The sequence below is a fragment of the Gopherus flavomarginatus genome, chromosome 1 (assembly GCF_025201925.1).
Source record: "Gopherus flavomarginatus isolate rGopFla2 chromosome 1, rGopFla2.mat.asm, whole genome shotgun sequence".
NCBI classification, from domain to species: Eukaryota; Metazoa; Chordata; order Testudines; family Testudinidae; genus Gopherus; species Gopherus flavomarginatus.
The window spans coordinates 144357378-144418325 of record NC_066617.1 but is presented as its reverse complement, the minus strand read 5'-3'; the positions used below and the strand labels follow the sequence as shown (position 1 = coordinate 144418325).

Here is a 60948-nt window from a genome sequence, read left to right as displayed (position 1 = left end):
TCCTCTGAGAGCCAAGATGGGCTCTTTCCTTCATCTCCTGCAACCGAGACCCAGCAGGAGAAATTCTGCCCCCAGGGTCTTCACATTTCCCTTCAGTTACACCTGCACTGACTTCAAATGTCATTGAGGGAAGAGTTTGGCCCTGCAACTGAAACTTAGGCCAAGATCATCCCCAGTGCAGGAAACAGCATAGGAAACCTCAGAACTTCCTCAAGATCATGCCATCAGGAAGGGTCTGTTTCCTGCCTGCACAACTAAACAGGCCCTTATGATGCACAGATCTTCACAGATCACAGGCACCAGGGCTGTTCCCAGAGAGACCCTCTGTCTCCAGTTATTTCTGATGTCCTGCCAACCCCTCCTTCGCACCGATGTCTGGGGATGGCTCTGGATCTCTTTTAAGGTTGAGACTATCCTGTAATCTGATCCCAACAGGGAAGAAGGGATAAGCCTTAGTAACAGGGAAAGAGGCCACAAGCAGCTGGTCAGAATCATGACAATTTATTTATAACATTAATTATATGGTGCTGAGGGGTTTTCCTCCCCACTATATCAAACCACTTCGCCTGGGGGGGATTGCTGCATGCAGAGATGAGCAGAGAGGATCCAGCAGGGCCCAGAATACAGCTCTGTCATCACGCATTTTCCTGCTCAACATTAGCTATGATGGGGAAAAGAGAATGTGAGACAGTTACAGAGGAATCAATGACTCACGGAGAGCAACCTTTCCCTCTTGTAGGTCACCTCATTCTGAGTATAGGAGCTGCAGAGACACTGCCCTGCCCAGACTACGGCTTCTCTGCCACAGTGGCCAGATGCATCCCTAGAACATTCAGGGCTTCAGCCCTGACCCCTTTCCCAGCAGTTTTGAGTCACCTCAACCCTGGAAGATGGTTTTTCATTAATCTGTTTTGCTTTGCAGCCTGTTTAAAAACAGCCCTGATGAGAAGAGGGATGCCAAGTGTGGATTTTGGAAGGACTTGCTCTTGCTCTGTCCCAGAAAGGTACAGAAAGAAGCAGTGACTAGTTTTGACTGAGGGGGAGGACGTAATCTTGGGACTAACCAAGCCTGCTGCCTCAGATTCAAGGCCTGAATCTGAACTTGACAATGTGGGGGAGCTGGCGTTCCCCTCTCCCCGAGCACTTGGGGTGCTGGCAGACCACTCCAGGACATGGGACAAAAGAGAACAGCCACTTTTACAACCCTCCAGACAGGCTGAGAAGACTCAGGCTGGGTTTCAGCTCTGTGCTAACTGAGCAGCCCTGGGCAGTCTGAAAACCTCACAGTCATCTCTTCATACACTACCTTTGCTGCAGGGGGCACTGTACTCGGCAATGGCAAATTCATCTGGAAGACACAAGGGAAGGGAAATGTGATCAAGGCTGTGTGAGACCCAACCAGGACTCCTCGCACTTCCACCAGGCCCTGCAGCAGAGAGCTGGCACCTTTCAGGCAGGAGAGGAGGGAGTCCTCTCTCCAGGGGCACTGAAGGAACCTCATCTGGGCTCCATGGGAGGAAGGCAAAGGTTACCACAAGGCTACAGGGCAGCAGGCATCTCCAGCAGGTCAGTGCCATTTGCATCTTGCCTGACACACAATAACTGGGGTTGCCATTGGGCTTTGGTTTTGTCACCCCAATTCCCTAGCTGGAAACAGAGGAGTGAATGTGCCTTCTCCAGGTCACACCCAGAGCTGGGATCTCAGGGCAGGATCTGAATCCAGGACCCTCCTAGATCCCTTTGACGCTAACCTACGAGGATTAGCATCTTCCCTTTACAGTGCACGAGGGGTCTGGGGCCTCAGAGACTCCCATGGTGCGAGCATGAGGTCAGTGCAGGATGATCCCTAGCATGTAAACCCTATGTGCCCCCATGTTCTCATCCTGGAGCAGGGAGATACTCAATCCCATATGCCAGCAGGTTTACTGTGGCTCTGAATATGACTTTTCACCCTCCATGACAGGCCCACCAGCCTCAACTGCTGCCAGCCCCACCCGCACACACACCTGTCTCATAGTAATCATAGACTTTCACCACCGCCGGCTTCAGGCTCTGCACGGGGAAGTCCTGCTCCACCGCGAAGGAGAAGCTCTGAGTCACATTGCTCACCTGAAAGGGAAACAGATGAGGCTCAAGAAGCTCTGAGCCACTTCACCCTCTCCTTCCACATCTCCTCCACGCATTGGTGCCCCCCATGATCCTGCAGGTCCAGCATCTGCTTTCCTTGGCTGCAGGGACTGGCAGGGATTCAGGCCCTAAAGGAGGTGGGTTAAGCCTTGCCTGACCCCCGGGTATGAGCCACTGTCCCTGGTACCCGTAGATGGGGGGAGATCAGGGCCCTGGCTCTGTGTTAGGAAAGTGCTGAAGGGAAACACTGGACAGCAATACATGGATTTGTCTTTCCCAGCTGAGGCTTGGGAGATCCCCTCCCCTGGGCACTTCTATTGCGGTACATGGGGGTGGTTCTTTCTGGCCCATCCTGGCCCCATGTGGTCACTCACCTGCTCCATGTACAGCAGCACGTGGTTGGTGCTCAGTTCTGTGCGGTGGATGTGGTGATGTCCTTCCAGCTGCCAGCGGCCAAGAGAGAGAAGCAGGATGTTACTGAGCTCCCCGTCAAACCACCCCAGAGCCCTAAGGAATAGGATGCTTTTACAAATTCATGGAGTCCAAGACCAGAAGGAACCTTTGTGATCATGTAATCTGACCTCCTGTATAACCATGGGTGTAGTTTGGGGACACTGGGGGTGTTGTCCCCCCAAACTGCAATCCTTAGGCAGGTGTGGAATTTGCCCCACCCCCCATATGCACAGCCCCATTGCCCTGACTGGAGCTGCTTCCCTCCCTTACCACAAATACAGAAGTCAAACTACGCCTATGTGTGTAACACAGACCAGAGAACTTCCCCCAAAAGAATTCCTAGAGCAGATCTTTTAGACAAACATCCAATCTCGATTTAAAAATGGCCAGTGATGGAGAACCACCAGGACCTCTTTCCCCTGGTGCTGTAAGTAAAGAGGCAGAGTATGAGTCCCCACCCAACTGATTCACTGAGGTGTAAAGTGCTCCTGAGGTGCTGGACCCCAATCAAAGCCAGCACCAATCCCAGTATATACCCAACCTCAGTCAAACAGATCTAATAGTTCTTCCTCATTCTCTAGGTCTTAGACTGGCTAACGCTGTCTGCAATGCCAGGGGTCACTGCACAAGGTCTCCATAAGCCCAGTCTGGAGTCAGGCATGGGAGGAGCTGCTGTCTACACTGCAGATCCTGCAGCTGGGAAATCTGTAGGTGAAAGGCTGGTCTGAGCTGGCTCCTGTGACAGAAGTGGGCTGGGGACTCTCAGACCCTTCAGGATTCCAGTGGAAAAGAAGAGACGGAAGACATGGAGGGCCCTACTGCTGTAGATGAGATCAGGCTGCACCCATAATATGAGGGGTCAGGAACTGGAGCCCACTGGGGGCCAGATACCCCTCAGGTAGGGCTGAAGGCAAGGGGCTCTGGGGGGGGCTATAGCCCATACACAGAACAGGCTTTTACCTTCCTCACTGATGACTTCACAGGGATAAATCCTGACAGCATCTTAACGTCAACGATGACCATGTTGGAGACGGGGCGTTTCCCTGTGTAACTGGGAGACCAAGTGGGAAACGAAACAAGGTTTAATACATCTCAGCACAGAGCTGATGCACCTCAACTCTGATTGGCACAGGTGCACGCTCCCCTGATCTGGCATCACCCACCCCACCTGCTGGTCCACCTGCAATCTCCTGGAGTGACTCAGCTGGAGCACCCATGGAAAAAAAGTTATGGGTGCTTAGCACCCACCGTTAGCCCCCCATCAGCACCTCTCCCTCCCCACAGTGCCTCCTGCCCTGAAGCGTGCAGGAGGTGCTGGGGCGGAGCAAGGCTGGGGCACGCTTGGGGGAGGGGGTGGAATGGGGTGGGAAGAGGCGGGGCAGGGGCGTGACGGGGATGGGAAGAGGCAGAGCAGTTGTGAGGCCTTCGGGGAAGGAGTGGAATGGGGGCAGAGCCTGGGGGTGGGGGGCACCCCTTGGCACATTAGAAAGTCAGCACCTAGGCTAGGGCTGCTCCGGAAGGCCTGGTCCTGTGAGGGGAGTTACCTGATGTTTATGGCAATGCTAAAAGTCCTGTGGACCTGGGGGCTGTCACATGTCTCGGGGACCGTGTGCACCTCCAGTGCGAATGGTGCCTCTTCTGGCTTGGGGAGCACATTGTACCTCAGGCTGGTCTGAAAGAGAATACACAGTTTTATGTGAGCCTGTGCACATCTCCTCTCTGCTTATCTCCTCTGCCTCCTTCCCCCTGGTCCATCTCATTCCCACTTTTGTCTTCTCTGCCTTCCTCCTATCACTAACTCCCCATTCCCTAACTCTGGACATGCTCTCTCCTCATACCTTTTCATATTTTCTCATCCTCATCCCCATCTCTTTCTCCCTTCTCTCCTCTGCCCATCCCACCTCACCCTGCCATCTCCAATGGGAATGAGACGGGCTTCCCTCAGTAACAGCCTCTCCCCCTACCCCTACCCCAGGACCCCTCACCTGCACGTAGACACATCCTTCTCCTGTCACCCCCATGCTGTAGTCCCCTGGCACCTCTGGCAGTGCCATACGCTGGAGCAGCAGACGGTTCATGTGATCCACCTGGAACTGGGTCTGAAATTTGCCTGTGGATTGCAGAGTCACTATGGATGCTCCTCCACTCTTGGTGTAAGTAGATGCTCCGTATCGGGACAGGGCCTGGAGCGCCACCACTGTGTCCTGCCAGTTGAGAGATGGGCCCAGGTGCCCAAGGGAATGAATGAGCCATTTCTATGGGCCTGGAGCCCCAACCCCACCAGATCCTCCCACACAGCACCACTCTGCTCAGAAAGGTCGGATTTTCCCATTTCCACCCATTTTCTACCCATCACTCCCACAAGCCATTCACCTATTCCCTGGGCCCAGATCCTCACAGGTATTTAAGCACCTTTCTCCCACTAAAAGCAGCCAACTGTCTAAGTACCTTTGGGAACATAGGCTTTGGGATTTCTGACACTCCACTACAGGGAGCTGAGGGAAGAAGCCACCCACCCTAACATGAAGGAGCAACCTGAAGGGACAGCTGACAAAGCAGACAGATAACCCACATGGCTCAGCAGCAGGAAAACAGAATTACAACCCTACTATGTTAACCAAATCCCTCAGTGAAGTAGTCTTCCAAAGGCCAACACTTCATGTACTGTCTTCAAGAGGGATGTGCTTTGGGCTGCCTTTAATCAGGTGGCACTTCCTGGTTCTACATAACTCAGGATGGTGACCTCGTCCCACCAAGGTGTGTCTGGCAGTGACTGACTGCTGCTTCTCTGGGGAGGCCTCAGCTCCTAAGTTGGATTGGCTAGGCTGGATGGGGTCAGTGCTGTGGGGAGCTGAGGAAAGCATCATGCTCATGGATGCTAAGGGAGACAAATCTGCCCTCTGTACACAAGAGCATCACTTGTCCAGTCTCCTGCCTCATTAGCCCACTAAGGCCTGTGGGGATCTGATGTAGCCATACTCCATGCTGTGACTATCCCATGATCTAAAACCCTCCGAAACAGAGGTTCTCTAAACCCTGCAGCAAGGGCACTGTTGTCCCATCCCCCTCCCCAGGAGGAGTCCGTCTCTTTTCCAATGCTGGGTTATTCGTCCTTCTCTGGCAACCTGATATATATATATAGATAGATAGATAGATATCTCCTGCCGCTGGGGATGGGAACAGCTCACCTGGGTGGAGGAGAAGCCCCCGTTGGGATTCTGCTGCTTGCTGATCCACTTTGCAATTTGAGCTGCCAATGACAGGTCGTCTTGGGATGATGCCGGCTGCATGGTGAGGTAAGCGAGGAGCACATAGGACGTCATCTCCACCTCGGCAGAGGGAGCACGAGGGTGATAGAATGGGAGATCGGCCTCTGGCTGCTTCCCGGGCCTCTGCCAGTGAATGGAGCCATCTGCCGTGGGAGAAGGGAGAGGGAGGAGAAAAGGAAATGTTTATTACCGAATATCTGGTTGTTGCATAGAGGGTTATGGACATAGTGTCTCTGAGGATGGAGGATGGAGAATGGAGTCCCAACCCTTGCTGGACATGTCAATACAAAGCATGAAGGTATTAAATAATCTCTCTAGTGGGTTGATACATTCTGGGTATGAAAACTCTCAGTGACTAATTAGGTTGCTGCACCTGTGCCTGTGTCTCCCACATTTTATGAAGTCAGATCCCAGGAATGGCCGGTTCCAGGGTTTTTAGGGTTCATTGATCTAAAATGTGTGAAGAGGCTAAATAACCCCAACCTGCTGCAGCACAGACTGAAGGTTATAGTAATAACAATCAAACCCTTCTCCTGCCAGGCTGGGTAGGGCCAGTGGGCTGGAATGCAGAAGAAGGGCCCATAAACAGGTCTCACCCTCTTTCACAGCTTCCTTATCAAGCGAGTCCAACAGTGCCCTGCGCTTCTCCTCCTTCCCCGCCAGGGCGAAGGCGTAGGCCATCAGTGCCTTCGTGTACACATGGTTTCCTTCCTGCTCCATGGCTGTTTCCAGGCAGAATAAAGCACTACGGAGCACAGAGTGCTGCGGGGAGCAAAGAGGGGAAATAATCAGTGTTCGCAGTGTGACGATATGAGCTAGGCTTTGGGCACTGCCTGTGCAGGCTGCCATCTCATGACCACAGAGACAGCTGGGTTTAAATAAGAGATGCAGTGGATCTAATATAACATAGATGCTGGTGATAGGATGAGTGACTGTTTGACCCCAGGCACTTGCATGGTCCCAGTGAACTCAGAATCTTGTAGTAATTTGGTCACCCCATCACTGTGAGCCACTGAGCACAGAAATGTGGCTTAAATGTGTCTAGCTGAGACAGCTTCAGCAGTTACAAAAATCACATTCTTGCCTCCCATGGGGTAGCCATGTTAGACACAAGGTCCTCACAACTTGGAGAAATTAAGGTCGTCTGAAGTGTCTAGGGCTATTTATTGAATTTTAACCAAGAAAAAATGTGGAAGGCAAATGAAAGACTCTGCCATGGATAGCAATGGGCCACCAGCTGTCAACGAGTATACAATCCCTCCCAGTCATTCATCCAATGAAAAGCATGACTAGACACCTAGTATGTTTACAGAGACTATATAAAACAAACAGGAGTAGAGGAGAAGGAAGTAGCGACGCTGTCAGGCTGAAAAGCTTCCATCGGTCCGACCCATCTGAGCTGCAGCCAGACCACAGGAGACAGCGACCGAGCATTACAGCTCTTTTGACATGAATTTTGGATTTTTTTTTTAATATGCAGAATGGAAAAAAAAATAAAGAGCCAATCAAAGAAGCAGAGCTCAGCCAGAACCAGTACTGCACACCGAGATGCGTCTGAGGCCTGGGGACCATCTCATTCTGGAGCCAGAGCCAAAGCCTTTCCAGACTGGTTTCTTCCCTCCTTTCCTTAGAGGTCACTTTATCAGGGCATCGGGTTGCCACTATCAGGACTTGGCTGGGTTTAGGGAGTGGGGGATAGGGGAGGCCGCTGACCCAGGGGAACTCATGAAGGAGACTTTGTGTGTGTGGATACGTACAGTGATGCGCAGAGGAATCTCCAGCAGCGCGATGGTGATGTAGGCAGAGAGCGTGATCTCATCGTCCACCCCACCCTGCAGGGAACCACAGACAGAGACATTAACCCTACGCAACACCCAAAGCCTTTCCCCTCTGGGCCCTGCTCCACAGGAGCTCTCTACATACTACATCCTCATCCCCTTTATCCCCCCACTCTTGCCATGCCCCATGATAGCTCTCACAAATGGGTATGTCAACCCTGCAACAGAGAACGTGCTTCCTAGCAAGGTAGACATGTACACACTAGCTCCACCTGAGCTGGTACACTAAAAAAGGCAGTGCAGCCACAGGCAGCAGCTCTCACTAGCTGCCCAAATACAGTCATGCTCAAGCTTGGAGTATGTACTTGGGCAACTAGCCTGAGCTGCCATGGCCACACTGCTATTTTTGTGGCTGTCTACCTGTGCTGAGAAGTACACTCCAAGCTGCAGTGTAGACACACTCTGTGTTTCTGTCCCCATTTACCTCCCATGGTAGTTATCATGTATCTGCCCCCTCGTTTCTCCTCCCCATAGTACAGATAGGTCCCACGTACAGTACAGTATCTGCCCATCCGTATCTCCATGGTAGTTCCCAGGACCATGTCATCCTCTGCTCCTTCCACCCTGGCCCCATGTGCTGAAGTGTCTGAACTGTTCCCATGCAGAGCTGTAGCTCTCTCCGTATCACTGGAGTCCTGTATGGGTCCCATGAGGCCCATGGGAAGCGGTCCAGGTGGATACGTCACCTTTATGGCATTGTTCAGGAGCGTCCCGGAGCTGCGGAAGCAGCCGTTGTCCTTCTGCTTGCCAGCGAGCCAGGCCAGGGCGTCCTGGATGTGCTTCTCCTCAATGAAGATGTGAGAGCGGGCCTGCGCAAAGGACTTGAGGACGAAGGCCGTCAGCCTGAGACAGAGAGTGGGCAGCAGTGAGAGCTCCCTCCCATGCCCTGTGCTCGCTGGAGGGGATGGGGTCCTGGGGCATCGCCAGCCTGAATGGAAGCAGCAGGGGCCCGAGAGCTGGAGGCCATAGGGCAGAGAGCATCAATACATTGCTTCCACTTTCACACACCTCCATAGTCTCCTTCACATTGATTTCAGGATCCAGTTCAAGCTGTCTCTTCCTGTTTATAAAATCCTCCCTGAACACAACTAGCCTCTCAAACTTATGAGCCCTCTTCATGCTAAATACACCTCTTATTGCAGAGGGTTGCAGGGCTGCAAATGTTGAATCTATATTTAAACAGGACTCCATGGGAGTTCCAAGGAGTTATACACCAGTTTGCCTCTACTTGGTAAACTAGTGAAAATGACAATTAAAAAAAGCATAATAAAAGATTCAGAAGATCATGATCTGATGGGGGTCTAACCAGCATGGCTTCTTCAAAGGAAAATTGTGCCTCACTAATCTCTTAGAATTCCCTGAACATGTCAATAAAGTGCTGAATGAATGAGAACTGATTGACATCATTTCTTTAGTAGTCTCTTATGACAGACCTTCTCAAAGCCTTTTGGAAAGTCTAAATGAATTGAATAATCATGGGATGAGAGTCAAAGTGTTGTTGTGGATCAGAAATTGGTTCAGGGACAGAAAAGAAAAGCTAGAATTAAATGATCAATTCCATCATAGCACAAGGCTAACAGTGGGGTGCTGCGAGGTTCAGTACTAGGACTGGTGTTGTTAATGCTACGCCTGGCTCATGAGACAGCTCATGGTGTCCGACACCATCAGGTGGTCCAGAGACATTTATACCAAACACATCACCGGACACCGCCAATACCACACCAAGTAATCGAGACAACCGACCAGGGAAATAACCCCTTCCTTCCCTGACGGACCAAGGGACGCACCTCACCCATGTACCTATCCGCTCCACCGATACTGACTTGGATTCCTTATTCATTCCATGGGTGGCGTACCCGAGCCAACGTATCCACTGACACTTTAAAAACCTTGCACCCCAATCTGGGTCTATGCCAATTATGCGATATGTACGTATGTCTTCATCCTTGCAAACGATATCTGAAACCACCCACAACCAAGCCTGACCCCAGATGTACAGTACCTTCCCTCTCAACCTCTGTATATTTCATTTCAAACATTTACTTTAATAAAATTTGTATACCTATTAATTATCTTGATAATGGGCGATCAATGGCATAGCGATTCCTATGGTCCTATCTAGCACCAGGTTGCTCTCTACCTTTAACCCAATTCCACCACTATGGGTATGAGAGTCTGCCCCTCTGCAACTCCCTGTCTGGAACAGCCACCCCGGATCCCTCCATCTTTTTTTCAAAAATGACCTGAAACCATCCCACTCCCTTTGCCTCTTCAGTTCTCTCTCTCCTCAGGGCCAGTGGGAACAGGTACTTTTTATACACAGCAGCCTGATGAAGCCTATTCCCTTTTGTGTGATACGCCAAGGGACTGTGAAAGCTTCAGCGAGCCCTCAAGCCTTTAACAGCATCAGCAGTTGACTAAAATGTAACACTTCCTTTATAACTATATAACAGAGGAGGTTTAGAGGAGGCATAACTGGCAAGAAATCTCACCAGGTATTCCCCTGCTGCCTGTAATGCTCCCCAAATGTGCTGTAAGAGCCATCCAGGTGCTTGTAATTCAGCTGCCTCTGATAACCTGAAATGGAAAGTTAAAGCAGGATTTATACATCAGAAAAAAAAACAGTAATGAGTGAGAGAGCAGCTCACCAGCTCAGCCAGTAAAGGGACTCCTAGGCCTTATGTGTACTAGCCAGCACTGGTATACAAACATACACGTCTCCATCCCACAAGCTAGTCAGCAGAGGGAACTGACATACGACACATGGGCAGCACCATCATACTCCAGGAGGGGGAGCACCACACAGACTGCTTAGCTGGAGCACCCAGGCTGAGAAGCCATTTCACCTGGCTACCGTGTGCAGCATTTCCACACTATAGGGATGACTCATAGGATGGACACAGCAGCCAGTAGCTCTCGTGCGGCAATGAGTGCACATAACCAGAGTGCTCAGACAACTGACAATAGTGAGCCAGTGTCAAATGGGGACTCCACTCCCCAGATACACAACCCCGTCCCTCTGTCCTCAGCTGAGGGAAACTCTCTCCACAGGTCAGGCAGAAAGCTCCCAGCACAACCTTGGAAGGGAGCAAGTGAAGAAACAAAAGCCCCGTCCCTCCTCACCGCTGACTAAGTATCCGATAGCCTTGGATTTGGTCTCCTCACTCAGCTGCCCTGTCTTATTCAGATAGTCCAGGACGTAGATGTTGGGGGCAAACAGGACCATGTTCTGCTCCCCGCAGCCGAAGGGCATCTGAAGAAGCTGCTGCAGGTTCTGCATGGCTGTGCCCAGGATATCGCCTGGGGATGGAGACACAGGGAGTCAGTGTCCCACAGAGGTGGATTGCGGAGGCAGAGTTCACCACAGACCACAGGTAGTAACAGGTGAGAGAGAAGGACAGAGGGAAAAACAGGACAGAGCCATACTCTGAAGAGGAAACACAGAGAGAGAGAATGGGGAGAAGGAAGGGTAGGAAGATGTCTGGGATAGGAATAGGGATACTTAGACAAAAAGGCCAACACACAGGGAGACTGATAAAGGAGAACAGGGACAGGAAAAGAGACAAGAAGAGATGAATGGAGAGATGATGGGGACACTGATGAAGGGAGTACGTAGCTGACCAGGTGGAAAGGCTGGCACGGCAGGCAGACAAGGATCAGTGGCCGCAGCTGCCAGGGCAGGTCCTTTCTGAGTTGCTGCACTCACCCAGCACTGTCACATAGGCTCTGGCTGAGCCCTGCACCACGTTCAGTGGAAGCTTCAGGGAAATCTTCCCTGCTTCTGAATTTCCTGAGGGAAAAAATTCAGACAGATATGATGCAATAAAATGCCCCCATGCTCAGCAGTGAATGGGTCCCAGAGCAGAACCTGGAGCGCTGCTTTCCACCCGCCCCCTGCATGGGGAATCCCTGCTTTCAACAGCTCCATTCCTCCTAGCTGGACAGTGAGACACCCAACTGTCCCCTTTGGCTTGGGGTCCTTTGACCCATGGGAAAAATTCAGCTTTTTCCATGGAGTGAGGTGCCACCACATGGCCAGATGGGAAACTGCAGTCTCCAGTTCTTTGGCCCTTCCTGTTTGCTGGCAATTGGCAGATGGTAGAATCCAGTTTGTAATTTCACTCCATAGAATAATCTCTAATCTGGAAAAGTTCCATTAAAATCCCTTTAAGCCCATCCTCCAGGGACATGGGCCAGGATTGCTCATGCAGTCTATTCTCCGGGGCTTTGTCATGCCCTAGATCTCAATGTTCCAAGCAATGTCCTCATGATTAGGAAATGTGTCTCGACTTTCAACACAGAAACATCCCCACCATTGCTTAGTCTATATCCTGACACCCCAAGTTCTTACCGCACCCACAGAGTCTCCCAAATAAACCCACTCCTTCCTTGGGGCTGTCACTCTTCATCCACTGGCAAAGGGCATAGATGAAGAAGGAGCAGAGAGGTCCTTACCATTTGCACAGAGCAGAGAGTTGAAGGTTGCTTCCGTCTCAATCCCTTCAGGCTTGGGAGGGGAAGGAAAATGAGAAAGGTGAGAAGCTGCAGACAGACTGAGCATCTGGCATCAGGAACAAAGTCTGTGTGAGGACAGGGCAGCGAAACTTCAGAAAGGGACAAAAAGGCAGTAGGAGAGGTGGGGAAAAGAGAGAGTTTGACAAAAACGGAGAGACAATGAATGAAGACAGAGAGAAATGTAAAGGGCCAAGTCGGTGAATCAGAAAAAGAAGGAGATTTGCAAATTTCCATGGACTGATGTTGTAGATTCATAAAATAATAATCCGTTAGAATAAAATAAAAACCAGCTACTACTAAGTTATTGTCTCTTCACACCCAAGGGAAGAATAGTGCAGTTGTATTGCATGGGTCACTAGTTACCTGTAGCACACTGTGCAAGACAGTACCTTAATGCCCTTATAACAGAGAAGACATGCATTATGTGTCATTAACTTATCACATCACCTGATGTTGGCAAAGACAACTTACTACACAGTGAAATATCAACAATTCTACATTCTGTAATGCTGCAGATTTTCTATTTCCATTAAAGGACAGCAATAGGGTTTAAGGAAAATAGGAATTGATGATATTGCACATTATTATAACTGGCATTACTGTTGGTATCATGAAATGTCATTAGTTATCGTTGCTTTTTTATGACACACGAAGAGGCAATGCAGCTTTATGTATCATTTGTTACTGAGTATAAATACTGTATAATGAGTTCTTGCTTTCCTGCAGAGGCGAGGGTGTACAGCATTACCCTGTGCTATTTCATTTCACCGTGTAACAATGTCAGCAACCATTGCTGCCCTAGGAAAGAGAGAGGTTATGCAATGTTACCATGTTATGCTTATTTGGTACACTATGCAATGTTTTTTCTGTAGGGGAATATACAGTATTATATGCTATAGTGGGTGGGATTTTCCAAAGTACACCTAATTCCCCTAGGTGCTTTGAATCTCCCACATGTGTGCTTCTGTTAGGCCATGTAGCAAGTTGTCACAGCTTCCCTATAACAGAGGAGGCATGGACAGATATACTGTCACACTCTATATAAGTTATTACTGTTTTCCTATCCTACTCAGAGCATTATAGCGCAGCATATTGCCTACGTCACACTGTGTGAAAACTTACCACTTCTCTATACCACAGGGACCAAGCAGCACCACATACCTCCACTAGCAGCTGTTTGATCACTGTGTCCTTCTGCCCTGTCTCAGGGAGCACTGCTACCTCGTTCCCACAGGGCAGCTCCGTCTTCAAGGCCTCTGCACTCACAGAGAAATTCACATTACCTGAAACAAAGAGAGATAAGTGTTCTGCTAGGCACTGCAACTACAGGGGTGTCAATGTCATTTCCATGGTGCTCCACTCTTCAGCACCATTGATTACATGGAAACCTCTCTGTAGAGAGAGAGAGCTCATGTCATATCTCATGTAGGCCTGGTCTAAGCTACAAAGTTAGGCTGGCGCAAGGCAGCTTATGTAAATCTAGTTGTGCATGTGTCTACATTTCAGTTAGGTTCTTATCGACGTAAGTGCCCTGTTACACTGACTTAATAACATCGTCGCTCTGAGCGGCATAGAGCCAAGTTTGATATCCTTAGGTCAATGCAGTGATAGTGTAAACACTCCATTACTTATGTTGACTGTTACTGTCCTCCAGCAGCTGTCCCACAATGCCCCACGCTGACTGCTCTTGTCACCACTGTGAACTCTGCTGGCCAGGGGTCACAGAAACCAGAAGTCTCCCCCCACCCTTTGAAGCCCTGCAAATTTTTGAAATTCCTTTTCTTGGGTGCCCAGCTTAGTGGGCACACCTAGCAACTCTCCCTTGTTGAATGCAACTGCCCAGCTGTCATGCCAGCTACACACTCCAGACATGCTCCTGCCTGGAACAGACAGGAGATATTGGATCTCCTGGGCCTGTGGGGAGAAGATGCTGTGCAGGCACAGCTCTGAACTACGCATAGAAACATGGATATCTAGGAGCAGATATTATGCAAGACACAGCATTGGGCTATTTTCCTCACTGAGGCCCCATCTGTTTGTGAACAATGCTGGCGCCCCTTCCAATGACCAAAAGGACATTCAACTTTCATTCTGCACCTGCTGAGCCTCTAGTTGAAATATGATTTGGTGCTGTCAAGGTGGCCAGTGTACGGCTTCATGAGACAGGGGAGCAAGGGTTAGGTTGGGTCGCCCAGGATAACAACTGGCATTTCAACATTGCCACTGGTAATCTGCCAGTCAGGAAAGACGGTCTCTGCTTGCAGCTTTCTGAACAGTTCTGTGTTTTTAAAGATGCGAATGTCATGCATCTTCCCTGACTAGTCAACACTGATATCAGTGATTCACTAACACTTGAACCACAGAAAAGTAGCCTCTTTTGTTGATGTACTTTGAAGCAAGTGGCCTGCTGCCAAAAGAGGAATATGTGTGCCATTTATCACCCCACCACAGTTTGGGAACCCCATTGCTGCAAATCCATCCACTATGTCCTGCACACTGAGAATCACAGTTCTGCATAGCAGGGGGCGATCAATGGCTTTTCATATTTGCATGACAACAGCCCCTGCGGTGAATTTCTTGACTCCAAAGTGATTCTCAACTGACTGGTAGCAATTTGGCGTAGCACGTTTCTACAGTGTGATCGTCACTTGCTTCTCCACTGTTAGTGCGCCTCTCGTTTTGATGAGTGGCAGTGGAATACCTATCCATGGTGCACCACACTCTGCATCGATACAAGCACTTCTGATAAGTATGCATATCTCTGACATAAGGAGCCAAGTATACGTGCATACAAGTAATGTGCTAACTGTGGCAGCTGTATGACAATGTAACTTGAGTCAACATAAGTTTGTAGTGTAGACATGGTAGAAGTACCTCAGACCATGCCTGCACTGGGTTATTCACACAGATGTAGCTGCACCTGAGCAAACCCTGAGAACAGCCCTGCTTACTGGTGTGAAAGTGACTCACTCCAGGGAAGCAGGACTGTTCTCAGGGTTTTCTCTGATGCAGCTACATCTATGTGAAAAACCCCAGCACAGGCATGGTCTAATACATGGATTCTCACAACAAATTTTTTGGTGGCCTCAGAGTACAGCCACCAACTCTTGCAGGTGGTTACTCTGACACTTTCATTTCAAACGAGGGCACGTGGCACTAGTGCAAGTCACTGGTTACACCAGTTAGTGCGTCTACACTAAGAGTTTGTTCTGGTGCTGCTACATCAGTGAGCTACAATGGTAAAAAGAAAAAACCCACAGTGCAGACAAGACATGAGGATCACTTTGCAGCAGCCTTCCCAGTCCAGGCAGGAATTGGGCAAGATGGATAGGAGTGCAGGGAGTAATGGCTCTGATTTCTGGCTGAGGACCATGGCCTCTGTTACACAGGACTAAAGGGTCCTTATAGCCCCTTCAGGCCTTAGAATCTATGATTCTATCCACAGAGCCCTGGCTGAGTCAAGCAAAGAGTTAATGCTCCCGTTTAGCCCATCAGGGCCATGAGGGAAAGAAATAATTACATTCTCCATCACATCCACAAATTACTTAACAAAGTCAGCACCACTTAATCCAGATGTGCTCACCTGAGATGTTTCCCAGGAAACGGTTGTAGCCTAATGACAGTGAGTGGCAATGACAGCTGCTAAATCAGGATAGTATTTGAAAAAAATTCTGCTCCTTGGGGATGCAATTGGCTAGAACCAAGGAGTTAAGTAGAGGGTAGTCAGGAGTTTATTAAGGGCATGTCTACACTACAAAATTATGTAGACCTAAATTAGGTCAACTTGCAGCCACAGCAATAATTAAATCGCTTTTGAATGTCCACACTATGCTCCTTGTATCAGCAGTGCGCGTTCACACTAACAGTGCCTGCACTGATCCAGCAAGCAGTGCACTCTGGGTAAGTATTGCACTGTGCAACTCACCACCATCTAGCACAAGGTATTTTGGAAAGGGTTTTCAATGCATCATGGGGGCAAAAAAGTCATGCAGGGGTGATTGGGAATATGGTTTCAATATCCCAAGATGCAGTTTTCTCCATCCCATAATAATATATGTATCCCATAATGTTTTGCTCCTCTTTTCAAAAACACTGCAAACTTGCGCATTTGCCATCTCTGTGGGAAGTGTGGATCCTGCAGAGCTCTGCACTATTGTGGTGAGCATTGTGAACATAACATGCCTGATCCTGCAGCATTTCCGGAGCTTCAAGAGGAGCACTGGGGAATATGACAATTCCTTGCAGGCTACCTTGTCGGGTACCATGGAAAGAAACAATTCAAAGTTGTTGTTGGCAGTCATGGAGCAGCTGCAGATAGTGGCATGCTGGTTCTGGGCCTGAGAAACAAGCACTGACTGATGGGATCACATCATTCTGCAGGTATGGGATGACAAGTAGTGGCTGCAGAACTTGTGGATGTTCAAGGCCATTTTTCTGGAACTGTGTGCAGAGCTCGCCCCAGCCCTCCGACACATTGACACCAAAATGAGAGCTGCACAGATGGTGGGGAAGCGAGTGGCGATCGCTGTGTTGGGAATCAGTTGGGAAACATTTTGGAGTGGGAAATCCACCATGGGAAGTTGCTGTCATCCAATTGTGCAGGGCCATTAATTGTTTCCTGCTACATAAAACTATGACTCTCAGTAGTGTGCCAGACATAGTGGATGGTTTTGCAGTGATGGGGTTCCTGAGCTGCAGTGAGACAACAGATGACACACACTTCCTTATTTTGGCACCAGACCACCTTGCCAGAGTACATCAAAAGAATGGGCTACTTTTCTATGGTAATGCAGAATGGTGGATCACTAGGAAAGTTTTACCAACATCAACACGGGATGGTCAGAGAAGCTGCATGACACATGCAAAAAGCTGCAAGCAGGGACTCCTTTTCCAGAACAGAGGATTACCAATGGGGATTTTGAAATGTCAATAGTGATCCTGGGAGATCTAGCCTACACTTTATTCCCTTGGCTCATGAAGCCATACAGTAGCTACCTCTATAGCAGCAAGGAGTGCTTCAACCACAGGCTCAGCAGGTGCAGAATGATAGTTGAATGTGCCTTTGGCAACTTGAAAAGCCGCTGGCACTGTCTACTCACGAGTTTAGACCTCAGTGAAAAAAATATCCCCATAGTTATAGGTGATTGCAGTGCACTTCATATCTGTGAAGCAAAGAGGGAGATGTTTCCACTGGGATGGAGGGCAGAGGCGGAATGGCTGTCTGCTGATTTTGAGCAGCCAGATACCAGGGCTATAATAAGAGCTCAGTGGGGAGCTAGACACTTCAGGTAGACTTTGAGAAATGCTAAGCTCTGATTCATTACTAACAAAGCTGACAAATGAAGAATGAAAGAAGAAACAAAGATCAAATAAAGGAGATAGGTAATGAATCTCATTGTCACACTTGTATTTGTATTCAGTGGCGAGATGAGCTCAACCCACAAAGCTGTATCCAGATCTGAGCTGGATTTCAGATACTCAGAGTTCTTTTGGATCAGTGGATTGGCTTCATGCCTGTCTCTAAATCAGCACAGGATTTTAAAACAATTTAAGTTCTTTCAGATGGGCTCTTCTCTTAGTCAGGATGGCCAGGACTTTAAGTTTTCCATGGAGTGTCTCAACTAAATGGTTCCTCCACTATGTGATATGAGCAGGTATGAAGCAGATGGGTGATAATTGTATCTCAGGCTTCCAGTTTCATCACAAATCACCCTCATTCTGGATGAGTGTTCTGGCCCATGTGAGAACCAAGGACTATAGCCTACTTTTCTTGCTGAAAGAAGAGACCCAACCAGCTCTCATCTTTCACTGGTGTGTTAGAGAAGAGTGTGTTGATGGAGGTCCTCACTGTACAGACAGTGTCTTTTGAATGGAGGGGTCCAACAGCTGAAAACCATCTAGGGTTCTCTGTCTTGTCTGAGGAGGAGCTTATCACTCCCCAACCAAGAACAGAAATAAAACACCCCAAAGAAGGGTCTTGGGGAAGTTGAATCCCCTACCAGCAGATTTTTGAGCTACCAGGTCCCTGCCCCTGAGATTTCTGTGCCACTCCATCCAGCCCCCAAAGATATCAGAGCTTGAATGCTTCTTACCCAGAGATATTGGGGTCACAGCCCAGGACACCGTTTTTCTTCCATTCACACAGAGACAATAAGAGGCCTCTTCCTTCTCCACAGGGGTAGCTTGGAAGTTGGCAGATGAAGCCAGTGAGATGCTGACCTGTCAATTGTCCAGAGAGGTGTCATCGGGGAGAGGGAAAGGGAAATTAGTAGTAACTAGAGATGCAGACAGTACGGCAGATGGGATGTGCAGAGAATTGGGCACGACAAGGTTTGTGGTACTATATGAGACAGAGGGGGCTGAAGGAACACATGGGTTTAGAAGTGTAGATGGTTACAGGTGTGTAGAGATTTGGAGTTACAGGGGTTTGGAGTGCTTGGGAGTTACAGGAACATAGAGGCTTGGGTGCACAGGTGTTTGGGGAGGACAGGGGCTGCAGCGAGACTGAGGGCTAAAAAGAGCTACAGACACAGGAGTTTGTGAAGCAGAGAAGCATGGCCTGTGGGTTTGGTTGCATGGGGATGGTGTGAGTGTCCCTTACCCTGATGCAGCGGGTCAGGTAATTGAAGACAGTGGCCTTTAGCCTGAAGGCCTCACCACGCACCACGGAGTAGGGCAGGATGAGCTCCACAAAGAAGGGCTGGAAGGCTCTGAGGGACACGGTTGGGGACAGACCAAAGCCAGTGTCACTTGAGGTGCAGAACGCATTTGCTTTCCATTCTGTGATGGTGTCAGGGATTGTCAAGGGCAATTCAGCACTTCCATTGGAGCTGGTGACAAAAAGAGAGGATCGTGATCACAGGCTGGTCAGACACTGAAGGAAAATCCAAGTGTTCCAGGGAGTGATATAGGGAACTCAGTAGATAATGCTCTCCCCTCTGAGTCCACACTGATCTCAATGCTCGACTATGGTACAGTGCTGCAGGGAGTGATGGGGGGACTCAGTAGGGGGTGCTCTCCCTTCTGAATTAGCACTGAGCCCATTGTGCTGGGAGATGTTGTGCCAGAAGAGGTGCTGTCTTTCAGATAACACATACAGTTGATATTTTGACAACTAGTGATCATTAAAGACCCCACAACCCTTTTAACAAGAAGAAGGGGGCTCACCTCAGGCCATTACAATCCAAATGCTTAGATTCCCCCTGCAATTTCAATTGGAAATGGGACTCTTTTTCACTTTCCTTTCTAGATGCTTGTGCAGTGTTGTTCTGCACTGTAAACATCTGCCACTGGGGAATGGCCTGCAGGTGGCTGAGTGATTCCTGCATACACAGAGTTTGAAAAGTACTTTGGGGTGATGAAAGAGGCTCAATAACCATCAGGAATTCATATTATCATCACAAAAAATAATGAAATGTTAAAACAGCAACAACCAGCTACTCACGTCACAGGCACTAAATCCCAAATCCATGTCTCTGGGAAATACTTTCGAACTGTTTCCACCTCTGCTGGAAGGGTCTCAGCCACGACAGGGTAACTTGATCCTGCATGTCCTGGGAGATGTGAGTACAACTGATTAAAATAGATATAATGCATCAATACCAGTCTGATGCTTCCATCTCTGAGGGTAGGTCAACACTGCAGCTGGAGGTGTAATTTCCAGCTTGAGTAGATGTACGTACACTACAATGCCTGTGATCAAGCTAGTGTGCTAAAAATAGAAGTGTAGCAGTGACAGGCTAGCCTCTCGAGTACACACATAGGGTCCCAGCAGGATTGCGCTGGGGGGGATTAGCCCAACCCCCCATCTGTGCTGCAACAGCTACACTTCTCTTTTTAGTGCACTAGCTCTTGATCAAAGCTAGCATGTGTGTGTCTGTAAGATCTGGAAATTACACCTCCCACTGCAATTTAGACACACCCTGGGACACTCTCCCCTCCAGCTACACTGATGTAATCAGACGCCCAAATCGGTTGTGGTGGGCAGGGTGGGAATGGAAAGTTCCATGTCTGAAGCATGTTTGAGGGGTCACATCAGGACTCCAGCATGTCATTTTCTGCTCCACCATCACTGTGAAGCCTCCAGCCTTTCAAAGGATGGGCCTTAGAGTTGGTCACGATTTTCTCAAAGATTTTATTTTGCGGAGGAAAAAACAGCTTTTTGACTCAATGGAAATTCTTATATAAAGTTGTCTGTTTCCATCAACAGTTTCTGGGGGGTGGGATTGTTGGAAAACTGGAAAAAAAACATTTTTTTTTATTTTGGATGAAAATTTTAAAAATCCACAAAAAATATGTTTAAAAAATGATTTTCCCATTTTTCCTTATTTTTTCGTGTGTGGAAAATAACAGCCATTTTTGCTCACCTGTGTATTAGTATTGTTAAACTAGGCATTAGAGTTATAAAAATATGTTCAGTGTTTAGACTTTATGGAATCCTTGTAAGCAGCTGCAGGCATTAATCTCACTTATAATATCTGTATCCCATGTTCTAAGGTAATATTAAGTGTTTGCTCTGTAACTGCGAAAGACCAAGACAGAAAAGAAGCATTAACGAGTGTGAAATACCAGTCTGACACAAAAGGTGGCCCATCAACACCAGACAAATCATTGTGGAACATCAGTTGATTGTTCCCCCTCCACCAAGAAGAGAAGACGGGCCACTGAATTACTCCCAATGCAACTCAGAGAAGGGGCAAAGGAATAAAAAGCCCTAATAAGGAAGAACTGTATTTTTTATGCTGCTTGGAGTCAGAGGGACAAGGATCACACAAGCGAAAGATTCCCAATGCTTGGCCTGGGTTAGCCCTAAAGGTTATATAGATATTGCTTATCATAGAAGCTACTATTACCATTTGAACAGGACTGGACTAGAAAGGAGTTGCAGGGCAGGACTCAGGGGCATTGGCAGAGCTGTGTGGGGAGCCCAGGACTGGAATAGCAGAGGCATCAGAGTTTCTGCCTACAATATGTTTAACTACCCAGATCTATTGACACCTCACCACTATTTATTTATTTGGATTTATAATACACACAAAATCCCACCAATCCAATGTTCTAGGCTCTTCTCCATAAATTTAAAATGTACCTCTGAAAAATCAGATATACACCAATTAACAATCTCTCCTGCTGGTGGGAAATGTTCAAATCAGTCACCAAGCAACAAGAGCCCAGGTGTTTCCAGACTACCCACCACTCCAAAAAACCCCACTGACTCTATGATAGTGACAAACAATCCTTTTTTTTGCCCCCTGTACAGGTATGGCACAAGAATTAAGAAAATCTTTATATTGGAACTGGTCAGCTTCAACCTCTCTAATGTCTGATAGCGGAGGCAGTCCAGAGCAGTGGTAAAATGTGGGCAGATGATGGGGCAGCTGGGAGGTTGATCAGTATCAGAGGCAGCCTGGGGCAGCGGTCAGAGTTTTCTCAGGGGTCAGCAGCTGGAAGGTCCAATTCAAGGGGTCAGGTCAGTGCATCAGGGAGACCAGACCAGGCGAGGCAGCAAGGCAGGGTCAGGCAAGACTGTCTAGGCAGCAATCAGCAGGCAATGATCTGCTGCTCAGACAGCTTTCTCATCCTGTTGGGGCCTTTAAATAGCCCAGGTACTCACTAAGAGTACTGCCTGTCCATTCAATCAGAGGATCGGGGCATGGCTGCTGTGGATTTGTAGGCCGTTACCACTCAAGCTGTTGGTCAGGAGCAGCAGCTAAGGATATCACCTAAGGTCCTGGGTTCACTATCAGAGCCTAACAACCTGGGGGCTATTGGTGCCGTAACGTGCCAGTGGCAGAAGACCCTGGCTGAAGCTGATTAATTCCATCATAAAGATTTTTCCCTTCCACTTCAATTGTCCCTAATCATCCTTAAACTATGGTTGTGACGCTGACTGACTAGGTGCCAGCTCATGCCAATTCACTTGTGTGTGAGTATAGATCAAAGTGATTGTTAAATGTATCAGAGTATGTGGTGTTTCAACTTCATGAAAACGAGTGGGATGTTACCTGCTTTGTTTTCACTTATCTGTATCCTGTTATAATGTAGCAGCAAACATTTACATTGTGCATACCCTGTAACTAAATAACCCATCAAAGGAGAAAGAAGCCTTGTAGAATGCAAATGAAGAACTTTAAACAGAAAAGTGCAGATTTCAAAGCAAGTGGTCATTGTGTGTGATGATCAGAGGCAAACACTCAAACACTCACTCTGGGTACGTCTACACTACGGGATTATTCCGATTTTACATAAACCTGTTTTCTAAAACAGATTGTATAAAGTCGAGTGCACGCGGCCACACTAGGCACATTAATTCGGCAGTGTGCATCCATGGTCCGAGGCTAGCGTCGATTTCTGGAGTGTTGCACTGTGGGTAGCTATCCCGTAGCTATCCCATAGTTCCCGCAGTCTCCCCCGCCCATGGGAATTCTGGGTTGAGATCCCAGTGTCTGACGGGGCAAAAATCATTGTCGCGGATGGTTCTGGGTACAGCCTCACCACTTCCTCCCTGAAAGCAGCAGACAACCATTTCGCACCTTTATTCCTGGGTGAACTGTGCAGACGCCATACCATGGCAAGCATGGACCCTGCTCGGATCAATACCACAATCGTGGACTTTGTAAACACCTCGCACATTCTCATGCAGTCTATGCTGAACCGGGACCTGCAAAGCCAGGCGAGGAGGAGGAGGTGGCTACGGCAGCGCGGCGACGAGAGTGATGAGGACATGGACACAGAATTCTCTCAAACCGCGGGCCCCTGCGCTTTGGAGATCCTGCTGGTAATGGGGCAGGTTCTAGCTATTGAACACCGATTTTGGGCCCAGGAAATAAGCACAGACTGGTGGGACTGCATAGTTTTGCAGGTGTGGGACGATTTGCAGTGGCTACGAAACTTTCGCATGCATAAGGGCACTTTCATGGAACTTTGTGACTTGCTTTCCCCTGCCCTAAAACGCCATAATACCAAAATGAGAGCAGCCCTCACAGTTGAGAAGAGAGTGACAATAGCCCTCTGGAAGCTTGCAACACCAGACAGCTACCGGTCAGTTGGAAATCAATTTGGAGTGGGAAAATCTACTGTGGGGGCCGCTGTGATGCAAGTAGCCAAAGCAATCATTAAGCTGCTGCTACGAAAGGTTGTGACTCTGGGAAACGTGCAGGTCATAGTGGATGGCTTTGCAGCAATAGGATTCCCTAACTGTGGGGGGGGCGATAGATGGAGCCCATATCCCTATCTTGGCACCGGAGCACCAGGGCACCCACTACATAAACCTCAAAGGGTACTTTTCAATGGTGCTGCAAGCACTGGTGGATCACAAGGGACATTTCATCAACATCCACGTGGGATGGCCAGGAAGGGTTCATGACGCTTGTGTCTTCAGGAACAGTAGTCTGTTTAAACGGCTGCAGCAAGGGAATTACTTCCCAGACCAGAAAATAACAGTTGGGGATGTTGAAATGCCTGTAGTTATCCTGGGGGACCCAGCCTACCCCTTGATTCCATGGCTTATGAAGCCATACACAGGCAGCCTGGACAGTAGTCAGGAGTTGTTCAACTACAGGCTGAGCAAGTGCAGAATGGTGGTAGAATGTGCATTTGGCCGTTTAAAGGCGCGCTGGCGCATGTTACTGACTTGCTCAGACCTCAGCCAAACCAATGTCCCCTTTGTTATTGCTGCTTGATGTATGCTCCACAATCTGTGTGAGAGTAAGGGAGAGACCTTTATGGTGGGGTGGGCGGCTGAGGCAAATCACCTGGCCACTGATTACGCGCAGCCAGACACCAGGGCGATTAAAAGAGCACACCAGGAAGCGGTGCGCATCAGAGAAGCTTTGAAAACGAGTTTCATCACAGGCCAGGGTACGGTGTAACTGTTGTGTTTGTTTCCCCTTGATGGACTCATTCCCTGTAAGCAACCCACCCTCCCCCTTCAATTACAGCTTGCTTAAGGAAATAAAGTCACTATTGTTTAAAACTCATGTATTCTTTATTAAAAAGTCATTATAAAAAGAGGGAGAGAAATGACAAGGTATCCCAGGTGTGGTTTGGGAGGAGGATAGGAGGGAAGGAAAAGGCTACTAAAAACATTTCAATGTAATGACAGCCTTTTGGTTGGGCTGTCCACGAGGGTGGAGTGGGCGGGTGCACGAAGCCTTCCCCCACACGTTCTTACACGTCTGGGTGAGGAAGATATGGAACATGGTGAGTGGTGAGGGTGGTTACACAGGGGCTGCAGCAGCACTCTGTGACCCCGCTGCTCTTCCTGAAGCTCCACCAGACATCGGAGAATATCAGTTTGATCACACAGCAGCCCCAGCGTTGCATCCTGCCACCGCTGATCTTCCTGCCTACTCCTCTGATCTTCCTGCCACCACCTCTCATCTCGAGTGTCCCTCCTCTCCTCATGTTCGCTGGCATCTTTCCTGTAACTTGATACCATGTCCTTCCACTCATTCAGATGAGCTCTTTCATTGCGGGTCCCTTCCATGATTTCCGAGAACATTTCGTCTCGCGTCTTCTTTTTCCTCCGCCTTATCTGAGATAGCCTTCGGGATGGAGTAGGGAGACTTGAAAAATTTGCAGCTGCATGAGGGAGGAAAAAAAGGGAGAGAAGTATTTAAAAAGATACATTTTACAGAACAATGGTTATACTCTTTCAGTGAACAACACTATTCACCTTACATAGAACATGTGATTTCACTACAAGGTTGCATTTTGCATCTTAATATTGAGTGCCCGCGGCTCTGGTGTTACAGAGCTCACAGACGCAGGCCCGGGCATCAGAATTCAGCTTGCATGCGGCCATGGTAAGCCATTGCCTTTTGGCTTCTGCAGCCTTCATATACACAATGCCCTCCTTTCCCAAAAACCAAGCAAATCCCGTTCAGTGATGCTTCTTTCCTGTTAACATGCAGCAGCAGAAGCCACCCCCCCCAATTCTGTGGGATGATCTCTTTACCCCTCCCCTCACCACATGGCTGGTATCATGGAAGATCACTGCTAATCACCCCCCTTCCCCCCCCCCCCGGATGGCTAGTATCAAGGAAGATCCCTGATAGCCAAACGTGAAAAAGCTCAGCGCTATTTCCCTCTCCCCGCTTGGCTACGTGCAAGGAAGGATTTCTTTTAAGCAACAGGCAAACAGCCCAGTAGGAATGGCCATCTCTGTCCCCTTACTTAAATTCCTGAATTTCAACCAGGTTACCATGAACGATATCACTCTCCTGAGGATAACACAGCGAGATAAAGAACTGATGTCTCTTGAATGCCAGCAATCACCGGGACCATACGCAGCTATGCTTTGTCATGCAATGACACCCGATTACTTGCTACATGCATGGCGTGGTAAAGTGTCCTCCCATGGTGGACGGAACAAGGCTGCCTTGCCCAGAAACCTTCTGCAAAGGCTTTTGGAGTACTTCCAGGAGCGCTTCATGGAGATGTCCCTGGAGGATTTCTGCTCCATCCCCAGACATGTTAACAAACTTTTCCAGTAACTTTACTGGCCGCGAACACATCCCAAGCCCTCATAGCAAATCAATCATTAAAAAACGCTTGCTTTTAAACCATGTTTTATATTTACAAAGGTACACTCACCAGAGGTCGCTTCCATGGCTTCACTGTCTGGGCTAGTGGCTTGGGAGGGCTAGGAGGGTAATTCCGTCTGGGTCACAAAAAGCTCCTGGCTGTTGGGGCTAACGGAGTGCTGTGTGCGCTCTGCAAGGTCGTCCTCCTCTTCCTCTTCCTCCTCCTCCTCCTCATCTTCCCCCTCCGCAGAATCCTCAGCCATGGTTGAGATTACAGCCCCCACCTCGGAATCCATGGACAGAGGTGGGGTAGTGGTGGTGCAGCCCCCTAAAATTGCATGCAGCTCAGTGTAGAAGTGGCATGCTTTTGGCCCTGCCCCGGACCTTCCGTTTGCTTCTTTGGTTTTCTGGTAGGCTGGTCTGAGCTCCTTAACTTTCACTTTGCACTGCACTGAGTCCCTGGTGTGGCCTTTTTCCATCATAACCTTGGAAATTTTTTCAAATATTTTTTTTATTTCGTCTTTTGGAACGGAGTTCTGTTAGCACTGAATCCTCTCCCCATATAGTGATCAGATCCAGTACCTCCCATGCGGTCCATGCTGGAGCTCTTTTTCTGTTCTCAGGAGACTGCATTGCTACCTGCGCTGATGAGCTCTGCGTGGTCACCTGTGCTGATCAGAGCTCCACGCTGGCCAAACAGGAAATGAAATTCAAAAGTTCGCGGGGCTTTTCCTGTCTACCTGGCCAGTGCATCCGAGTTCAGATTGCTGTCCAGAGCGGTCACAGTGGTGCACTGTGGGATACCGCCCAGAGGCCAATACCGTCGATTTGCGGCCACACTAACCCTAATCCGATATGGTAATACCGATTTTAGCACTACTCCTCTCGTCGGGGAGGAGTACAGAAACCGATTTAAAGAGCCCTTTATATTGATATAAGGGGCCTCGTAGTGTGGACGGGTGCGGAGTTAAATCAGTTTAACGCTGCTAAAATTGGTTTAAAAGCATAGTGTAGACCAGGCCTCTGTCATCAAAGGAAAAGCTCATGTGGGTAGTAACCCTGTCAGCTTGTTGTGAGAAGAAGCTATAAGTATGGACTCAAGGAAAGATCCTGCATCTCTGGACTGTTTGGACTCTTACAGGGAAGTGCACCAGATGCGAAGCGGAGATCCCCAGAGACAATCTGGGTATCCTGAAAAGACTTGGGAAGCTGGCAGTTTATTACATCACTGCCACCATTTGGAATTACAGACTGTGACTCACCTGTACATATATTTTACCTGCTTTAACCTCTCAATAACTCTAATTTCCTTCTCTTAGTTAATAAATCTTCAGTTAGTTTACTATAGAATTGGCTACCAGCATTATCTTTGGTGTAAGATCTAGGGGTAAGTGACTGGTCTCTTGGGACTGAAAGCCTTCTGAAATGTGAGGTGATTTTTGGTATAAGTGACTTTTTATCACAAAGTTCAGTCTGTTTGGAGGGCAAGATAGACTGGAGAATCTAAGGGGATTGTCTGTGACTCCATGATAAGATTGATATAGTGATCCAGAAGTTCACATTTGTCACTGGCTTGGTGAAATCTAACTATAGAATACACCACCAATTTGGGGTGTTGCCCTGTTTTCTGACAATCTGCCCTGAGGTAGACAGTCATGGTTGTGAGCCACTCCAGACAGCATGACAATGATGACTTTCCAGAAAGCAGTGCTTGGGGAACTCTCTGATGCCTGAGGACGGAAAATCATTGTAAAGTCTTAGCGAGCTACTCACAGATTTGTCTGCCAGCAGCATAATGTTCTCCCTCAGAACTCCCAGAAACAATCTGGTTCCATTAACCTCCAAGGGTGAGGCTATCAAAGCAGGCCCCTCACTCTGTCAGGAGAAGTGTGCCCCAACCTCAAACTTCAGGAGGGAGCGGTCACCTCATGATGTGAGAAAAACTTCCAAATGCTCAATCCACAACCCCAGTCCCAACACTAGAGCTAACATGCAGCCAGTTAGGAGCAACAGCATTCACCCCAAAACACAGATGCGCTCTCTGCTCAGAACAGAATCCCTGTGAGGCCTTTGGCCTTTACCAGTTCTCCTGAGTGCTTGTGTTGATCTCCCGGCTTCACCTTCATAATGTCTGTAACGCCAAGCAACTGGAGGGAACTGGAGGCAATAATGTGGCTTCCTCACCCTGGAGTTTGTGAAGACCTTTAAACCCATTTCCTGTAGGGAAAAACCCACCACACATTTTGTTATTTATTTCTATTGAGGTTGAAAATGACCTCAGTATTAGGGAGACAAGGTGGGTGAGGTAATATCTTTTATTGAACCAATTCCTGTTGGTGAGAGAGAGACAAGTTTTTGAGTTTACACCAATTGGCCAATAAAAGATATTACCTCACTCACCTGCTCTGGGACAGACATGGCTACAACACCACTGCATACACCAGTATTAGGGGTTTAATGAGCAATGATGAAACCTTGACACTTTTCCTTGATGGGATATGGAGCCTATCACCCATAGGTAAGGTTATGATTTAGTCATGGAGGTCACAGCAGTCACAGATTCCATGACTTAACCAGCCCTCTGTGATTTCTACACTTCAGGAGGTGGAGGTAGGACTGTGTGACCTTGCCCTGCAGCTGGGGCTGGCTGCAACCAGGACCCTGAAGCCCCAGCACTGCGGCATCTGGGCTTGGTGAGGGCTGCAGTCGGGTTCGTGTGCCCCAGCCTCATGGCTTCTGCTGGGAGCTGCAGCCAGGGCCATGTGCCCTAGTACTGCAGTGTCCCAGGTTTTGTGGGGGCTGCAACCGGGACAGTGTGCCTCAGCCCCGCAGCATCCTGGGCTTGGTGGAGGCTGCAGCCAGGGCCATGCACCCCTGCCCGGCGGCTGCAACAGAGGCCACGTGCCCCCCTTGCAGCTTCACAGAGCCATCTGCCCCGCCACACTCTTCCCCCCTTGCTGCAGCCAGGGCTTCGTGGGAGCTGCAATAGGGGCCGTGCACCCCTGTCCCACAGCTGCTGCCAGCTCCAGAGCAGGGGCTGTGTGCCCCCTATGGCTGCACCCCCACTGCAGCCACTAGGACTCCATTCCCCCTCCTACCTATCCCTACAGGTCACCGGCTCCATGAATTTTCTTTTATTGCCCGTAACCTGTCCGTGTCTTTTACTAAAAATAACCTTGCGAAATCTTAGCCTTACCCATAGAGCACAGGGTGACACTCAGTCTCAGGTCTGAGAGAATGGATGGCTCAAAGGGGTAAGGGAATAGGATACAGGGTCCTTTTATCTCTAGCGCACTGGTTCCGTTTTCCAATCCAACCCCAGGTCAGAGGTGTGGGTGAATCAGGGAATGAAATACAGAGTCTTATCTCTAGATGTCTTGTTCCAATCTAGCTCCAGCTCAGAGGGCATTCGTTAGTCTTGGAGGATGGTAAAGGCACATGGATTATTTTGTTTCTAGTCCACCAGTTCCAATTTAGTCTCAAATCAGCACTGACTCCAAGGTGTTCCTATATACTGATTATTCATTGCTATGTGAAATAAGCTGGTGAGTATTAGGCCAGTTCTTAGTGGTGCAGATGCCTCCCTTTACAAAGAACACCTTCACCATGAGCACTAATAGGCCCCTTTTTAGCAGCCTTGGAAGAGAGGTCAAGGATTGAAATGCCCATGAAGACAACATTTGCCTCGCCCTAGAGGTGCTCACACCTGATTTTTCCAGGTCAGACCTGCAGCACATTGATGAGAGCCAGTGCATGGTGGAAGCTTTCACCACCTATGTACTTGCTCTAGATACAACTCCATGATCAGCACTCCAGAGAAACTAGCCCTGCACCACATGCCACTCACAGGAGGTTTAAATGTCCTTATCTCCCCACAGGCACAAGGACAGGATGAGGAGACTTTACCTTCAAGATGCTATAAGTGTCCTCTTCATCTGGCTCCGACAGTGGAGCATAGGTGACTCCATTCACAATTATCTTCTCTGCGGCAATGCACTCCTCCTGGGGATCCATCGGCAGCGTGTCTGTACCATGATGATACCCCTGAAGTTCCTTCACTGGCAGCAGATTATACACCTGGGCAAACAGAACTGCGTCACTTGGCCTCATCAGTACCAAGTGCCATGAAACACCGCGGGGGGAGACAGACAGGCAGAGACAGACAGACGGCTATATACAGAGAGAAGGTGGAAGTGATAGAAAATAAACCAAGAGCCGTAAATACACTACAGAGCAGGGAGCAGGAAAGAGGGAAGCTGCTTTGGCTGAGGGCAGTTTGTTGCTCTGGCTGTTATGATCTGCTATATCAAAGTACCTGCTAAAGGCCCTAATGCTCATACCAATGGCCCTTGTTTCTTATGGGGGGACTGTTACTTACTATATGTTGGTAAAGTGCCTGAGACTGGTCTAGGCCTGTAGGTGTTACACCAATACAAGTAAATAAATAAGTAGATAATAGGCCCTGAACAGGAGAAAATCAGCAGCCCCATTGGCCAGGGCTGTTTCCAGACATGGTAGCATCCCAAAGGAGTTGAAAAAGTTCCTGGAATCTAAACGGTGCCCGGTTCTCTGCTTCTTACCTAGCTGTCATAAACAGATAGTTAAGGGTTAATGTCTCTTTTACCTGTAAAGGGTTAACAAACAGGGAACCAACCACCTGACCAGGGGACCAATCAGGAGACAGGATACTTTCAAATCTCGGTGGAGGGAAGCCTTTGTTTGTGTTTTTTGGGTTTTGCTTTGTTCTCTCTGGGCTCTGAGAGTGACTACACGTACCTACAGGCTCTCTAATCTTCTATTCCAATTTAGTAAGTACAAAAGGTAGAAAGGAGGTTTAGTCTTTTTAATTGTTTTTGCTTTATTTGCAAATGTGTATCTGGTTGGTAGGGGTCTAATGTGTATTTGGCTAAAAGTATTTTAAATTGTATTTCTGCTGGAGGAGGCTTTTTTCTCCAGTTTCTATAAGCTGACACACCCTGTAATATTCCATCTTGAATTTATAGTGATTTTCTTTATTCTTTTTTTCTTTTATTAAAAGTTTTGCTTTTAAGACCTGTCTGATTTTTCCCCTTGGCTCAAGGGAATTGAGTCTGTACTTAACAGGGAAGGAGAAGGGAGGTGAGAGACGGGGGGGGAACCCACCTGATTTCTCTGTGTTGTGATTCAAGGAGTTGAATCACGGTGATCTCCTAGTGTACCCAGGGTGGGAAAGATCTGGGAGGAAGAAAGGAGAAGGGGGAATCCCTTTGTTTAGATTCACGGAGCTTGAATCTGTATATCTCTCCAGGATCCCAGGGAGGGAACACCTGGAGGGGAGGAGGGGGAAGGGAAATGGTTTATTCCCCTTTGTTGTGAGACTCAAGGAATTTGGGTCTTGGGGGTCCCCAGGGAAGGTTTTGGGGGAGACCAGAGTTTTCAGGCAATCTACCCTAAGTCCTGATTGGTGGCAGCACTACAGGATCTAAGCTGGTAATTAAGCTTAGGGGAATTCATGCTGGTACCCATATTTTGGACGCTAAGGTTCAGAATTGGGAATTATACTATGACTTTAGCGAAAGATGATAAGATAAGGGCAGGACAGCATTAAGACCTTCCCATGGACAGAAGGAATTTTTTTTCCAGTAGATGCCACTCCTCAGCACTGAGTTGTCTTGCTTGGACCAGGCTGCTACATTTTCTGCTACCACAGCCCCTAAGAGAAGACCAGCTCTTGCATCTGCTGATCACTTACAGAGCTGGGAGAGAGCTCGGCTTCAGGCTTCATGAGAAGGACGCTCTTGTCCACAGCACGGACGGCGCACAGGGAGCCCGGGGAGGCTCCGACCCGGAGGTGAGTGTCGGAGGCGGGAAGGCCTTCGGCCGGTGAGAAATTCAAGTTGACCTGCAACCCCAGGAAAGGAGTTAGAGGAGCTACTTCTCCAGATACCTTCACACACTGTCCTGCAGCACAACTCAGTCCTGGAACTGCCTCATTCAGTTCTGCCAATGACCCTCAGTCCTGCCCTGCAGCCCCCCTGCTATTCCAATGCTGGGCTCCCCACACAGCTTTGCCAATGCCCCTCAGTCCTGCCCTGCAGCCCTCCTGCTATTCCAGTCCTGGGCTCCCCACACAGCTTTGCCAATGCCCCTCAGACCGATCCTGCAGCCCCCTGCTATTCCAGTGCTGGGCTCCCCATACAGATATACATTATTATCTACTGACATTCAGTTACTCTCTAAGGTGGCATTGGAGCAATCGGTGCTTGGTAAATTCTCTGTTCACACTGATGACTCAGTTCATGATTTTATAGCTACCATGAACACCGTGACACTACCACAAGCGGTTGCTGGCTCTGCTTGTACAGTGGACACACTTGTGCTCTGGGCCCAGAGCCTATGCTGCATCCTGGATATACCAGGAAGGATTGTGGGCCATCAGGGAGCTGATTTTACAGCAGCCCTGGTAAAATGAAGAACAGCCTAGGACCTGGATGCTGCAGATGGGTAATAGCTCCCAAGAATCCATCCATCAGCTGGAGATTGCAAGAGCACTGCAACAAGGCCCACTCCTCAGTCTATCACCTGACAAAGCCCTCCCTTTGTTGAGTTTAGGCCAGTGATCCTCACTGAGGTTCTAGAGATATTGGGAATACACTGAGCCACACAGGCAGTGCTTTGGACCCATGTCTTCACTGGCTGATGAAGGCCACCAGGGAAGAACTGGGTCCACAGCTGGGGCCTGGTGGAAACTGTCAACATTCCCAGGCTGTCAGCTTCTCTTAAAGAAGCTACTGTGTGGCTTTCACTTGTCACTTGATGCTGACAAGCTGGCTAACTGCGGCCCAGTACCTATTCTTCCATTTTTTGGTTAAGATTATTGAGAAGGTTGCGGTGAAACAGCTCTCACAGCATTTAGATGCCTCGACTCCCCTTGACACGGGCCAACCTGGGTACAGACCTAGAGCTGGTATAGTGACTGCACTAACTGCTTAGGTAGATGATCTCCATATGATGAATAAAGATCAGGGCCCAGATCCTCAAAAGTATTTGGATCCCTAACTTCTATTGAAATTAATGGAAGTTAGGCACCTAAATACCTTTGGTCTGGGTACAGGTGTCCAAGTGGATACTGTCAACCACCTTTGATTCTACTGATTTCAAAGGGGCATTCATTTGCCTGTGAACCCTAGGAGAAGAGGAGAAGCCCTTCGGTGGCTTGGTGCCTGTCTCTCAGACGGGTCCCCAAGGGTAGTTTTGGGCAATTGGTCTTCTGCTCTGAGGGCCTTTTCGTGTGGGGTTGCACAGGGCACATCTTGTCCTCTCTCTTCTTCAAAGAGTATATGGGGTCATTAGGAGGGCATAGGCTACGGTCTTTCAATGGGCTGAGGACACCCAGCTCTCCTCTGTCTCATCCAATCTAGTCAGTGCTACTGAATGCTTTACTGACTGCTTGATACAGCGTGTGGCTTGGATAAGGGTAGGCTGGTTGGAGTTCAGTATGGAGGAGGTGAAAGTGATGCTGGTAGGATGGAGGGAACAAGCCAGAAGATACAGCAAGAACTAGATCTGTCCCTTGATTGGAGGCTGTACGGCTGTTACCTGTCCTCCATGATCTGCACTGATTGCCTGTCAGTTACTGGGCTGCATTTAAGGTGATGGTAGTAAGCTAACTAGATTGTAATCTGGTTACCTGGCTAACCCACATCCCTTGCCATCCCACAGTGCCAGTGAAGATCAGTGGAGGTGCTAGAGCTGGAGCCCTGTCAATTTTACAAGGAGAGGCTCTTGGTAGTGTGTTGTCTGGGAGGACCCTTCGGCTATGAAATCTATTCCACCTCCTCACCTCATCTGAAATACCACAAATGGCTTAATCTTAGGGCTATTTTTAATATACAATAAAATCACCCAGAGCATTTGATAAGTGACTGTTTTAATGTTCATAAATCTAAATAAATAAATACAAACTGCTGCTGCTCTCTAATCAATGACTTCAAGTGAATTGGAGGTTTCTCAATCAAGACACCCACCTTATTGGCAAAGCAATTTTCGACCTTGAATTTTACTGAATCAGCAATAGGCTCCTGACTGGGTGAAATGGTGTATATGAGCATCTGTGCCAGGGGAGCAATATCAGACTCCACGGGGAGCATCAGTGAGAAGGTCCCATTAACTAGCAAATAAAACAAGAGAGAAAAGCTAAGTTACAGGAAGTTGGCTCCAGGCCAGGGCCACACACCTCTCTAGAGTCTCTAGGCTTCCTTTCATGCCAAACTTGTTACAGCTGGGATTTTGACCACATGGAAACACAGGGAATGGATCTTGATTTGTTGATGATAACATCAGCTCTTACTGCTTTGGCATATACAGGTGACATAAGTTTGGTGAGATTCAATCTAGTTTATAGACTCTCATTATTAACTGTGTCCCTCAGGAACCCAGAAGCCCCACGTGCCCCAAAAAATAAAAAGGAGAATTTTGTAAGAGCCTAGTGGCTGAAGGAGGGATGCAGATTGGGTGCGATTTCTACCCAAGGGTTATAGCAAATCCAGCCTGAATTACTCAAGATGAGAGTCTCCTGAGACTGACATCAGTGACAAAGAATATATCAGTCAGGAGATATGAGGAGCTGGGGGGATTAGAGCTCAGCCAGAGCTGCAGAGCTAGAATGGCTATAGAGGAAAGAAATTTGTTCTCCCCCTCTTTTTTCCCCCATCTCAGGGGATAGCACATGATGATTCTCTCACTGCATATGGAAGCAGCCTGTGTTTCAGTCACAGTGGCCTAGCCTCCCGGGACAAAGATAAGGGAAGGGGTGGTGAGAGCTCACCATCATCATGTTCCACAGCCAGAGCCTGAGTCCCTGCTCGCACAATGCCTCCTTTGGCCATCACCTGCATGGAAGAAGAAGCCTTCCTGTTATGGGTATTATGAGTAGGAGAGGCGTTAGAATGGGGGAACCTGTGAGAGGAATGTCAGGAATTTTGGGCCTCAGGTGGCTGGAGCCAGCAGAGCTGCTCTATTGATCCCTGCTAGCAAAATTCTTTGTGTTTAATCAGGGGCAATAGAACCCAGTTCCTCTTCTTCTCCTCATAAAATGTTGGTACCCAGTATTGGGGCTCAGCAAAGGGCATCAGCCCAAGGAAAAGAGTGTGAAGGATTATGGGTAATATAGGTACAAGTCCTTGCCCCAGGCCACACACAATTTGTGGCCCCACCTAGAATTATTGTCCAGGGACTGATTGTCTGGCAGGCGCTTGGGCCTATCTGTTGGCGTCATCTATAGGTAGACAAAGAGCAGTATGTCCAAGTTTACCAAATAGTAAAAGACGATTTCCTTCTGCTCCCCCACGGCCTCTGGCTTCAGGATATAGTGCACCCGGACTTCCTGAGTGTGGCCACAGCTTAGTGTCTCTGACACAGGCTCTATTTTGAGAAAGCTGTTACTTGAAGAGTAAAACCGCTTTGCTCTGAAATAGCCCAATTCATATGAAGGACTGGTCCAGGAACGGTCGTAACAGTAGGTGCCTGTTTTATGAGTTGCCTGGTAGCAGAGAAAATATTTATATAAATCATTTAAAAATGGAATTGAAATTCACAGCATGTGTTTAAAAGAGCGAGATAATAATGGCCTGCTTCTGGACAGGGCCGGCTCCAGGCACCAGCGCAGCAAGCAGATGCTTGGGGCGGCCAACAGAAAGGGGAGGCACGTCCGGCTCTTCGGCAGCAATTTGGCAGCGGGTTCCTCAGTCCCTCTCGGAGGGAAGGACCTGCCGCCAAATTGCCATCAAGAAAGCGATGCGGTGGAGCTACTACCGATCGTGGCTTTTTTCTTCCCTTCACGCTGCTTGGGACAGCAAAAACCCTGGATCTGGCCCTGCTTCTGGAAGGTGCTGGGTGTTTTGTTCATCATGGAGTCAATAGGAAATCAGGGTGTTCAGCATTTCACAGGATAAAATCCACAGAGGCAGGGCCGGTGCAAGGAAGTTTCATTCCCTAGGTGAAACTTCCACCTTGAGCCCACCTCACACAAACCCCGCCTCCTGCAGCAGATAACCAAGGAAACTCAGTTATCTGCTGCTCACTCGGGGAACCCGCCACCCCCCTGCCTGGGGAGCCCCCCTCCGCAGCAGCTACCCCCCCACAGCAGTTAACCCCGCCCGGGGAGCCCCTCCCACCCACCCCCCAGAGAAGCTAACCCCTCCTAGGGAGCCCCCTGGGGCAGCTAACCCCACCCGGGGAGACTCTCCCCCATGGCAGCTAACCCTGCCTGAGAAGCCCCTCCCCATGGCAGCCAACCCCGCCCAGGGAGACTCCCCCCACCGCGGCAGCTAACCCCACCCGGGGAGCCTGATCCAGCTCACCTCGGCTCCACCTCCTCCACTGAGCATGCCAGCATTGCTCTAATTCTCCTCCCCTCCCAGTCTTGCGGCGCCAATTGGAGGAGACTTAGAGCAGGGGCTGTGTGCTCAGCAGAGGAGGCAGAGTGGAGGTGATTTCGGATGGGGAGCAGTTCCCCTGCGCTTTCCTCCCCCCGGCCCCCTGTTACTGCAGGAGACCCTCCCCACACCCCCTTCCCCAGCTCACCTCCACTCCACCTTCATGCCTGAGAGGGCTTTTAGGTGCCCTCAACCACTAGGCTCCCTAGGCGGCCGCCTAGTTTGCCTAAATGGTTGCACCGGCCCTTCACAGAGGACATGGACTCCTTGCCATGTACAAAACAAGACACATTCTTTTTTTCTTTCTTTAGTAGTAATAGTAGTACAAATCCAAAAATCCTTACTCAGCCAGAGCTGCCATTGACATCCATAGGAAAGCTGGCCCATTATTTTTATGACATATTATTTGTATAGCACCAAAAGTGTGCTAAGAACTTTACAGACAACTACGAATGATTTACCTTGTACCCACAGAATTTAAAATCTGAACTGAACAGCAGTTTTGGAGATGAGAGAATTTTGGTCTGAGAGCAGAGAGGAGAGAACTACTTTGTATTTGCAGGAGGAAGTTATTTAATGCCTTGAGCTTGCCCCATAGGCTTGCCATTCTTTATTTTAACCTGTCTGATTTGAGATTCTTGAAATTGTTCCCTATGATCTCTGAAAATTTCAAAAATGTCTCTGCTACATTGTGGACATTTTCAATGTTTTTAATCTGGGACAAGAGAGTTACATTAAAAAAATCAAGCATCATAGAACGTTCCCTCTTTGAGGGTGAGATAACGGAGAACGAGTCTATTTTCCACCTGTTATATGTTTGGACAATAAGATAGGCCACATACTAAGGCTTGTTTATTCTGATGTTGCATCTCACGCTAATGCAATCTCAGCAGGAAACTCTACATTTGGGGCAAAGAAGCCATTTGTGTGGCAGGTTGATTTTTTTTATGGCAGCTCAGAGGTTTTGAATGTTGGAATCAGTCCTGGGGGATGGGGACTGATGGGCAGAGTGAGATGGTCAAAAGTACAAGATAATTGTGTTTATCATATGTGGCTACACAACTGATGGCAGGGCTGTTACCACCTCACAGATATGAAGGAGATATAGATATATACACACACTCTCTGGGTGAGAGGATATCTGTTTTCAGCAGAAAAGCTACATAAATCCCTAAAGGATACTCCCCTTGAAGCCTCATCAGTAACTCCTCGCCCTCCCTCAGCCACTCACTCTGAGCCCAATGGAGGCGAACTTGAACTTAGATGTGTCCAGGGCAAACCGTGCTTGCCCCTGATCATCCGTCGTGTAGTTGACTTGATAGCCGCTCTCTTCCACGGAAATCTGGACTATTTCATTGGTGATTGGCGCATCGGTCCCATCCACCAGCTTCACCTAAAGGAGATACACCAATGCCCCATGTTTACACTAGGCAAGGAAGTTGGTGCCCACAATCTTACTGGCCCTTTACTCCATCACCATGAAAAGTGCTTGCTGTGAAACACATTGTGGTTAAGGAATCTGCTAAGGGACTCTCAGAAGCAGGTGGCAATGAATATGCCAGAGAATACTGAAGTGTCTGAGGTGAGGACAACACCCTGTGCCCAGAGTGGGAAATGCAATCTCTGAATCTCATTTCACTGTATCTTTCTCATCACTCCCTGTGGGTCAGACGAGTGCACAGTGGGCTCAGAGGTCACACATCCCAGAGCTGTGAGTTTCACAAACAGTTGAAGAGTTAGAGAAGCAGCACCTTGACTCAACACAGCAGGAGGCATCCTCAGAACAGAAAAGGGTAGGCGAAGTACCAGAGGAAAAATTCCACCACAAGCATTTCCTCTGGGCCCTCAGGACAGTCAAGGAGAGTGGCTGGGGTCTCACAGAGATAGGTAAACTCTAGCTCAGTTTGAGCATAACCAGCTTTGCACAACCCTGGGTCTTACTCTGCAGAAATGCTGGTGTCAGAACTTGTGACAAAGAAGCAAAGGCACTGGGTGTTAAAAATACTGTGATCCGGCAGCTCCCATGGAAGGAGAGGAGATACCACCACCCTGTGACTGCAGATTCTGTGGCACACTCATTTGATACTCACATGTTATTTAACTGCTTGTGGTTTCAGAGGTTCCCTACCTGCCCAAAGAAGGGGATCCCAGGTTTGTAATGGGAGTCCATCTTCTCAAAGGTGACTTTGCTAATGGTGGATGTGAGTTTGCAGGAGCCCTTCCCAGTTAACTCCACCCCTGCAAGAGAAGAGAAAAAAGAGGGGTCGTGAACTAACACATCTTAATCGTGCCTTGCAGCCCCCTGCTGTTCACCCTGGGCTCCCAACACAGCTCAGTCAGGGCTGCCCAGAGGGAGGAGGGCAAGTGGGGCAATTTGCCCCAGGTCCTGGGCCCCATAGGGGCCCCCATGAGAGTTTTTCGGGGACCCAGGAGCAGGGTCCTTCACTCACTCCAGGGGCCCCGGAAAACTCTCTTGGGGCCTGGGCCCCTGGAGCTTCTTCCGCTCCGGGTCTTCGGTCACAATTCGGCAGTGGGGGGGGAGGGTCCTTCCGCCCCAGGACCCACCACCGAAGTGCTGGATCTTTGGTGGCAATTTGGAGGCGGGGGGCCCTTCCGTTCCAGGACCCTCCACCGAAGTGTCCCGAAGACCCGCGGCAGCAGGTCCTTCCACCCCAGACCCACCACCGAAGTGCTGGGTCTTCGGCAGAGGGGGCCCCCCACTGCCGAAGACCTCAGGCCCCCTGAATCCTCTGGGCGGCCCTGCTCTCAGTCCTGCCCTGCAGCCCCCCTGCTATTCCAGTCCTGGGCTTCCCACACAGCCCTGGCAATTCCATACAATTCATACCTGTCTCTTCCTCTTTAATCTTGGCTTCCACATGGATTTTATCCTCGTACCCAGCTCGCCTGAGCTGGAATATCTTGGTCTTTACCACTTCAGAAACGCAGCCGTGGCTGTCTGCCTGATGGACAAAGAAGAACAAAATTCTTCGAGACTTTGTCTCTTATTCTCCTGTTTGTAAGGTTTACCATACTCAGAAAACCCATCCCCACCCACTGAACTGAGAAAAAAGAAATTGGCAAACACTACGTTTTCATTGTTCAGGGTTTTTTTTCCCCAGATTCAGAAAGCCCATAAACTGACAACGAACATTCTGAAATATACAGCAACATTGCTGCCAACATCACCCAGTAGCTGCATGCTCATCCAACAACCAAAATTAGGAGACTAGACTATTATGTGCCACAGGCAGAGAATAAGAGGGACTGGGGTGCACTAGTCCCTGATGCCATTGCAATGGCAAGGAGTCCAGATCCGTTATTACTGGTACATCTAGTCTGGTATCCCATAGTGTTTTCATGGAAAAAACCCTATTAATCTATCCAGTCTAGCTCCCTGTCAGTGCAGGATTGTACCCACATCATATATACAGTTTTATTATCCATGCCATCTCACACCACCCCACGCACCAGAGTAGCAATGACCCACCTGTCCAGAGAATTCCTCACACACTGCCTTTGCATCCTCACCATAACAGGAGGTGCCTGGCTGGTTATATTTCCGGCATACATGGACGTTCACAAGGCCAGGAACTGGCTTTCCAAAGGTATAGCTATAACCAGGGAGGGGTGAAAGAAAACCAAGGCCATTAGTGACATGGAAGAGATGGAGAGATGGTTAGTCCATCCCCACAAGGACCTGGGCAGGGTTGTTTATTCTCCAGGATGCAGCCTAGTGATAAGAGGGAAGTGCTTGGTGGCCACAGCTTTGTTAACATATTGGGCTCAAATTCAGCTATGGAGTAAGCCCTACCTGCATCAGGCTGATTTAGCCTGTTAGCTCTTTTGTCCTTCCTCATGAGTACATCCTTCCAGCCCCTCCATTATTTGTGTTACTCTTCTCTAAGTCCCCTCCATTTTAACTTGGACAGTGAGTACCCAAGAAATAAAAGTACTGTTCCAAGAGTATCCTCAACAGATCCAGATAAATGGTGTGCATCTGTATGAGGGGCAAAGCTTCCAGCTGTCCCTCTGTAAATCCCATCCAACTTTACTGAAGTAATTTGCCATGTTTCTTGTACAGCCGAGAACAGAACTCAGTCTTGAAGAACCAATTGCAAGAATACCAACTGCTGGAAATGCTTAGCTGAATCACTTGTCTGCATGTTGCATAGTGTCTATTTTTGACCAAATTACTACATACCAAACTTCTTGCAACTCACTGTCACAGTGCATTCTGCCGCGCATTTCAGAGTGCTCAGCATGAACTCTGGAGATTGCCAAACATGAGACACTGCTCTGCGGGGCAGCACTAGGTGAACTAGCTGAACTAGGGTTGCCTCATAGTTTCCCCATCAACAATGATGCAGACACCTTTGTTAAAAGCACCAGTCCTACTGGACCTGATCCAAACACTTTTCCGCAAGCATTGCAACCAACAACTGCAGAACACCTGGGATAGCTCTTGTGTTATGCCCACAAGGGGTGGAGCTCAAAGTGCTCCACAAAGCAGTTGATGAAAAGCTTGTTAGCCTGTTATAAACAGAGCCTTACAGGAAGCATTTCACTTCTTGGCCCTGGGCCATGATGCCTTTGTGTATAGGTCCCAAAAACTGTATTAAGAAATATTTTAAAGCATATTGATATCAGCTCCCAGCTCGGGCTTCATTAGCAATTGGGCTGAGAGACCCACCAAAAAGGAGTGAATATAAGAATGATACTCACAGACCACAGACTGTCACCTTCAACTTCTCCTCCAGGATGCTGATCACCTTGGGCAGCTTCACCAGCACTTCAAATTTGGGCATCACTGCAGAAAAGAGACCAAAAGGAATGATAAGCACAGTGGAAAGAGGGTAACATGATAAGGAGAGTTGGTTATTGCTCTAAGGCCTCTTTCCCAAGTAGACCCAATGCATTTCATAGCCTTTCTCATTGGCCTGATTTCCCGAGGTTCTGATCACCTGCAACTCCCGCTGAAATCAATGGAGCTACGGTTGTTCAGCCTCTATTAAACTAATGCCATATTAGTATGAAGATTACTTCACCTGCCACCAATATACAGCCTCAGAGCTGGAACATGGCAGCTAGTCTGTCCCACAATGGTGTCTGACAGCAGATATATTTATTATATAAATCACATACCTGCATACACAAGCAGAGAGAGCTAAGCCTAAACCCGGGTTCCTTCAATTCCAGAATCACATGCCTCTAGCCAAAGGAGATCTCCCCTAGCTGCTTTTCCCTTTTCTATGAGCCAGTAACTACAGGGCAGCATCACACACACCAAGCCAGTCACACTACACAGCCATGTCCTAAGAGGGGCAGTGAACACTTTCTGTGGGGGCACTGCCAGGAGGCGTTTCAGGGAGGTAGGATAGTAATGGAACTGGAATGTGGTCAGGGCACTGGGGTTCACACCCTGCTGTTGCAGAAAGTTCCTCAGGACTTTTATTAACCAGGAGGAGTCAGGACCTTGGCCTTGTAGCGCATCTGAAACCTCAGGACTCCAACAGCACAGTGCCTCTAGCACCAGGCTGCTGCACTGGGGTCAGCACTGACTCAAAGGGGAGCACATTCCTGTCTGATTGGAGTCTTTCTAAGGTGGGTGTGTGACACGTGGCTAGAAAAGGTTAAACATCCTGCAAAACAAATAACCCTCAAAAGACATTGAGGAAATAATGTTCGTGGTTTTGTGTATTTACATATGTATGAGTAGGGTTGACAATGTAATCAACAGCCCCTGTCTATGCTGTAATCTGATAATTCATAGACTCATAGACTCTAGGACTGGAAGGGACCTTGAGAGGTCATCGAGTCCAGTCCCCTGCCCTCATGGCAGGACCAAATACTGTCCAGACCATCCCTAATAGACATTTATCTAACCTACTCTTAAATATCTCCAGAGATGGAGATTCCACAACTTCCCTAGGCAATCTATTCCAGTGTTTAACTACCCTGACAGTTAGGAACTTTTTCCTAATGTCCAACCTAAATCTCCCTTGCTGCAGTTTAAGCCCATTGCTTCTTGTTCTATCATTGGAGTCTAAGGTGAACAAGTTTTCTCCCTCGTCCTGATGACACCCTTTTAGATACCTAAAAACTGCTATCATGTCCCCTCTCAGTCTTCTCTTTTCCAAACTAAACAAACTCAATTCCTTCAGCCTTCCTTCATAGGTCATGTTCTCAAGACCTTTAATCATTCTTGTTGCTCTTCTCTGGACCCTCTCCAATTTCTCCACATCTTTCTTGAAATGCAGTGCCCAGAACTGGACACAATACTCCAGTTGAGGCCTAACCAGCGCAGAGTAAAGCGGAAGAATGACTTCTCGTGTCTTGTTTACAACACACCTGTTAATGCATCCCAGAATCACGTTTGCTTTTTTTGCAACAGTATCACACTGTTGACTCATATTAAGCTTGTGGTCTACTATGACCCCTAGATCTCTTTCTGCCATACTCCTTCCTAGACAGTCTCTTCCCATTCTCTATGTGTGAAACTGATTGTTCCTTCCTAGGTGGAGCACTTTGCATTTATCTTTATTGAACTTCATCCTGTTTACCTCAGACCATTTCTCCAATTTGTCCAGATCATTTTGAATTTTGACCCTGTCCTCCAAAGCAGTTGCAATCCCTCCCAGTTTGGTATCGTCCGCAAACTTAATATGCGTACTTTCTATGCCAACATCTAAATCGTTGATGAAGATATTGAACAGAACCGGTCCCAAAACAGACCCCTGCGGAGCCCAACTTGTTATACCTTTCCAGCAGGATTGAGAGCCATTAACAACTACTCTCTGAGTACGGTTATCCAGCCAGTTATGCACCCACCTTATAGTAGCCCCATCTAAATTGTACTTTCCTAGTTTATCTATAAGAATATCATGTGAGACTGTATCAAATGCCTTACTAAAGTCTAGGTATATCACATCCACCGCTTATCCCTTATCCACAAGGCTCGTTATCCTATCAAAGAACGCTATCACAGGTTAAAAGAACATCCTAGCACAGGGATCGGCAACCTTTCAGAAATGTTGTGCTGAATCTTCATTTATTCACTCTAATTTAAGGTTTCACGTGCCAGTAATACATTTTAACGTTTTTAGAAGGCCTCTTTCTATAAGTCTATAATATATAATAAACTATTGTGGTATGTAAGGTAAAAAAGGCTTTTAAAATGTTTAAGAAGCTTCATTTAAAATTAAATTAAAATGCAGAGCTCCCCAGACTGATGGCCAGGACCCGGGCAATGTGAGTGTCACTGAAAGTCAGCTCATGTGCCGCCTTCAGCACACGTGCCATAGGTTGCCTACCCCTGTCCTAGCATTTAAATGAATTGTAAACATGGGATATCTCTGTATTCATCGCTCTTTGAAATGCACTGTAAATGGTGGAGAAACAAGCAAACTGCCTTATGTTAATCCATATAGCTAAGTACCAGTGATGGACTCCTTCAAAGTCATCCTAATTACCTTTTATTCATGGAGGAACTCCCAACTTGTCAAAGAGGACATGAAATTGTATAAAAGATCCTTGGGTCCTGATTCTGTCATCTCAGATCTGCTTATGCTTCATTGTGGGAAGTTTGAGTCTCAAGACTGAGGTCCCAGTTATGCTAGTACACCCTGAATAGGATAGTTGGACATTGAACTCTGTGATAAAGTTCCTCCTCTACCTTGGTGGGTCCTGTGCTTATTTGGCAGATTTGCTCACCTCAGTGATCTTCCCCACAGTTTGGGTCAACTTCTCCTGTGTCTGATCAGGAGTTGGGAGGTTTGCGGGGAACCCGGGCCCACCCGCTACTCCGGGTTCCATCCCACAACCCTGTGGATTGCAGCTGTCTATAGTGCCTCCTGTAACAGCTGCATGACAACCACAACTCCCTGGGCTACTTCCCCATGGCCTCCTTCAAACACCTTCTTTATCCTCACCACTTGACCTTCCTCCTGGTGTCTGATAACGCTTGTACTCCTTAGTCCTCCAGCAGCACAGCCTCTCCCTCTCCCTCTCCCTCTCTCTCTCCCTCTCCCTCTCAGCTCCTTGTGCCTCTTGCTCCGAGCTCCATACACGCACTTCCTCTCCTCTGGTTCCCCCCTCCCTGACTGGAGTGAGCTCCTTTTTAAACCCAGGTGCCCTGATTAGCCTGCCTTGATTGGCCGCAGGTGTTCTAATCAGCCTGTCTGCTTTAATTTATTCTTGCAGGTTCCTGATTACTCTAGTGCAGCCCCTGCTCTGGTCACTCAGGGAACAGAAAACTACTCAACTAGTGACCAGTATATTTGCCCTCAACCAGACTCCTGTACCCCACTGGTCTGGGTCTGTCACAACTCTAACCTATGAACTATTTCTGAAAGAATTCTTCGCAACTACAAAGCTCAACATCTCTGCTATGACTCTGAACCTCAATGAATCGAACTCATGTCTGTATGTATATTGCTCTTTTAACCATACTCCCTCTCTTTTGTTTTTTAATAAATTTTAGTTTAGTTAATAAGAATTGGCTGTAGAATGCATTTGAGTAAGATCTGAAACATTCATTAACCTGGGATTGGTAGAACCTTTCCTTTTATATGATGAAATAAGATTTTCAGAAATCATCATATTTGACTTCGGTATCTGGACGGAGGCCTGAGGCTGGATCACTTTAAGAGAACTGTGTTGTTTGTACTTCTGAGTAACCAGTGAGGTAATAAAGAAACTCTTTTATGCTGACTTGGAAATCTAAGTATTGGAATATCCACCAGATTTATGGGGATTGTCTGCCCCATTCTTTGCAGTTCAGCTTAACTGAATGACCACAACTGGCCCCCACTGGGACCCTGATCACAGGTTGTCTACCGCTCCAGCAGTGTAGATCTTGTACTGGTGGTACTGGTGGAGGATTCACTGAGTTCTCTGGTACTCGACCCTCAAGATAGACAGTAAAGGACAACTCTGAAGAGGGCATTACCCCAACCTGTGAGAGTACAGACTCCTCCCTGCCCCATTCCAATACAGAAAATGCTGATCAGACCAACTGACCCATTCAATCCAGCCTTCATTCTCCATTGTCAACACCTTGGATCAACTATCAGCAACTGGCTTGACACTATGAAAGCAGCCATCCTTACCATATTCCTCCACAGTAAAGGGGTGTTGCACCTTGTCCCCAGAGCTCTTCTGCACCACCACTTTGTAGGTCCCTTGGATGGGCTCGGAGGTGAGGGGGAAGGAGAGCTGAGTGAAGCCCCCTTTTAACTCAACTTCTTGCCACTGATACACACGGTTCTTCTGGGGGTCCTAGAGGTGTCAAGACCACAAGATTACTTGGACACTAAGGGGTGGTGCCTGTGAGAAATGAGAAGCATTGGCAGAGTTGTGTGGGGAGCCCAGGACTGGACTATCAGGAAGGTTGCATGGCAGTATTTGGATACATTATTGGCACTGTGGGGGGTAAAGTGTATCCCTCTTCCAGTTAGCATTATGGGTCTAAACAAAATCAGCAAGAAGCAGCCTGAAGCAGCCAGGGGCTGATTGCTGCCCATGGTGAGATGTGATTGTTCTGAACATGAAGTAAATTCCTCTACATACCTCGATATAGGCCAGTGGAACCTGGAAAAAAGTGCAAAGGGAGAATGAGTTTAGAATTCATACCCCAGATGGAAATGTTAGCAAGTGCTGAAAAGGATCAGAGACATTAATGTAAATGAGAACAGCATCTTGAGTGACACCAGCTAGGCTATAAATTTACAAGGGCTATGGATCATCGTGCTTCAGGCATAAACCAATCACCAACTAAGGCCTGGAAAAAATGTCCCTCCATGGGACAGCACTACATAATGAGATGCATTATGAGAGTTTTAAAGCTTCCTGCGAGGCATGTGGCACTGGCCCCAGTCAGAGAGAGACAGGGTTGAAGTAGATAGACCAGGGTTCCCCAATGCGGTGCCCGCGGATGCCATGTCTCCGGCCAGGGCATCCATGTGCACCCACCTACTGACCAGCAGACAAGCAGCTGCTGAAATGCCACCAAGAACTGGCAACATGAAGAAGTGCTACCACCAAAATCCCACCGAAGTTCAGCGGCATTTCAGCAGTGACGCCTCTTGATGCTGCCGCTTCATGGCAGCATTTCAGTGGCTGCTTGTCCGGCTGCCACGGTCCTCGGTGGATAGTCATCCGGTGCCCATCCCATAGAAAAGGTTGGGGACCACTGAGATAGACTATTGGTCTGTTCAGCTCTAGCAAGGAAGCAAGATAGCAGCATGGTGGTTTCAAGGTTGTGATCTGGTATAGCAGGGAGGAGAAATACCAGGATAAATGGTCCAATTGCAGCGATCTGGTATAGATCAGATATAGATCTGGTATAGATCAGGTCAGAAGGGACCATTAAGATCTCCTAGTCTGACCTCCTGCACAATGCAGGCCACAGAATCTCACCCATCCACTCCTGTAACAAACCCCTGACCTAAGTCTGAGCTATTTAAGTCTTCAACTTGTGGTTTAAAGACTTCAAGGTGCAGAGAATCCTCCAGCAAGTGACCCATGCCCCACACTGCAGAGGAAGGCATAAAACCTCCAGGGCCTCTGCCAATCCCCCTGGAGGAAAATTCCTTCCTGACCCCAAATATGGCGATCAGCTAAACCCCTGAGCATGTGGGCAAGACTCATCAGCCAGCACCCAGGAAAGAATTCTCTGTAGTAACTCAGATCCCACCCCATCGAACATCCCATCACAAGCCATTGGGCATATTTACCACTAATAGTCAAAGATCAATTGCCAAAATTAGGCTATCCCATCATACCATCCTCTCCACAAATGTTATCAAGCTTAGTCTTGAAGCCAGATATGTCTTTTGCCCCCACTACTCCCCTTGGAAGGCTAAGGGCAGCTTCTGCGACCCTAGTAACAAGTCTAATGGCTGATGAATGTTGTCTGTGGTGTCATGTCATTCCCAAATCTTTCTGAGATTGTAACAAGACGACTTTATGAAGCAGTCTAAAGGAGGAGTCCTGGAGTGTCAGAAAGCTTTGGGATACCCCTGCACTAGAGCCCCACCTTAATCTGAGGAACACCTCCTCTTGAAGGGACATTTCTCTCATCCTTTTACCCTCACTGATGACTTAATGACTAGCATACTTACCAACCTATTCAGAGGATGGAAGTTTTCATCCAGATAGACAACTCGAAACAGGACTGAGAGAGACAGACAGACAGACAGAGAGATTTCCATGATGAGACATTCGGCCACCAAATCAGGAAATGTCAGTCATATGGCATGCTGGGGAATGGGATATGGAGTCTTTCAGCTCTATGGACTTGAGTTCACTACAAAATTAGGTCATGTTAGAACAAGATCTTGAGGAATCGTTAATTAACACAATGTGAAAAGCAGCTTTGCAGTCAGTGTAGATATGGACAAGTCATATTTCACATGGTGGCTACTAATCATGGGCAAACACTACTGGAACTGTAAGATTCACCAGGACCAGCTGACGCAATGTTAAACGCGGCTTGTTTATGTCTACACTGATTGAAATGTTGTATGTAACATCATGTTAATTAACACAATCCCTCAAGGTCGTGTTCTATACAACAAGGTCATGTTAGAAAAGACAATCCCTGGGAAATCAGCTCCACTCCAGCACCAGATTGATCGCCCTGAGCCATTACTCTCAGACTGAGAATACTGGCTCAGGATTATCAAGAAAAATAGTACAGAGTTTTCCACCTTCAGGGCACCAGTTCCAATTCAGCTCCAAGTCATGGGGATGGATGGCACAATCAACATGACTTACGGAATTCTTTCACCTCTACAGCACTTACTCCATGTCTATAGTGAGCAAAGTCAGTTTCCATCCTGAAGGCTATTTGATTGCTTATGCGAAATGAGTTGGTTGGGCCTCAGCCTAGTTCTCAGTGGGACAAGTATCCAAGTCACAAAAATACATCATTGCAGTGAGTGATGTCTCCTCTTTGGTGGTCTCAGTAAAGAGGATGAAAACTGCCTAGGCCACAGAGTTTGAACTCCCTCCAGGCACACAGGCAGTGTGTGTGCTTGTGTGTGTGGCTTGCATAGGTACAGCAGGGGGTGCACCAATGTGGGGGATAAAAAAATTCTTCATTTTCCAGGGACTATTGATCTGGCACCTTCAGTGCACTGCAGATGTCAGGCCAATGTGGATCCAATGCTTATAAGGGCTGTGGAGGATTTCCTGATTCCCCACCCAATTCCCTGTACCTGTTTGTCCTGGTTTGTAGATGGGTTTGTCCGTCTGGACAAAGACCAGGCTCTTTGAGTTCTTGACCAGCACCGATTTCCGGCTCCTGAACTCCAGCATTGGTCCCTTCACCAGCACCGTGAGAAACGCTGATGATGAGCTGTTAGATTTGGGAAGCTGGAGAACAGTAAAAGAGCCCCTGCCTTAGAGACTCCCCTCAACAGCCTCTTTAACTGAACCTGCCGTTAAGAGATGAGGACGTTGTGGGAAGCCATCACAGGCCCAACCACAGCAGTGACAAGTATTAGAGCAGGGGCACCCAAGCTGACCTTCCCTATCTCCACATTTCCACTAACATCCCCTCTAACCTGGTGCTCTGGGTGCTTTGCAAAAACAGGGCCTCGACCAGTTTCCTCCACCCCAGTCACTCTGACAAATTTCACCTTCATGTCTTAGCCCAAAATATATCTTCCTTTTTTCTTGCCATCTGCAGAGATTGGGAATAAACCCTCTTCCTCCTGTTATACTGTTCCTCTAAAGGGATTCATCCACTGCAATCCTGACCCTGTGGAAACTTCTTTTCTAGATTAAACATGTTGACTCCCTACACACGTTAAGTCTCACTCTCCAGTCCATGTGCCACAAATCCTAGCTATGTACACTGTATTCATCAGCTGGGATTTAACATCAGACCCAAAGGCCAGGTCCCTATCTCCTGAGCTAATTGAGGACTCTTGTTAGCTCTCAGTTAGTAGCAGGGAATTAGTCACTGAGGTAGCCAGTCGGAGTCATGATCACACACAACACACCCATTTATTACACTCACAAGACAAGCTATTCCCAAGCATCTGAGGTCTGATGTGAAGCACAAGTCCGATCTGAAGGGCCATTTGTACTTAACTGTGGCTGCTGGAAGTACAGTGAGATGAACGCGCTGAGTGGTTGCCCGCTACCACCAAATGGTGAGATAGATCAGAAGGAGGGGTAAAGCAAACCCAGTCCCCTCTCCTGGCCAATAGCACGAGGAGATTGGGAGGCAGCTTGCTTTCTGAGGACCCAGTAACAGCCACTGCCAGCTGAGAGAGGCTTAGGAGCATTCAGCAAAGAGCAGAGTGCTGATGCCATCAGGATACAGGTGTGGATAAACCCAGTGAGAAAGCAGTAGATACTTGGAGCAGGCAGCCCGGCAATCAGAAAACCAAAGAGAGGTTGGAATGGGGCCCTGGGACCAGTGGAGGCGGCAGCCCTCCAAGACTTAAAAGTGCAGTAACTAGAAATAAGCTATTGCAAAACCGTTGCTCTAGACCAGCAGTTCCCAAACTGTGGGTCACGACCCCAAATGGGGTCACACCATCAGCAAATGGGGTTGCAGCAATCCCTACTGTGCAGAGGATGCCAGTTTGCTACACACAGCATGGCCTCACATGTATGGGCAGGCAAGGTCACGATCCATGGAGAATGCCATTTTGCTCTACAAAATGGCTTCCTCTGCACAGCATGACCTCACACGCACCATACATCACATTGCATAGACAATACCACTTTGTTCTTCAAAATGGCATCCTCCATGCTGTCCCAGGAGGAAATAATTCATTAAAATTTGGGAACTCCTGTTCTAGATACCGGGGATTTGCCTGGGGAAAGCATCAACATGATTTGATCAAATGGTAGACCCTGGGAACAGGAAAAGTGCTGCAGTGCCCATAAAGGGGGATTGCATAATGGGAAGTTTAGGGTGGGCCTTGCAGCCTAATCGTTGCCTATAGGTAAAACAACATGCAAGCAGATGTGAGTCAACTGCTACATTTGATGACAGGACAGGACAACACAGAGGGACCCCAGTGATACATCAGACTACGGGACTGACCCTTGCCAGTGGGACCTTCAGGCTAATTGCCCTTCTAAAAGCAAGCTGGTCTAGAAGGAACATCTCAGCTATGAGGCCTGAAGAGCCTCATTGGACAAATTTAGCCTTGTGTCCTCTAGTGACCCACCCCTGAGAGGACAAATTTGGCAATTACTGCATTCATCTTTGGTTGTAACTCACTTCGCTGATGCCATTTGAATCCTTTCTGCCAACCTTACTAAATAACCCTTTCATTTGAGTTATCATGACAGTATTGCCAACCTCAAGAGATCAACCATCAGCATCAGACCCCAGAAAATCATGAGATGGTTCCAAAATCATGAGACCAAAAAAAACCAAACAGCAAATCATGTTTTTTTCATTGTTTTTTCACTGTTCAAAACTCCCCTCTACGCCTCTGGCTATATGTGTGGTGATATTTTCAGCTAGAAAAGTCTACCTTTCATGCACCCAAAACTGCACATCTCTCCCACTGCACCCCCTACTCCAGTGCCCCAACTCCCTCCTGTACCCTGATTCCCCCCACAAGTCCTTCTGCCTCCCTCACATGCCTGCTGCCACTGATCAGGGGAACCCTGAGGAGGAATAGTCAGTGACCCTTTCTCAGCATTGAGAACTATCACATGAGGAGCCACAGAGAGCCTGGCCACTGTTTATGATACACTGCAGTGTGGGATGCAACTCATACAGTCATCTGGCCTAGGGCCATTAAAACCCTTGTAGCTTACTGTCCACACTGACTAGAAACCATTGCAGTAGCCATCTGGATAGCATCTGTCTTGGATGGTGTAGACGCAACAAATCCTGCCTCTTGGTGCAGGGTTAGAGATATGACCCTTGCGGTCCCTTCTAACCCTGTGGTTCTATAATTCTAAGGTTCAGCAACAGCTGCCTTGAGCTAGAGCTCTCATCCCTGGTGTTCCAAAGGACTGAGGAGAGTTTCTAAGAATAAGAAGGGGAGTGACTTTGCAGGGAGGACTGAGAAAGTTTCCAGCAGCAGAGAGGGGGATCTTGAGGCTGGGTTTCCAGCAGTGGAGAAAGGAGTTGCATATGCAGTGGGAATTGGGCAAGTCAAGCACAGGGCAGGGCAGGCCCCAGGGCAGGCCCCAGTCCAGGCAACCTCCTCTATTCTCAGACTAGCTTCTCTTAGTTAACCTTGCTGATCAACCAGAGCTCCAAGAGTTAATCCCTCTGGTCACTATCCTTATTGCTTTACTGTTGTGACACAGATCATAATCATTGTGGGGGTCAGAGACTCACCGTGAATGGGACACACTTGAACACGTCCTTCTCTGACACCACATCTGCGATCAGGCTCCTGTTCTCCCCTGCGTATTCCAGCGTGGCGCTCAGCGTCACAGACTCGTTCAGGTGGGTCAGCTGGATACAGATCTTTTCAGGAACGTTGGTGTGGATCAGAAAGGGCACTAGCACCATGTACTGCCTGGGAAGGGGAAGGGCACAGGTCAGAAAAACCAGTTTAATGGTCTCAGTCTTCACCTTCCAATGGGAGCTGTATATTTTTTCCAAATGACAAGGACTTTTCCCTTGTGTCTATAACATATTACCACGGGAGGTGCTGGTGAGTGAGGAAGAGCCAAGGTGACAAGTGGAACAAGACTGACAGCTGTTAATGCTAGTAGTGTCTGACATTGAACCACTGCCTGGTACAGCAACAGTGGCATTGGCAACTCCACACCACACACTGCGTGCAGGACGGGTATTAGAGAGGAGTGACAAATGCCAGAAATGACCACAGCTGTCCCATTTGCTAGATAATGTAATCGAGATTCACAAACACTCTTTCCAATGGGTGAACAATAATGGAGTGTTAACTCCAGAGCTCTTTTTTACAGTCTGAGACGTGATCTTCAAGGCAATAGATACTAGAGACGTAATGTGGCAGAGATTATTTAGTAAACAGTACGTTATTTAGTACAGTTACTGCAAATGGCCACGAGGTGGTGCTAGATCTTAAGAAAGGACCAGAGCAAGTGCACAAAATTTCTCTCCGACTCTTTTGCATTTCAGCCAGAGCTCTGGTTAGGGTGACCAGATGTCCCGATTTTATAGGGACAGTCCTGTTTTGGGGGACTTTTTCTTATATAGGCACCTATTACCCCCACCTCCGTCCCGATTTTTCACACTTGCTGTCTGATCACCGTAGCTCTGGGACTCTGCCTGCGTCAAACACTGAGCCCTGGTCTACACAACAAACTTATGTCAGTATAACTATGTCACTAAGGGGGTGGGGTGGGTGGGGAATTCACACTCCTGAGCAACACAGTTATACCAACCTAACTCCCAGTGTAGACAGTGATATGTCAACAGGAAGGCTTCTCCCATTGATATAGCTACTTCTCTGGGTGGTGGAGTACTTATGCCAATGAGACAAGCTCTCCCGTCGGTGTAGGTAGCATCTTCACTAAGTCCTACAGTGGTGCAGCTGCAGCTCGGTAAGTGTAGACAAGCCCTGAATCCAGGTCTCCCACCTGGCAGAGCAGAGTGTTAACAAGTAGGTGCCCCAATGCTCAACCCCTTGAGAGGCCAAGCGCCAGTCTGAGTCACAATGTCCACACTGCTAGTTTTCGTGAACTAGCAGGGCTCACACTAACAATGCAAGTCTGTAGACCCTGGCTGGGAGGTGCCTTCCCAGTTGCAATGTAGACATACATCAGAGAGAGCCTGGGAATCAAACCTGACTCTCTCAGGTGGCAATGGAGAGCACTGATCTCTAGGGGGCAATAGTAGGAGGAGCCTTCTCCGTACTCCCAGTGACTGCCAGCCCCAGAGTAGTGAGGAACTGGGACAAGGAATCGAGTCTTTGCATATCAGAACAGAGCATTAGCCCTCAGCGATCTCTCTGCTGGCTGGTATGTCAGGGGGCTTGTATGTATCTCAGAGGGAACAGGGGTCAGTGCTAGCAGCACTGTTATCTCCTTCAATCTGTTTGCTCAGAGGAAGCACAGACGCATAGCTGCGGTCTTTACCTGTGTTTGTTAAAACCTGACGGCTGCTTTGCAGTTGCCCCCAGTGATTTTTTGGCACCAGAGGAGGGAGCAATATTGCCAAAGCCCCAGGTGAGAGAGTCTCCCTTGTGCCAGAACCCCTCACTTTTACCTATTAATAGGTGGGAGGGAATGCATGGGCAATGATAGAGAGAGAGAGAAAACACAATACAATGCACTGACCTGCTGCCAGCCATCCAGGGATCTCAAAGCACCTTACCGACCTTAAAGAACTCAGCCCTCCCTCCATCCTCACACACACACACTGCATTAGCAAGGTATCATTACCCCCTTGGCAGTCATGGGAGGACAGAAGCACAGAGTGGTGCAGTGACTTCCTCATGGTGACAGAGTCAGTCAGTGGCAGGGCCAGGAATAGAACCCAGGACTCCTGATTCCCCAAAAACATCATGAGCCCCCTCTCCGTGTGCAGCTTACGGTTCGGTGGTGGGTGAGGTGTCTCCAGGGAGGAGGAAGAGGAGCAGGAGGAAGATGCTGGGGCCACCAGGCAGTCTGTTCTTCCCCATGGTGCAGAGCGAGGGTGGTGAGTGAGGCAGACACACAGATTTGTCTGCTGGCTCCCTGCACCCTGGCTGTCTGCTGGGTCCGCCCCTTTGTACCTCTCTCTGCAAACAACCCCTGGGACAGTAAGATAAGGGCAGGGGGCCAGGACCATCTGGCAAATAAGAAGAGGAAGGTGAGGAGAAACCGGAGCCAACAGGAGAGGTTTCTAGCCGGTCCCTGACAAACTAGGGGGAGGGGATCAGGTAGGCTCTGTCTGATGAGGGAGAGGGACAGAAAGGAAGGTGAGGGGAGATGGCAGAGCAGGCAGTGGCAATGAGAACCTCCTTTCTGATGGAGCTCAGCATGCAGTGCTGGCCACTTACCCTGAACCAATGCTAAATGAGGTGCTGAGGGAAGGGGAAGATGCTCCTTCAAACTGGGGGTGCAGCAGTCGAGATGTTTTATGGGAAGCAATGGGGGATGGGCCTGAGCCCTATGTGTATAAGGAGGGTGAGAACCGTCCCTGCTTGGTTTGAAAATGGAGGTCTCTGCTGAGCCCCCTCCTTCCTCTGAGATCCCACCCAAACCCACACATCTGCTTGTTCTTTCCCACGCACAGACCTATCCAGGCCTAGTGCAGGCAAATGGGGCCAGAGAGAGGTTGGGCAATGACCTGTCAGAGATAACCCAGCCTTCGCCTCCCTGCCCAGGCACACAGGGAGGGTAACAGGGTGGGATGGAGGTGGGAAGCTGCCAACAATTTCACCCATTAACAGTCTGTAACACATTAACCAGTTCCCCAGGACAACAGCTTAGCTCTCCCCACACAGCACAGGGATCACTGACCTAGAGCAATGGTTCACCTAGTGTATTCTCCCACTTGCTTCCACACTGGATCAGCCTATTGGTCTATTTAATAGAGTATCCTATGCTTGACAGTAGCCAATGCCAGATGCTTCAGAGGGGGAGAGAAAGCCCCATAATGCACCTCACTAGGTAACATTGTCTCATGGAGGGAAATTTCTTCCAGACTCCTGACCCCTCGCTAGCAATCTGCTCATGCCTTGAGCATGAACATCCATAGCTCTGGTATTAATTACCCTAGTGGCTATTGGGACCATGAATGCTCCTCTGAGTCATATTCTCAAAGAAAAAGCTATGCTAACAGAGAGTTAGTTATACTAAAGGGAAGTGTGTATGCATAATTTAAGGGGGAAAGCTTCACAGGGATAGAGTAATCATCTGAAAAACAAGCATTATAAAGCCAAGCAATTCTGAGTTAAGGATGCATTTAAAAGAAAACCAAACACATTCAGATCAAAAAGGCACAGCTATGGCCCCCAAACACCCTTCACTCTACCGTGTAGTGACACAAGGTGGGAAAGAAAAAGGAACCTTGAATCATTTTGAAAAATCAGTTTAATCTGCTTTGGGACTGCAAACCCTGAAATGTCAAGCTCATTCTAATTATCCAGCTGAGTAACTAGAGGGCAGCGCTAAGGTGGTTTGAATGGCCTAGCTGTGCATTTCCCATAATCAGAGGCAAGGCTTGTGGGGGGGAGCATGCAGGGTCGCATGCCCTCCGCCCAAGATTGCTCGGTTACATGGTGCCTCCAGGCCCCCACCCTGCTTCACAGCTGAGCCAGTGAGCTGCACCAGTCAAGAAGAGGCAGGAGTGGAGGAGCAGCTGGGAGCTGCTGGGAGACAAACAAGCTTTAACTTTGCCAGGAGAGGCACAGAGGAACAACTGGGAGCAGCTGAGGGGCCACTGCTTTCCTGGTGGGGGGCTGCCAGGAATGGGGGGGGATGACTTCAGCTGCTCTGGGGTTGTGCCCCCACACTATCAGCAGGCACAGGTCATCTATGTCCATAGCATTTGTCAAGGGAGTGTGCCTCCCACTTTTCCCTTCTCCCTGCCCCTGTAGCTTTTAGAGGCTAAAACATTGGGGGAGGAGAGGGCAGAGAGGGGGAAACTGGCAGGCAAACTCACCTGACAAGTAAAGATCTAAGCTCTATTACTGAGACAGCTGCTGGGCTGACAACTTTGCTTGTTTAGGTTAGAGGTGAATTAAGATATATTGGGGCCCTGGGCACAAAGAACATTTGGGCCCCGCATGCACACACACCCCTGCCATGGGGCCATGCCCCCTGCTGCTCCCCTTCGCCCCAAGGTCTCGTTCTCTGGCATGGCCAGAAGCCGGGCCATGGTAAGAGATGCCCAGGGAGCCTGAGCCACTGTGGGAAGCCCTGGACCCTCCACTTGCCCTGGGCAGTGCACTCTGGGGGGCAGCGACATGGGCTGGGGGCTGCTCTCGGGCATCCTGGCCCCCTGCCCAAGGCAGGTGCAGGGTCTGGGGCTCCCCACAGCTGCCCAGGCACCCTGGGCAGATCATACCGCAGCCTAGGGCAGTGGTCCCCAAACTGTGGGACATGACCCCCAGGAGGGCATGGAGGAATGTTTGGGGGGCAGCAGGGCCCAGCCCCACCCCCATCCCCAGCTGTGGCTCTGCTCCTGGCTGCACCCCCCCTCACAGCCCCCAACTGCGGGGCCCAGTCTTGCTGCTGGCCCTGGCTCCTGGGGGTGGGTATTGACCAGGTAAGGGAGGGCCTGACTGAAAACACACCCCTGGCCATATGCCATACTTCCCATTTTGGCCACAGATGTCCTGACTTTTTTGGCAAAACTGGGCTTTTGTCCTGTTTTCTCTTGTCAACTGATCACCAGTTATCAAGAGCAAACAGGACAAATGACCAGTTTTGCCAAAAAGGAGCTTAGGGGGAGGAGGGGAAAAGGGAGAAGGGGCTCAGAGCAGCTTCATGCCGGGGAGGGGAGTTGGAAAAAGAGAGGGGCTCAGGTGAGCTCTGCACTGCATGGAGGTCGGGGGAGGGAGAGGGTCTCGTTTCAGCCCCACATGGGGGGGGCCTTTAGTCCACCACTGCCCATACTGGGCTAGGGGGGCCCTTGGTCCAGCAGGGGCTCTGGCCAGCTCAGCGTTGGCTTGGGCTAGCAGCGTTTAGTCAGCTCTGCCTGGGGGCAGTGGGAATTGCTCACTGCCCTTCCACAGGCTTCCTACTGGGATGGAGGCAGGGCCTCAGGGGGAAGAGGAGGATCGGGGAGGAGGAGCAGGGGGTCAGGCCAGAGTTCCAGCTGCTCTTGTGGGGCACCTGAATTGTCTGGGGCCTCTGGGACGGGCCCCCTCAGCCCGTACAGTAATCCACCACTGGTTTAGCTACAAGGGAGAGCTGTTCTGTGACAAACCATGGGAAGCTCATCACCTCAAGACTATCACAGATCATCATGGTGAGGGTGGGCAGAGAGGTGGGGGTTGTGGTGAGGGCAGTGTGGGAGAGCAATAACAGTGGTGTTACCAAACACATGCCTTCCAAAGGACTCTTTCCAAATTTTCCACATTCTTCTTGTAGTGTGGGACCCAAAGCTGCACACAGTACTCCGGATGAGGCCACACCAATGTCGAATAGAGGGAAATGATCACGTCCCTCGGTCTGCTGGCAATGCCCCTACTTATACAGCCCAAAATGCAGTTAGCCTTCTTGGCAACAAGGGCACATTGTTGACTCATATCCAGCTTCTCGTCCACTGTAACCCCTAGATCCTTTTCTGCAGAATTGCTTCCTAGCCATTCAGTCCCTAGTCTGTAACAGTGAATGGGATTCTTCGGTCCTAAGTGCAGGGATTCTGCACTTGTCATTGTTGAACCTCATCAGGTTTCTTTTAGCCCAATCTTCTAATTTGTCTATGGTTATTCAAGTGTTGGTTGATCACTGGGGATACTTCACCGATATGAGTGTTGGCTGATTTGGGAAGATGTGTGATGCTTGCATCTTTAAGAACACAGGACTGTTCAGAAAGCTACAAGCAGGGACTTTCTTTCTCAGCTGGCGGATTACCAATGGCGATGTCGAAATGCCAGTAGTCATCCTGGGGGACCCAGCCTACCCCTTGACCCTGAAGCTGTACACAGGCCACCTCGACAGCATCAAAGAAAGAGTCAACTATCAGCTCAGCAGGTGTTAAATGACAGTTGAACGTGCTTTTGGTAGATTAAAGGAACGATGGTGTTGTTTACTCACAAGATTGGATCTCTGGGAGAAAAATATTCTAGCAGTTGTAGATGCCTGCTGTGTCATGCACAATGTCTGTGAGACAAAAGAGGGAAAGTTTCTGCTGGAGTGGAGGTGGAGCAGCTCTCTGCTGAGTTTGAACAGCCAGACACAAGAGCTATTAGAAGAGCTCAACAAGGAGTTATATGGGTGAGGGGGCCTTGAAAGAGCACTTTAATAGTGAGCCACAATAATGTCGTGTGGTGTACTGTGCTCTGTCTGGCCCTGCTGTTTTGGAGTCTGTTAGGAACTGTGTGGTGCTTGTTGTACATTATGATTATCACACTGTTTATCACTGATCCTATGAGCTGTTTCACACTGCACAATAACAAGTAAGTAGGTGCTTTCAATACCACTAAGCACTCTGCACAAATTTTTTTTTGTTCTGGTTCTGCTAATCAATAAAGTGCTATTTTCTGGAACATAATTCATTTTTATACATTCACAACATATGGTGCAATTCAAAAGCAAATACATCAAAAACGTAACAAATTAATGGAAGAGAACTTAACAAGGAGAAAGATTATTTACATCCATTTCTGCTACACATACAGCAACCGTGGCTCTGACAGGTCAATATGTGTGAAGCTGTGGTTGTTCTTATAGTTTCCCCTGGTATGGAGTGGCAGGGGTAGGGATGTGGTTCCTAATGCCACATGGAATGTTGAGGGAGTGTAGGGAGGTGCTACAATGGAGTTCTGCATGGACTGCAATGGGAGGCAAGCCCAGTACCACTGAACCTGTAGGTCCAAAAGAGTCTTCAGCATCTGTTTGCGCTGCCGGAGAAGCCCCATTACGTCCTTGTGCATCTCCCTCTCCTTTTCCTGCTGGGACTCCTGGGCCTTGCTCCAGTCTGCTCTTTCCTTCTCCAGGCTGTGTTCGGTGTTCACCCTCCAGCAGCGGCGGCTCTAGCCATTTCGCTGCCCCAAGCACGGCGGCACGCCACGAGGGGTGCTTCGCCGGTCGCCAGTTCTGCGGCTCCGGTGAACCTCCCGCAGACGTGCCTGCGGAGGGTCCGCTGGTCCTGCGGCTCTGGTGGACCTCCCGCAGGCTTGCCTGCAGATGCTCCACCAAAGCCACGGGACCAGTGGACCCTCCGCAGGCACATCTGCGGGAGGTCCACCGGAGCCGCCTGCCGCCCTCCGGCGACCGGCAGAGCGCCCCCCGCAGCATGCCACCCCAAGCACGTGCTTGGCATACTGGGGCCTGGAGCCACCCCTATCATCCAGGCCCTCTGCTCACAGTCTGATGCAATACTGGCTTGCACAATCTCCTGGAATATGTCATGCCAAGTTGTCTTCTTTCTCCTCTTTATCTGGCTCAAGTATTCCATGGGTGTGGAGGGGGAATCCCTCAAGGTCACAATGGCAGCAGGTACAGAACAAAAAACACGGAGGTACCATTGTCACTATAGTCACAAAGGAAAGCAGAAATTAAAATTCAGAATTTCCTTCCCTTGCTCCCCTAAAGTTTTGCACCAGCCATGCTAATTGACACTTCTGCTTTAGAGTTTGTGCTCAGTACTGGCTGCGGCACCATCCACACTGAGCGTAGCCCACCAGGGGTGAGGGAAATGAGGAGGGAATTGTTCCTTTTCATGAAACTATGCAGCATAGGCCAACGGCACTGAATACTGGAACCACTTACCACAGACAGTGGTGATTTTAGCAGAGGGTAGCTGCTGGCATCTCAAAGCCACCCGGGCCCATATGCTACTAGCCTATGTACTGCAATGGCTCTTGCCAGAGTTATCACTGACTGGTGTGGGAAAGTGTCCTACTGTAGAGGAAGAAATAAGGCTGTCATCCCTAGAAACCTTCAAGACAGGATTGCAGATCACTGAGATCTCTCAGGAGGATTTAAGGGACATGTACATGTAGGTAAACAAACTGCTCTGCATGGTCCTCCTCTGCTAACTCAGTGGTTCTCAAACTTTTGTACTGGTGACCCCTTTAACACAGCAAGCCTGTGAGTGAGAGAGCCTGAAGGAGCAGCTGAAAGCACAGTGGCTGACCCTGAAAGAAACCCGGGGAGAGATTTTTTTGAGTGAAAGGAGAAGATTGAAAAAGGGCTCTCAGTGCTGTGGGCAAAAGAAGCTGTTTCCTGCTATTTCATTTCTTCGGTGTTCAGAGACACAGGACTTTGCACTTACTTGTGAGCAAACAACTGGAAAGAAATCTGTCACCTATTTCTATTGCCACAATTTTTGATTTAGCATTCAGGTCAAAAAGAGACAACAGCATGTAGGCAATTAAAGATGCAGGCAGGTGCCTAGTGGGATTTTCAAAAGTACCTAGGGTGCCTAACTCCCACTGGGAATCATTGGAACAGGGGGACTGGACGCTGAGCCTCCCAGATGGGTGCCCAAATCACCAGGCTGCAGTGTAATTCTTGCTCATTGTCTTTGGCCCAATGCCTATTTACGTATTTATCAAGAGTGGAACAGCTTCAACAGAAGGGACAGAGGAAGCCTCACATCAAACTATCCCATAGCCCACTCATTAGTTCACTCTCCTGAGCGGTGGGAGACCCATGTTCAAATCCTTTCTTGACGCTGGACGGGGGAAAGTGAACCTTGGTCTCCCACATCCCAGCAGAGTGCTCCAACCATTGGGCTAAAGTTATAAGGGCACTAGTTGTGGCAGCACCATCATCTTCATTTTGAACATGGCCCGATCTGGTAGATGGCCTCTGAGCTTGGCTACTGGATCAGGCCCCGCTTGCAAGCTCGGCAAGCAAACACCTATATTCCCCTGGTTTGAAGATCGCACAGGGGCGGAAGCAGGAGATGGGTGTCTGGACTCCTCGAGTGAAGCAGCAGTGCACAGGCCCAGACGCAGGAATGTAGGATATTAGCAAACTTTCATAGTGAATGCAGTTGAATACTCCTCACTGCTGCTTACGTCAATTATAGTACAACAAAGAGAAATACTAAGTATTGTCCAGTGATTTGCCGACAGTGGGCTTCTGAAAAGTATTTGATTTTCATTTCCAATATCAATCCCAATGCAGTTGTGTTAAAGCAGCAGTACAAAAATCACCAAAAACATGAGGAACAACAAGGAACGTAGCTTCTTGCACATCAAACCAGCTCAGCTCTCAGTGA

The 60948-nt window shown here is 48.7% G+C and overlaps 1 protein-coding gene across 1 annotated transcript; it reads right to left on the bottom strand.

Moving 5' to 3' along the window:
- Positions 1-635: 635 nt before the first annotated feature.
- LOC127046284 (alpha-2-macroglobulin-like) lies at positions 636-53743 on the bottom strand. The gene is made up of 36 exons (XM_050943130.1): positions 53655-53743; positions 51469-51652; positions 48362-48518; positions 47264-47316; positions 45711-45731; positions 45251-45419; positions 40866-40950; positions 39631-39754; positions 38989-39103; positions 38272-38381; positions 37375-37536; positions 35021-35248; positions 34535-34598; positions 33735-33877; positions 31460-31609; positions 29635-29805; positions 27810-27945; positions 19647-19755; positions 18804-19032; positions 18295-18421; positions 13364-13485; positions 12143-12194; positions 11394-11477; positions 10811-10987; positions 10180-10264; positions 8374-8530; positions 7607-7681; positions 6446-6611; positions 5769-5992; positions 4566-4784; positions 4125-4252; positions 3541-3631; positions 2502-2570; positions 2007-2109; positions 1307-1348; positions 636-661 (listed from the first exon to the last, which is right to left on the bottom strand). Exons 1-36 carry the CDS (start codon positions 53741-53743, stop codon positions 636-638), a joined length of 4446 nt encoding a protein of 1481 aa, XP_050799087.1.
- Positions 53744-60948: the final 7205 nt, after the last annotated feature.

Excerpts from the sequence above, each read along its gene's own strand:
- LOC127046284 (XM_050943130.1), bottom strand. The coding sequence starts at position 53,743 with ATGGGGAAGAACAGACTGCCTGGTGGCCCCAGCATCTTCCTCCTGCTC. Across the intron at positions 33,878-34,534 it reads GGCTGTGGAACATGATGATG|TTAATGGGACCTTCTCACTG; the intron begins GTGAGCTCTCAC and ends TTTATTTGCTAG. Across the intron at positions 29,806-31,459 it reads CCGAGCTCTCTCCCAGCTCT|GTGTATAATCTGCTGCCAGT; the intron begins GTAAGTGATCAG and ends CTGTTTGCCCAG.